The sequence below is a fragment of the Sprattus sprattus genome, assembly GCF_963457725.1.
Source record: "Sprattus sprattus genome assembly, chromosome: 4".
Classification (NCBI taxonomy): domain Eukaryota; kingdom Metazoa; phylum Chordata; class Actinopteri; order Clupeiformes; family Clupeidae; genus Sprattus; species Sprattus sprattus.
The window spans coordinates 41,732,768-41,802,842 of NC_137923.1; the positions used below are offsets into that span (position 1 = coordinate 41,732,768).

At 41.8% G+C, this 70,075-nt stretch overlaps 6 protein-coding genes across 11 annotated transcripts; 3 read left to right on the top strand and 3 right to left on the bottom strand.

Annotated features, from left to right (window-relative positions):
• Window positions 1-16,924: 16,924 nt before the first annotated feature.
• tspan13b (tetraspanin 13b) lies at window positions 16,925-20,857 on the top strand (the record flags this gene model as incomplete). The annotated part of the gene is made up of 6 exons (XM_080837166.1): window positions 16,925-17,052; window positions 17,896-18,063; window positions 19,080-19,160; window positions 19,575-19,688; window positions 20,093-20,206; window positions 20,783-20,857. Exons 1-6 carry the CDS (start codon window positions 16,990-16,992, stop codon window positions 20,855-20,857), a joined length of 615 nt encoding a protein of 204 aa, XP_080693292.1. The 5' UTR covers window positions 16,925-16,989.
• Window positions 20,858-23,375: 2,518 nt separating this feature from the next.
• On the bottom strand, window positions 23,376-25,060 carry agr2 (anterior gradient 2; the record flags this gene model as incomplete). Its single annotated transcript, XM_080836737.1, has 7 exons — window positions 23,376-23,425; window positions 23,563-23,646; window positions 23,800-23,863; window positions 24,015-24,091; window positions 24,431-24,483; window positions 24,678-24,741; window positions 24,943-25,060. The coding sequence occupies 7 exons, from the start codon at window positions 25,058-25,060 to the stop codon at window positions 23,376-23,378; spliced, it is 510 nt and encodes a 169-aa protein (XP_080692863.1).
• A 3,687-nt stretch (window positions 25,061-28,747) lies between these two features.
• On the bottom strand, window positions 28,748-40,535 carry ppp1r10 (protein phosphatase 1, regulatory subunit 10). 5 transcript variants are annotated; one of them, XM_080837010.1, is made up of 19 exons: window positions 40,474-40,535; window positions 40,183-40,280; window positions 35,674-35,788; window positions 35,312-35,398; window positions 35,051-35,186; window positions 34,884-34,935; window positions 34,654-34,743; window positions 34,336-34,470; window positions 34,106-34,211; window positions 33,817-33,962; window positions 33,581-33,690; window positions 33,272-33,431; window positions 33,016-33,159; window positions 32,646-32,913; window positions 32,458-32,533; window positions 31,950-32,285; window positions 31,548-31,695; window positions 30,993-31,361; window positions 28,748-30,797 (listed from the first exon to the last, which is right to left on the bottom strand). In XM_080837010.1, the coding sequence occupies exons 3-19, from the start codon at window positions 35,778-35,780 to the stop codon at window positions 30,679-30,681; spliced, it is 2,589 nt and encodes an 862-aa protein (XP_080693136.1). In that variant the 5' UTR covers window positions 35,781-35,788; window positions 40,183-40,280; window positions 40,474-40,535; the 3' UTR covers window positions 28,748-30,678. The 5 variants fall into 5 exon arrangements, with proteins under 5 accessions (XP_080693136.1, XP_080693139.1, XP_080693138.1 ...); XM_080837013.1 differs by having other exon boundaries at window positions 32,646-32,892; window positions 33,817-33,917; window positions 39,970-40,280; XM_080837012.1 differs by having other exon boundaries at window positions 33,817-33,917; window positions 39,970-40,280.
• Window positions 40,536-40,625: 90 nt separating this feature from the next.
• Window positions 40,626-43,088, top strand: mrps18b (mitochondrial ribosomal protein S18B). 2 transcript variants are annotated; one of them, XM_080837015.1, is made up of 8 exons: window positions 40,626-40,759; window positions 41,096-41,182; window positions 41,463-41,631; window positions 41,714-41,811; window positions 41,915-41,983; window positions 42,084-42,150; window positions 42,257-42,316; window positions 42,464-43,088. In XM_080837015.1, the coding sequence occupies exons 2-8, from the start codon at window positions 41,105-41,107 to the stop codon at window positions 42,661-42,663; spliced, it is 741 nt and encodes a 246-aa protein (XP_080693141.1). In that variant the 5' UTR covers window positions 40,626-40,759; window positions 41,096-41,104; the 3' UTR covers window positions 42,664-43,088. The 2 variants fall into 2 exon arrangements, with proteins under 2 accessions (XP_080693141.1, XP_080693142.1); XM_080837016.1 differs by having other exon boundaries at window positions 41,096-41,176.
• An 11-nt stretch (window positions 43,089-43,099) lies between these two features.
• abcf1 (ATP-binding cassette, sub-family F (GCN20), member 1) lies at window positions 43,100-54,080 on the bottom strand. Its single transcript, XM_080837017.1, has 28 exons — window positions 53,876-54,080; window positions 53,223-53,269; window positions 53,045-53,119; window positions 52,832-52,955; window positions 52,711-52,745; window positions 52,520-52,627; window positions 51,634-51,684; window positions 51,231-51,329; window positions 50,475-50,531; window positions 50,187-50,255; window positions 50,002-50,085; window positions 48,549-48,647; window positions 48,310-48,432; window positions 48,052-48,152; window positions 47,794-47,879; window positions 47,483-47,622; window positions 47,129-47,277; window positions 46,634-46,717; window positions 46,205-46,329; window positions 45,978-46,090; window positions 45,378-45,549; window positions 45,212-45,286; window positions 45,030-45,100; window positions 44,906-44,938; window positions 44,391-44,559; window positions 44,183-44,247; window positions 44,004-44,076; window positions 43,100-43,823 (listed from the first exon to the last, which is right to left on the bottom strand). Exons 1-28 carry the CDS (start codon window positions 53,940-53,942, stop codon window positions 43,654-43,656), a joined length of 2,664 nt encoding a protein of 887 aa, XP_080693143.1. The 5' UTR covers window positions 53,943-54,080; the 3' UTR covers window positions 43,100-43,653.
• A 339-nt stretch (window positions 54,081-54,419) lies between these two features.
• Window positions 54,420-59,314, top strand: cUnh6orf136 (chromosome Un C6orf136 homolog). The gene is made up of 7 exons (XM_080836513.1): window positions 54,420-54,584; window positions 55,685-55,844; window positions 55,991-56,686; window positions 56,806-56,894; window positions 57,004-57,204; window positions 57,423-57,492; window positions 57,604-59,314. The coding sequence occupies exons 2-7, from the start codon at window positions 55,746-55,748 to the stop codon at window positions 57,745-57,747; spliced, it is 1,299 nt and encodes a 432-aa protein (XP_080692639.1). The 5' UTR covers window positions 54,420-54,584; window positions 55,685-55,745; the 3' UTR covers window positions 57,748-59,314.
• Window positions 59,315-70,075: the final 10,761 nt, after the last annotated feature.

Consider the following 70,075-nt stretch of genomic DNA (forward strand, 5'->3'; position numbering starts at 1 on the left):
TACTGTGAAGGAGTGCCTTTACGGATCCCAGATACAGCATAAGACGCATGTTGCGGCTGTCACCAGTTGTCACCAGTTGTGTATCATATCATCACCACATATCTCCTTATCTTTTTATCAAAAGTATGTCTACTAACAACATCTTTCTCACTCTTATAGCATGATCTAAATGCTGATGGATGTGGAAACATTACTCCTCATCACCATTGCTCCTCATGTAAGCATATTGACAGCCGAACGCTATCCACTCACTCTGTCTCTTTCTTCCTCTCCCAGCCTAGACTATCTTCACTGTGGGACGCTGCTGTAGTTTTCCACCTGATTTATTTGTAGAAACCCTTGACCCACATGCAACCATCACCACCGTACTGCCGTACACTTATTCTACCCCATACTCTATGCTAGCATTTAAATGCAATATATATAACTGCCACCATCAACATGTTTTTCTGTTGCTACTTTACTTACCCTTGTAACAGTAACCCTATGAGCACACTGTATACTGTATGTGCTTGTTTTGGTCTGTGTTTTGTGTTTCAGATGCCCAGCAGGTGTGGTTGCCTCGTTAGTAATTGAGAACACACTCTGTGTGACTTTCCATTATTTGCCATGGTCTGTGAGCCAGACATGACACATGTATGCACCATATGATGTTTGTGTATAACACCACCGTACTGCCAAACACTTATTCTGAGTGAACCAGTTGTGTCCAGACCCTTTGAATGATCAACAAATTCATAAACACGCACAAACATGAGCAAAATCAGACTTTTAGAAGCATCTGCATTTTTCACACTTTAAGTGCACTTTAAGTCAGAAGGTTTGAAGCGGCCAGGTGAAAAAGTGTGAATTTCTTATGTATGCGCTTTCCGGAACCTGCCCCTGGATCTTTTGATGCCATAAATGAAAGAGGCAGCAGAGAAATACTGCCAAGAAGGAAACGCCAACAGACATTGAAAATAAGGGACCAGATTCTGGAAGGGGTGTATGAAAGAGGGCTGTGTGGTCAGGCATGTTAGCTTTCAGGAAATGAAACAAAGACCCAGCCTTCCAGTCTTCTTGCTCCACTGACCGGGTGGACATTCATACAAATAGGAAAGGCATGACTCAAAAACTGAACAAGGCCTTGTTAGGAGGACCCAGCATGATTTGATGTAAAGCAAACCTAAAACAGTAAAAAATAAATAAATAAAAGATGACTGGTTGCTCTGTATAAACAGAAAAAAAAATGAATCATGACATGAGAATGTATAATGTGTACATAGTACAAACATCACAAATGTACATGGAAATTTAAACAGGAAAAAATATTCCCGGAAAAACATGTGAGGTCTACATCCTCGTAAATAGCAGGATACTTTAAAGCATTCAGTCTATGGACACAAAATTATTCCCTTTGCTTCAGCTTCTGTATTCTGTCACCACTCCTGACCAAGGGTTTAATATGTTCACTGTCCTCTATGTGGATAACCCTCCAGGTTGTCCCAGGCAATGGCACTCTTACAGAACCGGCATCCAAATACATTGATGTCTTTATTAAACCTTTGGTAAAGAAACCTCCATCCTTTATGGAGAACACCACTGTGTTGAATAGATTTGCCACTTTGACTGATATCCGATTAAATGCCAGAAGGCACTACCTTACAGACAGAGGAAACTCTACACCCCCTGTTATTTCAATTGAAATTGATAGACTGGGTAATTCACAATGGATTAAGGATTATGGATTAAGCATACATACAAAAGATTTTTGTTTCTGTAGCAGGGGTGAATGTGTTTCCCTTTTCGAGTTTGTGCAATTTCTGTACATTTACTTTCCGATGGTTCTGATGACCTGGGTGGGGCTATTACCGAGACCACTGTTGCGAAGTGATTTTGGTGAACTACCCCGTTAAAGAGTTATGTTTTTGTATTCTTTTTTTTTTTGGTGTAGGTAGGCGGTCCCATGACTCGCTTTGCAATGTGGTTCGAATCTTCTCAACTGTACCGTAGTATGTTCCATCAACACATTTCTTCGCTTTTAATCGCGTTCTATTTGTACCTTTGGAATGGAGGTAAGCGTTTTTATGAACCTGGTTATTTTCTTTCGGATTAGAGTGGGCTACATCAAGTTTGTTGTTAGTTACTGCGACATCATACCATCTCCAGACGTTATGTCTCATCTGAATTTCGGACTGCGTAGAATTCTCAGGTTGCATGTGTCGGAAATAACTTTTGGATTTACAGGTTTATTCTTGGTCAAATAGTTTCTCTCACTTAATATTAGTACATAGTAAATAGCCCTAGCCCCGTTTTTTTTTCAGAAGGAAAGCGCTCAACCAAGGAAACTATCGCGTAGGCAATCTATCAAATCATGTTGATGCCCAAACAACTTACTATTCTTTTCAAACATTACGGTAAACTGACTGACAAGCAAGTGCACTACGTTCTTTTGTGAATTCGATCTTAAAAAATCAATAGTGTAGCCTACTCTTCAATTCATTAGCCTACCATTAATTTAACCTATTAGGCTATTTATTTATGAAGCTATAAAACATTTGTATTAGATCGAACTTGATTCTTGGTGACTGACAACACCAGGTACACTTAAAGTGGTGACAAAGTACATGCTAAAAAGTACATGCTCTGAGTAAACTTAAAAATTATCAGAACTCTTTTATTAATAGCATAAACAGCATTGTTCTTTTACTTTCAATACTCAAGTACATTTAAAATCAGAAAATAACTTTTCATACTCAAGTACAGCAAATATCAGGTACTTCAAGACTTTTACTCAAATAATATTCTAAAAGGTGACTTCTGGTAAATTGCTTTTACTCAAGTGCAGCTTTCAGATACTTAATCTGATGGTTATACTACATGACATAGGTAGTACACAATGTATCCAATTATGTTGATGCCAACACAACTTTTTTTACTATTGTATTGTAGACAGGCGTGAATAAAATAGATGTATACATCCTTTCCTTTGATGTGCTGGCTTGCCTCAACGTCGCCTGTGTCTGGGCCAAAAAGTGTACACGTTTTGGGCTTGTGTTAGAGGAAGTAACTCATTAAACTCCTTATAACCATTTTCACATTAGTCTGGGGTTGTCAGCCCTTGGTGTTTTGGTTGTGGAAGATGAAAGGAAGAGGTGGAGGGGAAAAATAAGGAAAAACCTCTCCAAATGGGGGAAATCATGGATACAACAGCGTTTGAAAATCGACACCATTGTAGGACGTCGACCGTTGGAACTGACAAATGCCTTACAGGTCCAAAAACTCGATTTACGGGAACTCTCTGAGGGAATCGGTATAGGCTATTTGTAGAAAATCTTAGAGCGTGTGTACCTTTATACAACCCATAAGAGACGTAAGAAAGAGACGTAATTGTGTAGAATAAGTGGTTTCATTTCAATATATGTCTTATCATGTAAGCTTAACAGGTTAATTAAGAGCATATCTATTTGAGGGCATTTATGTACCGGCAAGGAGCATTGTTCACTATTCTATTTATATAATGATATAGGTAATCATCACAAACAGACAGACACATGAAGTTAGATTTATGTTACCTCTCATAGCCTATACTTTATCACCCTCACATGTTTAATTATCTTATGTATAATTATGACACTGTGTAGTGCATAGTGTTTTTCAGATTTGTGTTGGGTTTTCCCCCCCAATATTTGGTTGACGATATCATATACTTAGAATTCACTGATCCACATGAAACTTGCAATGATTACAGCCTCAGGTGGCTGCTACGGAATACAAAGTTTGTGGTAGGTGGGTGTGTCTTGCTAGCGCCCCCTGAAGTGGGGTAGGCTAAAAGCACATTTTGGTCAATAGATGTTTATAACAAGTTGGCCTCTAGGACCCTAGCAAACTTGACTTTAAATGTGTGTTTTATACCATATGTGAGGTCCTTTATGTCATTGAAGGTCTAGTGTGTGTGTGTGTCAGTGAGCACTGACAGAGTTTCAGGGACGTGCAGTCATAGGAGGCAGGGGAGGCAGAGCCTCACCTGTCATTTTGAAAAGTAAAAAACTAAAATATAAAAAAAATATATAAAAAAAAAATTATAATAATAATATATATTTATGTATTATAAAATAAATATTCATATTTCTCTAGTTATCTGTGTTACGAGTGTCATTTCTGCATGATTCCGATCATTTCGAGCATTTTTATTATCAAAATCGATGATTTTGCGCATTTCCGGTTCCCAGTTACTGTGATCAGCCAATAAACATGGACTTGCCGTCAAGGGAGGCAGATGCATTGGTGTCTATGGGCAGCTGAGCCAGTGCCTCCCCTAGGATTGCGCAATCACTCCAAACTGGGTTTAACGCATGCGTGCGCAAGCGTAGAACCTTTGAGTTGAACTCAAAACGCATTGAAAAATATTGTTAGTGAGGCAGGCAGTACCACTGCCTCAAGAAGGGAGGCGAGCGAGAGCGCAATTGTCGAGTATACTTTGGTTCTAAAAGTAGGTCTTCTTCTACACTTCTGCTTGACGGCGAAAATGGTGTTGTATTGCTAAGGTTGTATTGCTAAGCTGAAGCAGTTCTCAAAACTGGACTTGCAGTCCAAACGTGAAATGATTAATAATGGGAGACCAATGGCGGAGCTAAAAAAAAAGGATTGTTTAAAACTAATAGTATTAGACAATAAAACATAACGTTTTTCCAGTTCTGGTGAGATGACAATTTTAAAACCATAAGCATATATACATGTATGATGTATACATTTCTATTTTTTTTAAACAACTAGCAATCGGAATGACGTAATCACTTCCGGTTTCTGTGCCGCACCAGCTGCGAACCTCACGGCACGTCACTGCAGAGTTTTCAGTTAGCCCCCCACCCTCCTCATGAGATTTTCAGATTCATATTATAAGGGTGAGAGCTGTGTGGCAGTCATATAATGCACCACTATGGGGTTCGTCTAGCTATAACTGTTGCTGTTCCACGAGGAGAACATGTAGTGTTTGCTTTTTGTCATGAAGTTTTGTGTCCCTTTATGGGCAACGCCTGAAGTGGGGCTAGCTCAAAGCCATTTTGGGCAATAACTCAACAACCGTCACGTCAAATTCCTTGAATGCATGCCAAATTTGGTTACTTTTTGTCCCTACGGGCTGCTTTAACTCTATTTCAGGAACCTCTATATTTCAGGAACCTCTTAAGCTAAACTTTTGAAATTTGGTATACTTGGCTAAATTTGCTCACATCCCCTAAAGTTCCATTTGGCTTCCTGAACCAACTGGTTACCAAGTGACCAATCAAAGTTCAGTAGCTAAAACATACTTGTGCGAATGGCCAATCTTAATGGAATTTTGTAGACTCATTAATAATCGGCATTTGCACTATCTTTTTGTGTTGTGTTTTTTTTTTTTTTTTTTGCATGAAATAAAAAATTAAAAAAAATACAAAAAAGAACAAATCCACATAAAATATTCCAAAATAATTTAAATGCAATGAACAATATTGGTTTTTGTTTCTCAAATAAAAACAATTTTGAAAAATAAATTGCCAAACAGGCCTGGGCCCTGTGATGTACCTGCATTTATATTTCATTTCTACTTCTTTGTTTATGTATTTTCACACGACTGTATATGATATTTGGTCATGTCATCAATGAGGGGATTATTTAGAACACTGGATAAAAAATAAACGTGTAGTGTTCGTTAAGAGGTCAACCGGGGAACTCGGGAGGAGGATAAAGTTCCCGGAAGTGTGGTGACCGGGAGAGGGAGACGAATGGCGTTGGAGAGAGAAACGAGAGAGTGTTACGGGAGAGTTGCAGCGTTTTGGGCCACAGGCTATTGACAGAAAAGGGAGCCGTTGGCGTCCCTTTCGAAAAAGGTTTTCTTTTCCCCGACAGTAGGACCGTCGGAGCACATAGGCCGGGAGATTCGGTTTTCTCCACCAGCACAACTACGGATTTAAACCTGTTCCATACGGATTACTCTGACTTTCTTATTTGGGATATTTCTTCTTTGGATGGACATACAAGCACTGTGGACAATGGACAAGGCGCATGTGGCGGTCGGTATTTGTTTGATGCGTGACAATTTGTCACCGCAATCTTTGTTTGTCCTTTTGGTTTGAAAGAATACAGAAACGTTTGAGACACTTATGAGCGTGAGATTTTGTTTATTAGGGAATACAAACTGATTATATAACAGCCCTGTTCGGCGTACAACTGAAGCTAAGATAATTTATTTAGCTCGTGACATGAGATAATATAGCTCGCTAAATGAGAACAGGCCAAGCCGGTCTGGCGACGTGCGCTAAGATAAAAAATCGTGAAGTTAAGTTGTCCAAGGCTAAACTCTTCAGCTAAATTGCAATATCTCCGTAAGGGAGATGGGTTACTGTCAATATAACACTGTCATATAATTATGAGTGCTTTGTTCTCCGCATCGCCGACATTACAAAAACAAAAAAGGGAAAATGGATCTTGGCGGATCGCAAAGAACTCTCTCCCTACGCTAATCAAACTATCTAATATGACTCCTTTTAGTCCTTGGTCAATGGGATCCCTCCTTTTGCCAGGGGTGTGGCAAGTTTGGCCAGCTCAACTTAGTATAGCCTGCCCTAGAGCAGGTTAGTGCTAAGTGATATGTTACTATGGTAATTTATCAGAAGTTGCTTCGCTGAACCCGATAAAGGGGCGTTCTCTTTTTTTAGCCTGGAATCTAGCTCGCTAAACCGCCTAGCGAGTGTCGCCGAACAGTAACCTGATGTATCAAATATGAAACAAACAATTTAGATTTTTTTTGTTTTGTATTTTGCCAGAAGGTTCAACAAAAATGCTTAGGCTAACATAGGATGTGTCAGTCTTTTCAGGGTTAAATTACAAATTTATATAAATATTGTGTCACACGTTTAGCTTGCGCTAGACAGGACTGTCAACAAAGGATACCTACATGTTCCAAGTTTTTCTTTCGCTTAGGGAATGGGGCAAACACATATTTCTTCATATTAAGGGGCAGCCGTGGCCTACTGGTTAGGGTTTCAGGCCGGAAACTGTAGGGTGACCGGTTCAATCCCCGACCAGTAGGAAAAATGTGGGCGGGGGAAGTGGTAGACCACTGCTATCCCATGCCCACATCCACGGCTGAAGTACCCTTGAGCAAGCCTAACCCCGATCACTGCTCCCCGGTCGCCGCCAAAGGCCGCTCACTGCGGGTTAGTGTGTAACCTCACTCCACTGTGTGTGTGTGTTTCACTTCCCTGGATGGGTTAAATGCAGAGGTTGATTTCAGAGTGTGTGTGTCTACACCACCTCTGCCATAGAGAGGACTTTCTCTTTCACTTCTTTACAGAATATTTCTCTACATGCCTGTTCAAAGACTTAAACCAAAACTTGGCTCCACCAGCAGTAAGCTATTAAGAAATGCCTTCAGGTCCTTACGAGAAGGTAACGGGATTCCTCCTGCATCCAGCTTCCTGCTATTGGGAGTACTCATTATCAAACTTGGATTCCTGGACTCTTGTTTCCTTTTGAGGCCAGATACTCCCTGCCAGGGGAAGAGCACTGTGAAACTGTTTATCTGATGTGTGCTTCAGAGTCAAATGTTCCACAGTACAGGTGTAAATTCCAGAGTCATTTCGGCAAATAAAGCCGTGAATATTTAAAGGAATGATATGTCAGATTAGGTTTAATTACAACTATATATTTTGAAAATAAAGACATCTTCTATCAGATTATGGTCCAAGTTTAGAGGTCATCATTACAACACTAGTGAAATAACTGTCTTTTAGGTTTATTTTTCTGTCCAAAAGCTATTCATTTCTCTGTCCTTGTGTACTATTCAAGACACCCACAAGACTACCGGTGTTTCACACAATCCACAGGGCACATCAGTAGTAGGGAGTTGCCCCAGACCTAGGCTTCTTGGCTCAGTGGGAGGATTACATCAGACGGAAATTTGTTGTGGTGCAAATTTACTGGAAGGTAATGCTGTGCTGTGCCCTCCCTTTGTGACGGTTGTGTGCACTGTGGACAAGCATGGTGTGGGGTTGCAGGTGTGGTTTTTGAAACATGCTGGTGGGTGTTGTTTTGTGAATAAAACGTGCAGGTATTCACACTCAGTTGAGAAACATGGGTGAGCCCAGGGAGGGGCTGTTTGTGCAATGGTGCAAATCAGTGCAATGGTGCAAGTCAGTGCATATTATTCACCATGACTAGGAAGAACTGGGAACCTGGGCGGAAACGGCATTACAATACCATTCTCAAGAATCTGTGTCAATACTCACCCACACAATACTCACGCAAGGTTATTTGGGTGCACCAGCACTCATATGTTTGGATACAAGATGCAGTAGGCTAAATGCTTTTGTTGTGGAACAGTACAAAGTGCATCTAAAGGGCACTGCAATGTTTGCAATGGTGAAAAATGTAACTGTAAACAGCGTCCTGGTGGGAAAAGAGGCATACAATGAGTGCGGATGTACTTTACCAACCTCACTCAGACTATCCTCACCATTTGTGTACTCTGTTTCTCAAACATTTGAATTGGTAGTATACATTACTTGGCAACACCAAACACTGCGCTGGTGCTTTCTCAGGGCAGAGCATAGATAAACAAAAAGAATAGGGTGTCCTCAAACTAAAGTAGTTGCTAGTAGAACTATTGTGTGAAAGCATATGTGGCCTCATGTAGCCAAATCACAACCATGGAGATACTCTTTACAAACCACACTCTCACTTGTTGCTTACACTTTATTTATTATGAGTTTATTGTTTATTGGCAGTTATCAGTTTATTTTTAAATAGTTTATGAGTTGTGAGTTGAGAAGCCTTTCGAAAGCATTTAATTTAAAAAAGAAGGTTTTTCTCGTCTGCCTCATCGGATGGCCTGTTTCCTTGACTTTTTGTCCACTGATCCTATCTAACTTATTCCACTCTAAACTCTGCTCCTTGTCCCTTTCCTCTCTCCTTCAGCTGCCTTTGAAGTGAAAGTCCCTGAGAAACAGGTGGTGGCAGTCCATGGGTCTCCAGCCATTCTGGGGTGCACCTTTACCCCCCCTCCCAGCCTGCGAGACACGGTCGTGACCTGGCAGACAGTGGCTGACCAAAGGGTCCTTCACAGTTTCTATTACGGAACTGACCAGCTTGGTCGGCAAAGCCCGGAGTACACAAACAGAACGAGCTTGTTCCACAAACAGCTTCTGAGCGGGAATGCTTCTTTAAGACTGGAAGGGGCAGGTCCTCGAGATACAGGAAGGTACCTGTGTAGTGTCAGCACCTCACAGGGAACCGACAAGGCTGAGCTTCAGCTGAGTTATGCAGGTGAGGATGTGTTCATTAGGGGGTTTTCTTTTAAAGGTACAGCCCAACATTATGGTGTAAGGTTGTTGACATTTAAGCTAAATGGCCAATCAAATGACACCCCTCCCTTCTGTGCTCCTGAAGCAATGGGTTGATTGGCTGGAATAGTGTAAGGCTAGGTCCCACACATTTAGAGGGCCAGAACTGTGTACAAACATCACACACACTGAATGGACAGCTACATTGCTAAGGGCAATTTGCATAATTTGACAAAAAGTGTATTTACCTGCATCTACCTGTTCTTTTTGTAACTGTCCTACAATATCCTTGGCAGTTATTTTGTAAAACAGATTGCACTACAGGGCTGTGTTTAGTTTGTTTCTTTCACAAAAAAGCTGTTGTTTTGGAAATATCCTCCAATCCAGAGGGGCACTAAAACTAAAATGTTAATTAATATCTACCTAGAACTTAAAGTAGCAAGACACCTGAATAACACTGGATGCTTGGTTAGAAAGGGGATTTTGTATATTTTACACTGAAGACAGGCCTATTTTGGAAATGTATGAACAGACCAAACATGGTTTACCATTTTTTTAATCTTTACTAAAGCTATGAAAGGAAAGAAACACTGTCAGACTGACCCATTTCAATGCCCCCCAGCTGAAACAACACCTTTGTAGACATTTGATTCCAAATTCTCTTTGACTATTTGTGTCCAGCTGGTATAGTGAGGGAGTAGTCTCCTATTAAGGCTGTTTATATATAGTGTGTGTGTGTGTGTGTGTATCTGCATTTGTAAAGGAATTAATGGAAAACCCAGCAAGAAAGAAAAAGTTTACTTTGTGGTACAGTGGTTAGCGGCAACGCCCTCTATGTGACCTGGCGTTTGTTTCTGTCACAGAACAGAACGTGGACCACGGAGGTTTTGGGAAACAGAGTTTATTTGCAGACGGATTGACAGCACAGCAAACACAGGATGCAGAAAGCATAGCAGGGAACGTTCATCCCGGGTGGACTGTTCAGCCCAAGAGGGGCGCAGGCTCAAGGCACTGCCTTAACTAAAGCACAAGTTCACAAGAACACCTAAAACAAAACTAAGAGGCAACCTCTGAATGAAAAGAAAACAATAAACTATAAACACCGTAAGGCAAACAAAACGCGAGTCAAACTCAGAGGGAAACTAAACCAAGACTGAGCAAAACTGAAACAAAGCTGATAAGCAAAACGAGACTGATACAAGCGAAGATGAGGTTTCTTACAAGACTTCGGCGAACAAGAACTGAGACGTATGATCCCCGTGGAAGTGCGATACCAGGCACCGTGTGAAGGAACGTGAGGTATATGAAGGGACTGTGACAGGTGTGGGTGATTAGTCCTTAGGTGATCGTAAATGTGGTGCAGTTGAGTGAGAGTGCAAGTGTGAGTGATCAGTTCACCAGTGAGTGTGAGCGAGGGAGAACTGAGGTGGGCGTGGCTGGTGCAGGTCCGGGCTCTGACGTGACAGTTTCCTGGCCATTGATATCTATGTATGTGGCTTTGGATGAAAGCATCTGCCAAATAGTGGGCCTTTTTACACTCACTCACTCCCTATGCACTAGACTATACATTCTGAGTTGCTATGTGTTAGATGTATGTGCCTGTTTTCGCAGTTGTGGTCAATATTTCTTTTGAAACATTTAACAGGGTCTTGTTTTGTTTACTGCTTTAACACTAGATACAAATGAAACATTGGTTTGTTGTTCTGGGAATGGAGGTAATCTCAAGAGACCAAACTTGATGCTTAAAAGAGTTGGATTTTAATCAGGAATCATGTGGGAGGGAAGAAAGCAATTGCAAAGAGATAGGCATCACTGTGTGCCAATAATCTTGTGTGGAATCACTTGAAGAGTGGGCTTAGACTGCTGGAGGTTAGCAAGAAATGCTAAAGCAGCTTGCAGCATTCAGAATCCTCCTGTTCCCCAACTCTGGCTGACCCATTTTCTCCTCAGCTTTCTTCACAGAACCACAGCTCTCTATACTGGCCCAGGACTCCACTTACACTCTCCAGTATGAGAGTGAAGGCTATCCAGAACCAGAGGTCCGATGGACGGATGCGTTGGGCAAGAACCTCACCCACAGCACCCAGGTGCTCCAGTCAGATGAGAACCCAAACCTGCTTAAGCTTCTCACCCATGTGGTAGCAGATACAGTCAAGAATTTGAGCTGGACTCTCATCGTGGTAAATCATCCCCTGGGACAGGTCATTAAAAGACCTGTGAGGCTCTTCTATGGTAACCTTGACTCCTCTTTGTGGAAGATTTTATTGGATGATTTATTGTTTAATTGATAGATATTACCAGATTTGAAAGACAATAATAGCATTAGGCACTGCCCCCTCTAGGAAAGATCAGAGAGAAACTTCCCATTTAACTTGCCCTCTAGTGGCCATCAATAGAAATACAAACATTATCCCGTTAGTATGTAGCCTACTTTGTTTTTTGTTAGGCTGCCCCCTCATGGGCGTATAGCCTTCTCACAAGACAGTGTGGATAATGGGAGATAAGGTAAGCCTTCTGAGCAAAATGCCATTCGGTTGTAAATAGACAATAAAGAAACTAGTGTGCTACTTAAAATTGATAACCCTAAACATATCAGACTAAACACTAAAATGAATTTTTAAGGTCTCTTTCTGTATCCCTCTCTCTTTCTCTCTCTGTGAGTTTTCAGTCAGTTTGAACCTTACATGTTTGCAACTTGTGTTATTTTTCAGATGACCAGAGAGACCATGTGGATTGCAGCAGAGAGAGACTTGCACTGTTATGTCCAGTTGCATTTTGTGTAATTGGCCTAATTATACTATTTTGGGGACGGACAAAGTGTTAAATGTCATTTAGATCAAAATATGTCCACAAGGATTTCCAAGTTGAGAATGTTTTTTCTCTTCTTTTACTTTTGCACTATCACTGGATTGTTTGAAGGTATCGTAAGACATTTCAGCAGCCACTGTGACCACCAACAATATGGTCAGCATAATCTCCCAAACGGTACTCTTATCATGGTAACAAAGAGAAGGTTCACACCCTGGTACTGCTCAGTCTCCAGTCACAGTCCTTGTGGTTTTTAGTAAGTTTTTTGTGAAATTCCTAGCCTCTTGTTTTGTTAAAGTAACACTATGCAACAATTTGACACATTTTTAGGTATGGTTTTATAGGCAACTAGTTTTGGTACCATCCTCAAATTCATTTTGATAGCATTATGGCCATGTGAGGGACATGGGGGTAGACAACTGAGAACCATCCGACAAAGAGTGTTTTTTAAATTAATTACACACATTTAATTACTATGAGAAAGGTCACCAAACCTTGTTGCATTACAAGCCTAGTTAGTTAACATTAAAAGCCTAGGCGGTAACTTTAGATGTATAGATTCCTTGGAGAGGCTTGTGGATTAGACCTCCACTGCTGAAAATGAAGTATTTTCCATGTGCTGCACTTAACTGGAATAAAGATTGACTGATCAACCACAAGAGAACCATCCTTTTTTCATTACAGTGTTTAACTAAAATATGTATTGATGTACTGTAAAAGCTGCCTTTTTCACACACAGTTCCTTGTAAACTACTGGGATAACCTTTCAGGCACGTTAGAGAATTTCCACTATTCATACATGCAGCTACATTAAGGAACATTTCCCTCTGGCACCTGGTCACACATGCCATGGCAATGCTGGAATAGACAGAGTAAGGGACAGTCCAGCAGATGGCGGCAGATAGATTAAGTGCTTGTCCCTGCTTACTTTCTCATCACAGCTATACAGGCACTTTTCCTGAAATGTTACTTGGCCTTTAGGTGGGAAATTGGGGCCACTGATTTTCCTGAATATCGATCCCAGCCTCCCATGTCTGAGGTTGTGAGTTTGTGTCTAGTGCGGGACAGCCTATACAGCATAGGTTACACATTCATATGTGCCATCAAAACCATCAGTCTTAACCATCAAACCTTATGCAATCCAGACATGTAGATTCAAAGAATAATTACATTTCAGATACCTCTACACATTCACGACATCCACAATTTCATTGTATGATCATTTTCTAGAATTGAACCTGTACTTATCATTTAAAGTTGACAGTTAATGTAAAGTTACTGCATTTAAATGTGAGAAATAATGGTAATAAAATGGAAATGACTAGACTTACAACAACATTGGAGTTTTAAAGGTATGAATACTTGAGAGGTTTCCCAATATTTATGTTCATTATATTTACCTCTCTTTAGGTTTGTTTCAGATTATGGTTCTCAAGCAGTGTTACAATATACTTTTATTTTCATTTACACTGCACCTTCTAAAAATCCTCCAAAGTGTGCAGATCCTCCTATCTAGCTGTGGAACAGGTATCCACCTCGTTAACGCTGCCCGGAACTGAAGAGCTACGACCACCAGGGTTGGTCAGCCACAAATCTCTGCATCGCCACTGTCACTGAAGAGAAGGTCCAGATGAAGGGGTAGAGGCCGCTGAAGGTGACTGTTGCGAGAAAGGCAGTCCATCATCTGTCCTGGCTGCTCAGCATCCAAGATCTGTGGATTGGTTCTGCTGGGCAGGTGGTGGGCTACGGTGGATGTGTCCAGAGCACAGCTTAGACAACCCATCGACCAGGGGGGCCACCATACCCACGTCAACCGCCCAGAGAGCCACATCACAGTCTGCCAGAGGGGAAGAAGAGTCTTGCTCTTCACCAAAGCCATTGTTAGAAGCATCGGAAGCAGAGAAGAGTTACCACTGTGCCACCAGTAGCCCAGGGTCCTGCCACGCCACAACTGCCGAGCCTAGAGATCGCTGCCTCGACACCAGCCTCGCCGGAGAAGCCAGCACGCCATTGAAGCAAGCCAAAGGAATGCAGCTGGAAGTAAGCCGAGTCCAGTCATGGCCTGGAGGTGTAAGGGGCTGGAGGCAAACCAGCGACGCCAGCTGCGAGAGCCTTTGGAACAGTTCACTGATGGCACGAAATTGACACAGGAGAAGCACGCCCTATCCGCCCTCTCCCTCTCCCAAACAGGCAGCAGCTGCTGACCGGAAGATTCAGGAGATGGCCGAAGAAGGCGTCAACGAGTCCAGCAGTAGTCTTTGGGCCACTCTCACTGTCCTGGTTAAGAAGAAAGATGGCTCCTGGTTTTTCTTTGTCAACTTCCACCGCCTCAATGACGACTGATGGAGATAATTTCCAAACACTGTTAATGACTTAAGAATATAATAATCAAGTGCCTTGTATTATTAATTACCTTATATGAATAATGTACTTATGTAAGCATTAACATGGCTTTTTTGTGTTTCTGCTTGTGTGTAAATTAGAATATTAGGTGCCACTTAGTCTGCATTTGTATAAGGGCATGATTAGACCAAAGGTGATAAGCTTCTTCCGACCTTGTGCAAAGCTGCCCTCCTTGCAATATAGGGAGCCTCAGACGTCAGAGTTCCACCACGTGGTTATCCCTGCTGAAAACTAAACTTCTGTCTATATAAACCTTGTGCCATGTGTTTATCAGGGCTTCACTTTCAGCCTTGTGCTGTGAGTGAGCCCAATTGCAATAAATAATAAATAAACTTACAAGCAACTACGGAGTCCTGAGGTAACTAGGGTGAATTTTCACCCAACAACGTCACCCGCAAAGACTCCTACCCGCTGCCAAACGTCGATGATGACCTAGACAACATTGCATTTTCTCCGCTCCCTCGACCTCCGCAGCAGCTACTGGCAGGTGGAACTGATGCCAGAAGCCTGCCCAAAGACCACCTTCTCCCTTGGTCAGGGGCTCTGGCAGCTCAAAGTGCCCCCATTCAGGCTCTAAAAAAGGCCCAGCCACCTTCCAGCACCTGATGGAAAGAGTGGAGGTCCCTGGAGCCACTGGGTGGTCTACCTAGATGGCCTCCTCGTGCACGCTGCATACTTCAAAAGCGTGTTTCAGTGCAGGCCTTTCCAGGGCCATGAGGAAGGCTTTCCTGGGCCCTGTGGGCTGCCACTTCAGGTGACAACGACAGCAGCGTCCAGTCAGCGAGCAGCAGTGAGTGGCAGCCTTCAGGCGGCAGTGAGCATCGACCCCCAGACCTCAACAAACAGCCGACCGGCTCCGGTATCAGTGCTGGTCAGTGCAACATCCTGCAGCTTTTACTGGCTATTGCCTGCACCTGAAGCTTTTCATCCACCACTGTGATTTCTGCACGGCCAAGAAGGGGCCGACCTGCTGCTACCACGCCCCACTGCAGCAGTTCTAGGTGGGGGCACCTATGGGGCGTGTGGCTGTGGATGTACTGGACGTATGCGGTCCCAGATCAAAGTGCTGCCACCACTGCTGAGCACCTGGTCAGCAAGATGTTCTGCCTTTTCAGTGTGCCCAAGGAGCTGCACAGCGACCTGGAGTAGAACTTCGAGGCTGGCGCGATTAGAGTGGTCTACTACTACTCTGTTGCACTCCCAGAGTGATGGACTTGGGGAATGGTTTAACTTCACTCTGACAATCGGCTTGCCTTCTGAAGACGTTGTATTAGGTGTAAATTATGTAATTGCCCTGTATCGTGTCCTTGTGTTTAAGTGTCTCTGTCACCATTACCCACTGTGTCCACGTGTAAGGCCCTCTGCCTTTTCTGCCTTCTGTCTGACTGATTATTCTCTGTGTGTTGAATAAACGGCAAAGACACCAGAGAGAAGCTATGAAGTTGCTATGTTGGTGCAATATGGATATTTCATTTTTAACTGGAATAACTTCATTCCACAAGATCAGAGGTCAGAAGTTCAGAAGATCAGAAGATTGAAGGTTATCATGTGTGCGTGGTGTGTCAGTATGTAGTGCTCAAATGAATACCTTGGATTTTTCCAGTTTCTTCACGTTTACTCCAAATAACCTGTACAGCAAGCATGGACATGGCCATGTCATCTACCAGTTAGTTAGTATATAATGTGTAGATTCTGCTGTTGAAAAATACAATAATGTTTTGCCTTACAGTGTTGGTGTAATTCGTGAGAAGAGTAAAAATTATTCTCACAATGCTCCTGGGATTCCCATGTCTTGATTTGTTTCTGTTGTTTTTATGCAGTTGTTTACATTTTGTCATGGCAGGTGAAATGTAAACAACTGTGATAAAAGACATGAGATGGAGTTACAATGTCTATAGGACGCAAAATATTAGGCTACTGTGGAATATGGTGAGCCTAGTTTGGTTACTTCATAATCATCATAATTGTAAGTGAAGAGACAAAAATGCCATATTACCGCATATTTAGAAGCGCTTCAAGAAACAGGACATTGGACGAATACTTACAAACTTGTTTTAAGCCTATAAGCCTTAACGAATGAGGTCATTGACAAGGCTGACAGAACGCCTTTTCTAACTCTCCTACGTTAACCGCACCATCCAATGAATTGAATGTATGACTCGATCTTACTGCTGCACACGCAACTTCGGGATGATGCTGCGGTTGGCCAGCGGTCCAAAGCTCTCGCCGCATCTCTGCAATCATTTGCATATGAATCCGAGATACTGCCTACCAACCAACCAGAGCACAAAGCATTCTGGAGTCCCTCCCTTGAAAGTCATATGCTCTCCCCGTCTAGCTTTCCGAAGGCACAAGGTGTGTTTATTGTACGCGAGAAATACTGGAACCGTTCATTGGAAAATCCTATTTGCAGTATTTCTTTAAGAAATCGCAAGCGAGGAGTCTGAAGTAAAGTGCGAACTGAAAAAAAAACGTCACCATGGGCTGCGCCGGATTCACCTGCTCTAAGAATTCCCTCTGTGCTGTCAACATCCTCTATGTTGTAAGTAGCCAATGCCATATCAGAAAATTCCATATGGTGCGATTTGAAGGCAATTTGACAACCTTGTAAGAACGCCGTTGGTGAAATAACAATGTTTACCGTAGGAAACAAGATGCAAATTGTTGTAAACAATATACTGGTCCTCAGAGTTAGAACCGCTGTATCAATTATTCAAAAAGATTCATTGTCAGGAATTAGATCGACGGTCGAAGGCCAACAACAACGTTTTGGGTTTCATCCGGGATCGTGCAAATGTTTGAATTATACAAAATAAGAGGAGAACCCAGCTGTCGCTCCCGTTTCCTCTCACGTCTCACGCACACGCACGTCCTGTCTTTGTTCGGGGCTCAGGCTGGGCCTAATTGTATCGTGTTTTATCTAACTTAAACTATCACAACGGTTACCATAGCGATTTGCTGTTTTTCAGCGGCCTCTTCCCCTTCATCTGCTACATGTCACACTCAACCACGTGGCCTGTTATGCTCTAAAAATCCATGTCAGATAAATTTTGATCCTGTGCAGTGTCAGAAGACTGTTAATATTGTGAGATTCTCCTTCCTTTTTTGACCTAATTTCAGACTGCTTTGTAAGACAGTGCTATAGGACAAGCCACGGTTTAGTCAATAACATGTCCAAAATATATCTTTATAATTACTGTAAGGCCCTTATACTGAAATGTATTTCTATCGAAAAGAAAAACTTTGCTCTCTTAGACAAGGATACACACTGCCATCAGAGCATTATACGGTCTACATAATGGTAGTGTGATGTCTTCTTGACCCACATTCCTAACTTTTCATATCTCACTTAAGATTTTTGTGCTCACTTTCTTCTTCCTTGTAGATGGTGAGCTTGCTGATGATTGGAATCGCTGCCTGGGGGAAATGGTTTGGCCTGGTCTCAAGCTTTCAGGTAGTGGGGGGCGTCATCGGAGTGGGGGTCTTCTTGTTCATTGTCGCCCTGGTCGGTCTCGTTGGAGCCATGAAACATCATCAAGTCCTTCTATTCTTTGTATCCTTTGCCCCCCTGAATGTCTGGTTGTTACGTTTTGTAGGTCAGATAATGTTCAGGGCAGTCTCTCGGCTGACGGAGAACACAGTAACATCAAACTTTATTTTTATGTAAACAGTATCAATTAGGGGTGGGAAATGGCACAGATGCAACTTCCTATCCCATTTTTGCTATGACGCAAGAGAAGAATGGGGTCTTTTGCCATCTTGTGGACTTTAAAAGCAATGCTATCAGAGTAGATGTATTTATCAAAATAAAATGTAAATCATAATATCGCAATAATATTGTGCCGAAAAATGTTGTGATACTGGCGAATGGATAGTGGTTTTAGACACGACTGTCACATTGACACTTTGTTTGTGAAAAGTGCACTAACAGAGGAGACCAACAAATACATTATCTGAGGAATGTAAGTGTACAATAAAACTTCACTATAAAAATAGAGGAACTGCATCACCTGCACTTGTTCAGAGTTCTGCCCTGCCAAGTCTGCTGTCAGATAAAGGAGTATGTGATTGTGACTAGTAATAATAATAATAATGAACTCACAAATAAACAGTGCCTACTGTTTAGTCATATTTCTGGCTTTGCTTTGCTGACCTTATTTGGAAGTTTTCATGTGCAGTTTCCACTGATGCATGTGTATGTAACTAGACCTGTGTGGTTCAGATCCGATTTCACACTGTTCCAAACACTAGGTCTGTGTGGATGGATGCTGCAGACTTGTGGTAATCTGTTGGCAATCCACTCAACATTATCGGCTCAGGAAGCTCCTTGAATCATAATTCTCATACTACATACTGGAATGTTATAAAGTACTTATATCTGAAGGCTCATGTATTTATATAAAAGAGATTAGTATGAGATCATCTCACTGAGCCATCGCATCATACACATGTCTGATCTCTGTGTGTGAAATTGGTATTGTGCTGTTTTCTACTGGTATGTACTGTGTGAATTCAGTTGTGCTCTTTTTAGGATTTGATGAAGTTGTACCTTAACAGCTGAAACACTAGTACATGATTATCCTGTTTATGGTGTTCGTGGTGCAGTTTTCAGTGTCCAGCGCTTGTCTGGCCATCAACAAAGACCAGCAGGTACGTGTGGACGGTTAGGATAAGACTCTGCATAGAGACAAACACAAGCCCTCTCTCTGCAAAGCACATAACTAAATAGACTTTAAGCCTTTAAGCCAACACAGGACCATTTATTTGGAATGTGGTAAGGGAATGAGAATGGGTAGATGCTATGCTTTTCCTTGGATACTCTTTATGACATTCATCCATCTTTTTCACCTGTTCCACAATGCTCTTGGGTCTCTCTTTGACAATGATTAAATAACTGATGAAAACATAGTGACAGTCACTTGTAAGGAGTGAAGAGGCACTTAGATTAGTGTAGAGTATGAGGAGTGCTTGAGAGGTTTGTACGTATGTGTGTGAGTGTGTTTTTTGAGTGTGAGGAAGTGTGTGTACTAACGTGTCACCTGTGTGTACTATGCACACTTCAAGGAGCAACTACTCGAGGTGGGCTGGAACAACTCTCAGAACACTCAGATTGATGTGGAGAAGACCCTGAACTGCTGCGGCTTTAATAACCCCGTCATCAATGGAACTTGTCCCGCTGTAAGATACTGGCAGCATACACACCCATGCAACTTGGATATATGTATTCCACAACCCAAGCAGAATTGGTCATTTCGATATGATGTTGATAGTTTTTTTTATTTTGTATTATTTGTTTTCAACATTCATCTTAAAAAAAGGAGAAAATGGTGTACTGTACTTCTGCTGTAACACAACTATGTGGTTGTACATTTGCTGTAGCTAACCAAACAGTTTAAATGCAACCACTGTAAACATTCTACGAGAATATCAAGCAGAGCACATTGTGTATCAACACTTTCCTGTAAACTGCTTTCCGTGATCACGTTCTGAAAAAAGTGTTTGTCGGGACATTTATCATCTGACTAAATGGGGAGATGCCACAATGACTCCAGTGTTGATTCTAAGCCCCCTTTCCTCCACAGGCTTGTTTCCATACTTCCAACATTTGCCCCACATGCGCTGATAAAATCCAAGAGCATGCAGATGAGGTGCTGCGTTTCGTAGGAGGAATTGGCCTTTTCTTCAGCTTCACTGAGGTGAGCCCCCATCTCTCCTTTCTTTTTTTCTCTTTCTCTCTTTCTTTCTTCTTTTCTTTCTTTCCCAGTCACTCTCTCTCCCTCTCTCTCTCTTTTTCTCTCACCTCTTCTCTAATAAAGTCATAGGCAGGCCATTAGCCCAACAAATGCATTCTTAAGGAAGTGGAGGACAGTCTTTCTAAAGAATGTGGCCGGTTATTGTTATCTGTTTATGTCAAGCAGTCTAACCAGTTTTTGTTTCCTGTAGTGAACACTGTAGTTCATTTAATTTATGTTGTGTTCACACTAGGATGATACATGTGGACTTCATGTGCCACAAATGTCTTGATTTCATCACATACTAAATTTTATTTATGTGCTGCCATCCTCTCAAAGGAGATTTGGCTTCTGTGTCCACCATCTGCTATGAAGAATCCCACTTTAAAATCTCACAACTCCATCCAAAGTTGGCACAGTCAGGGTTGTGCAGGAGTGGGTGCCATCTGTGGTTGCCCAAGTGTTCTCTGTGATTCGTTGTTGCCTGCCAAAGAAGGTACAGAAGTATGACCCCCGACCTGTTATTCTTTTTGTTTCCAGATCCTGGGCGTATGGCTCACGTACAGATACAGGAACCAGAAGGACCCGAGGGCCAATCCCAGCGCCTTCCTGTAGCTCCCATTATGGTCTGTGGTTGTCATGGTGACCCTCCGTTGCAATCTCCTGCACTTGTCTGAACCCCTGAACTTTTGAAGCTTTGTTTGGATGTATGTATAAAAGTGTGTGGGTGTGTGCGTGTGTGGTTGGTATTGAGTGGAAACGTGTTTTTCTAACTGCCCTATGTGCTGGATTGCGAGAGTGTAGTTTGTTTGAGTCAAATGATTATGTACATTATACTTGTGTTGGTCCAGAAATAGGAAGTTCTTCTTTGAAAACTTGGGAAGTCTGGCATGAGTAACCAACTCCTAAGTGCCCTCTGATGACCTTGATCGTCGAGGAATAATGTGGTTGAAGTATGACGGTTCACTGATAATGAGAGCTTTAATGGTTTGGGGATGAAAACTGCTGCTGTACCACTGAAAACAACTGCTGTAATGAAGATCTTAGTATCACTCGTGCATGTGGGACTAAATGGAAATGACTACTATATTTATATGACATATTTGATTTGTATACCTCCCGGAGGGAGAACTATCATTTTGTTTTATAGCTGCCTTCACATCTCTCACAAACTCTGTCAAAGGACTGTAAAACTATATATCAGTCAAGATTTTGGTCTACACCCAAATGCTTTTCTTTTGTAGGAACTGGATGTGTTTTACCTTCCTACCTTTACCTCTGTAAAAAGTAACGGCAATAAAATCCTCATCAGCCTCGTCTGATGCTGTATATCATTTCTCCGGAAAATGAAGCATGATGTTTATCAGGGTCTAGTAATGGAAATAACAGTACTGAAATAAAGGGAGAAGAGAAACTGAGCAGAGGGTTAAAGATTCCTCCCTGGATTTAAATCAGATGACTGGGTCTTACTTGAGAGTGCGTCTTTAGGGCAGGTACTAATCTCATTGTGAGGCCGGATGTCCAGGTGAGTTGCACCAAATTGAATTCTCAAGCATGTCTGGTTTTAACCTTAACTTGACACCTGTACTGTCACAACATGCAACATAGTCACTTAAGAGTTATCTTGCCACTATATCAGAATATCTCTACCTGGCAGATGTTGTGGTTTGGCTTGTATAGTTTTGTCCTTTCTCTTTGTTTTCTTTCTTTCGGTGTATTAATGAGAGGAATGATGGTTATATAACTACCGTCCTCTGATTGTGTGTGTGTGTGTGTGGATTTGGCTTCTTGCATGAACTTGGTTTGAATTATGTGTATGAAGGTTCTGTGAACTACTCAAGTGTTGGGAAACGATACAAAATTAAACCTGAAATAATACAACCCTCCTCTCTGTGATCACTTTGTCACGAATATTACAAATACGCTTTTTGTGTGGTTTAAACAAAGGCCTTGTTACGCTGCCACCATTTAAACCAATCAGAGAATGACACACTTTCCCTGTTCAATAGTCCCAGAAACTCATTAAGCAACAATGGCTCGGCTCGGTAACTAGGCAACAGGGTGACTCAGGACAAAGTATGCCAACTCCTGGACCTTCCCCTTCAGGATGTAGGATGGAGCCCTACGCTCCCCAGATTTCACCCAGCCTACCTGCCCTGTTCCTTAAGTCTCTTGGCAAACAGCAGTGGCACACCGCGTCCTGACCAGGACACCCAAAGACATTCTTCTAACATTGGTTTTACTGATAGAATCAGATCTAGGAAAGTAAATATTTACTTACTAGTACACTACCATTCTCTTACCTAACAGGATCCATGGAGGAACATGTATTTGCCAAAGCTGAATGGTGTTTACATTTAAATAGATCAGAAGGAATGAGAGTTTATAAAAAATGAATACACACCTGAAAATAATTATATATATTAAGAATTATACGGTATAAGGTGAAAGAATGAACTTTGTATTATTTGAAATACTTCCTCCATGATGCTTTTATATACTCCCATTCATGCAGGTAGATACACATACTACTTGCCCTGAACAGGATGCATAGAGGAACTTGTATTTGCTGACTTTTTAATATTATTGATATGGATACGATGAAATCCTGTCCCAAAGAAAAAGTGCGAAATGTATTTGCTTACCTACACTTCTTGCAACACTTAAAGCTTCTCTTGAAACCTTTCATTGACCATAAGAATGCTTTGTATCTCAGGACTTAATCTAACTCAAATAGCTGTAGTGGTAAAGGTAAAGGTAGCCCATATTTAGCCCTTCATCAAAGGGTTCCTTCCCATCGAAGCGTTTAACACATTTTTTTTTTTTTAAAGAATAATTCTAAAGTAACTGGTAGATTGCATTCATGGGATATGCACAATGTATTACAATAATGGTAGGATTTCAATAGAATAGATCAAAAAACGTATTGAGAACATCTGCATTTATTTAAAAAGAAATCTCATACATTACATCAAACAGGAAATTGACGGTAACTGAAACTAAAAAACGAAGTTTAAAAAGTTCAGCAGTGCTTAGCTTTACATCGGTAAACCGTGACAAAGAATGTGGCATGAGCACTCCAGTTCATAGCCTTCAAATCAGAAGTGAAGGGTGGTAGGGACGTCCTTCGGGCTTACAACTCCGTCTTCAGGAGTTTCTTAGCCTTCTGCATGTTGCTCAACACTTGTGAAAGGGGAGGAAGACCAGGGTCAACTCAATTATGAAATCACATGCAATCTCACTAAAATGAGCCTATTCTGCTGTTAAAAATGTAATCAAACTCAGCAAAGAAACATAATAGTCTTTGAAGAACCACTTACAGAGTTTAGCGTCAGTTGGCTCATAGGCATACATGCGGTTAGCGTAGCGACCTGTGATGTCAGCACGCACAGTCATGGAGGGGTCTGGAGAGAGGAGGAGAGGCATTATTTAATAAGCAACATTTAAAAGGACTTCCAGTAATAGAGAATAACTGTAGCTGGTGCATGCTGCACTTCGGAGCAATATTTTCATTTTATTCTGAAGATATGTGGCATGAACCAGTTGGAATCACTTACCAACAAAAATGATCCTAGGCACATACTGACCATCAGGTGAGAGATGCTTATCAGTGGTCTCATACTGTATGTGGTGAGGGAAAACAAATCATACATTACCAGACAGAAATCATCAATAACTGTAACTCTCTAAGGTCTGTTGGGGCACAGATATGCCAAATGTGCACCAAAATGTACGTGTTCTAAGATAAAAACAGACAGTGGACATAACTCACCATAAGATTGAGGACAATCATATCTTCATCAGCTACCCTCTGGATCTCCTTATCCTCTGCAAAGACCTTCTTCATAGCTGTGAAGACATGAATGCAGAGAAGGGTTTAGATTTGATCCGGGAGCTGTTTGTGTTTGTGCTGTGCTGTGCTGTGCTGTGAGGGCATTAAGCTTTAATTGGTCTCCACAGTCCATGCTACAGACTGGATGCCAAATAACTCGACAAACAGGATCGTCAATCATTCAAACAGTACGTTTAGAGGGAGAGTCTGGAGCCTGAAAAGGCGTGTCCAGATACCCAGGCTGAACTTCTGGACGAGCTCCACATTACTTGCAACTTGTTTACACAGAACAGGAAGCAAATATATCGTGAGTTTGGGATTGGCGTGGTATTTGATCAGAGGGGCATGGGCCTTACACTGGCTATGTGGGCAGTCCTCCAGGTGAAAGATGACCATGAGGGGCTTGTTCCTATGGAAACAAAAGTTTTGTAAAGATCCCACTTGAATGAAAGACACCTGCTTCAGGGTTCATGCAAATAGAAATGATACTTGGACTGTGTTATTTAAAAAAGGTGATTATTTACTTTCTAAATAAACTGTTCAGTTACAAACACATCAGTCATGTATATCAGTACGCATTAAAGCCACCCCATAAAGACCTACCCTTTTCTGGCCCAGAATAAGGCCTCTTCGTAAGTCTGGGCCCAGATCAACTGATCACCCCATCCTGAAAAGAGATCAATGTTATTTATAGGTTTCCCACTCACCACAGTCATAAAACCCTACCAAATTATGTGTCATGCTAATAATTCACAAAACTAAGCCCCACCAAGGCTGCCATTAAATACTGAAACAGACAAAACAGTGTGATTTAAGTAGGGAGACTTGAAAAAAGTAGGGAGTAGGTAGGGAGTCTAAGGGCTCTTACCTCTGGAAAGAGTTTGAGGAATCCTCTTCTCTTTCTTCACTGTGTTCTTCTCTGGTTTCCCCAGGGAAGAGGACACAGCCACCAGGACCAAGAAGACTGACAACAGTACCTTAGCCATTTCTCACAACCTAACTGGACAGAGCAAACATGGCGCGTTAGCCTCAGAGTTCTCGCATGGCAACACAACAGACAACACTTCCAGAACTCAATGGCTCTTTCTTTCTATTTGCATAGCACACAGGCTGTATAATGCACACACTGCGCTAAGACACAGATCCCCCTACAGAGAGCTACTGATACTCGGCACCAAAGACAGGCTGTTAGATCTAAGATAACATTAAGTGTGAATGTGTGTGTGTGTGTGTGTGTGTGTGTGTGTGTGTGTGTGTGTGTGTGTGTGTGTGTGTGTGTGTGTGTGTGTGTGTGTGTGTGTGTGTGTGTGTGTGTGTGTGTGTGTGAGTGAGTGTGAGTGTGTGTGTGTGTGTGTGTGTGTGCAGGCAGTGGATGACAGCAGAGGAGAGGAGCTGAAAGAAAAAATGAAAGAAGGTCCCTTTGTGGATCTCTTACCTGCTAAAAAGTGCCCCTTTGTGAAAGCTCTGACCGCTTGGTGGCAAATGTAGCGGTCCGTGTACACCTGGCCAGCCTTTATACACCTGTGCACCTGTTAGGACCGCCTCCTCCCCATCCCTTTTTCCTTTCCTCTAGCATGGAGCAATGTGTGGAGCATGATTCTATAGAGCCCGAATACCTTGACTTGCTGAATACTTTTTTAAAATTCCCTTTAACCTTAACATTCTTCACAGCGTGTCAAATGTAAGTGGAGGTGCAAAGGCTTTGAAATTCTACTGCTCAGGGATCAGAGATGAGAAGCTTAACAGTACTGAGAGAGGGGACATGATAAGATTTGGGCTCTGGTCCAAGAACGGATCAGCAAAAATCAGTGGGTTGATTTGGAGTTGGGATGATTTGTCCCATCACGATTGGCTCAGATCGTATCCTTGTCATAAAACTACATTATCAAGGATAGGCTCAGAGTCACTGCATAGTTTGACACACTTCTCCCTACAGGTATTTTGTGATCAGATATGTTTTTGTCATTATATTAGCATGTTACAGTTATAGGTCCTATACAGTACCTTTAACAGAGCTACAAAATCCAAATTCTTGCACAACTGTGATTCAACTCATTTCAATTTGACACAGAAGTGTGATATATGGCACCTTGAGAAGACATGTTAGCTTACAGAGTATTGTGTTACACCATGTAAGATATGTTAGTATGTATGTATGTATTGATGTATAACATAACACATTTTCTGAAAAAGAAAACATATTGTACCATGGTCTGAGTGGCTGTGTTTCCACTAAAACTTGAATCTGTTGGCTTATAAGCAAGGGTTTGTTTGTGTTTCAAAATGTTATCTCCATAGTGATGGAGTGGAGTTCTCTGGGTCACAGACCAGTTAACTAAAGGTGAGCTGGTTCAATATTAATCTCAAACTCTCTTTCTCTCTCTCTCCCTCCCTCTCTATCCAGCAATGTTTGTGTACATAACTAGATGAGGTTCTCCTGCATACTCTACAGCAAAGAACAAATCATTCTGGGAAAAGGAAAAACCCAACCTCTGTGATCAATCACGTGAGGCGGAGAACAGGAAGAGGGAAAGTAAAAAGGCAAGATCAAGGCTAAGATCTGACGTGTCCTAAGAACTCCATTAATTGTCTACCTACTTAGTTACCTTCCAGAACACATCTTTAAACACATTCAAGGGCCATATTAACATGTTTTTATGTTTTGGCCATGCACAGTGGTGCTCTTTTCATAAACCTTTTATCAATATATATGAATGAACAAAGATCAGAAGAAAATAACTTACAAAAGACATTGATGGGATACATCTATAAATGTCTCTTAAAAATATGGGCACATCCAATAAATTCAAAAGCAATATCCAGCACATAATTTAATATTATTATAATCTTTTCAAATATGTTTTGCAAGTTGTCTTGAACCGAAACATCTTCTAAATACCATAACCAAAATGTCTAGATAGTCTAGATAAGTACAGATGGTTTATTGCTATCCTGAAGTGATCCATTCCTATGCTTCACACAGTTCAGCTGCTTCTGAGAAAATTGCTGGGTGCATAGGAGACTAAGTCCTTCCCCTGTCCCTGGTCCTCTGGCTGGAGGATAATATGACATGCAGTGAATCAATGGCCTCTTTGTTCAGCATTCAATCAAGACAGGGCCTTCAAGACAGCCAGTGTGCATCTGACTGCATGAATCAGCTCCTTTGACATGGCGGTTTCCCCCTGTCGCTTTCAAGAACAAATGCGGCAGTTCATTTATGTCCCACCATTTTGAGTCTGACTTCTCAGGTAGGGATGGAGGATATATCTGGAGGTCTATTAGCATGATTTGACCATTGAGTCAAAGTTGTAGAAGTATGCAGTCAAACACCACTGCCATTAGTATCAAATCATCAAGAACAAGAAATTAAGTCTTTCTCATAGGAAGTGGTTCTTGGCACACTTAATCTACACATATAATCATACACTTACACAAATAATCTACATAGGAATTTGGAATGCAAAGGTTGTGGGAAGTTACCTGTCCACATTAGCCATGAAACAGTGATATTAATTTGCACTTTAACACACAAGGATAAAGAAAACCAGACAATTCAGTAATAGTAATATTTTCGTATTTCATAGTTAGGACAAAAAGTTCAGATACATCAATTTGTATATTCCTAGGTTGTATTATATATTTCAGTACAGTCTGTCTATAGATTTGCTTTTGGTTTCAAATGACTGGACAATCATTCAATGGCCTATTAAAAGGACATCCGGATGACTTGCCCTGTTACTGGTTTATTACGTCACTCACTCTGATGAGACCCATGCGGCATATGTAGACCATGAAGGAGTATGAGCGGAGTGCTGAGGTGTCCTTAACCCCGGGAGTGTAGACACACACACACACCAATGCAAGCTGACGAGGTACTAAGCCCGGGTCAATATTTACCCTGGAGGGTGGGCCCCCCGAAGGCACTCCTGTTCGCACCTCACATATGCCACCTGTGCCCGGCCCCGCCCTTAGAACACGGATCTTCCTGGCGGTTGACCACACTCCCTCTGGTTGGCTCAGGCCGTTCTCGCGTACTGCTGATTGGTTGAGAACAAACAGCCCGCAGGCACTGGAATTTAACAGCCCCAGTGGTTTAAACAATGGTCACAACCCAAAAGCAAACAATTAATAAGGGAGAGGTAAGATTGCGTAAATTGGCGTTGAACTATGACGATATTAAGAGTGCTCAGGGATATAGCATTCGTGCTTTCAGCCAGCTTTCGGAAATAAACTTCACACAGCCATACCAAAGATAATCGTTTTCAACATTTATTAATGCATGTACAAAATACCTATGACAATGTGTGAATAATATGTAATATACATCTGCGTGTGTCTTCGACTCAAGACAGATACACACACCTCTATACACAAACAAAAAAAACCTTCTCAGCTCAGAGGTTAAAAAGAGGCCATTTTATTATGAATGTATCAAAATAAAAACAAACTCATAAGCAAAACATAACCAAACCAAAGAGAGGGGGGGGGGGGGGGTAAACTAAATTACAGTCCCACAAGAGACATGAAGGCCACTGTTTTCACAGAAAACACTTTGAATAGGCCTGGCCCAGAGTGGTTCATGACCCCGTTTAGGTTCTGTCATTCACAACTTGCGAACAGAAATGTACACACACACAAACCCCCCCCCCCCCCCTCTTCCCCCATTGAATACATGAGCTCAAAAGTGGCACGGTCACACACACACACACACACACACACACACACACACACACACACAGTGAAGGAAATGATCAATTGAGCTCATCTTGCACCATTAACATTCATAGACATGTGCGCTGTACCACCTCATGATTGTCCCATTAAACATTTACATAAGGTACAGCACATATCCATTTGAGTCACGTTCACACCTCTTACTTTTGACTTAATTTCCTCAAATGAACAGTCCTCGACAGACACAAAAAAAAGCAGGGAAAAAAAATAAACAACCTGCAAAAGGTACAATTTTTGAAAGCCAGTGGCAAACATCCAAATACAGTAATTAGAGTTTGTGGACAAAGGCAAAAAAGAAAACAAAAAACAATGAATGCTTGTGCCCACAGACAAAAAAAAAAAAGGGGAAAAAGGGAACCATAAACCAGAATCCAATCAGTGGTCATCATCTTTCACATCAGTGCATAAGCCCCTTTTGTAATACTGCATCCTCCGTTCTTTGGGGTAAAGGAATATAAGGCGTTATATATAGTCACCTCGATCACACTTACAGGTCCATCTCTCTCAACATTGTGCACAGTCAATAACCCAGGGAGCAGCAGCAGAGCTGCGGGGGAGGGGGCAGCCAACACAAGGCCTTTGGAGGCGTCTTGATCAGATATGAGATGCTTACATGGGAAATTCACAAGAATACAAACAAGAACCCCATAACAGAATGAACCGTGTGGCCAGATGTGTGCTAATTTGATGGCTGAGAGCGAGACCCGAGAGATTTGGGAATGAAACAGTGATCACGATGGACCTCTCTCTGGCCTGCTGAAACACAGACGTGGTCAAGGGTAGTTGTCGACGCTCGAAGACAATCCCCAAACAGCATCGTTCCTTGGTAGGACTTTCTTTTTGTGTGTCTTAAACTGTTTTTTTTTTTCTTCATACATCATCAGACTGATAAACAAAAAAAGGCCAAAACACTGTACTCTCAATGAGATGAAATGCTGATTTGTTTTGTAGCTTAAAAGACTGAATATCCACAGTTTGTCTTAGGTCCTCTTTGAGCAAGAAGATTCGGAGGGGAGAAAAAAAAGGAGGGGGGGGGGGGTGTCATTAGGCTCACAAAGGGGGGTCAGTGAAGGGTTAATACTTCAATCTGTCAATGTTAAATAGTAAAAAATAGAACTCTGTAAAATCTATATATGTTCTCCTCTCATTTGGACTGGAAAAGTGCAACAGGGCATATGGAACCAGGCGGGAGCAGGCCTGGGGGAAAGAGATGGAATGAGAGTGGGACAGACACTGGACAGAGACCAGGATGTCCAGGATAACCAGCACTGCCTGCGTTCACTTTAGTGGTCATAGGGGCAGGAGGGACACAATCTCCACTGACTAGGGTGGGGGTGGGGGGGAAACCAAAGAAAGGTGTAAAAGCATTTCCTCACACTGACGACCAGCTCACTGTCTCTCTGTCTGTCTGTCTGTAACACCATGACAGTCTTTGTGTGTCACGCAAACATGTTCACAGAAGCCTCGTTAACCAAGCGTGGAAGGAGAAAGTAGTGTTCATTAGTCAAGGCCGCTGGAGCAGGTAGCGTGGTAGCTAGCAAAGGTACTGGCCATTTTCTGGGATGTGGGAGTCTCTTTCTCTCTCTTTGTGTGTGTGTGTGTGTGGGTGTGTTTGTGGGTGTGTTTGTGGGTGTGTTTGTGTGTATCGTCATCCCAGCTCGGCTTCAGCTAGAGCTCACACAGGAGCAGCCATTGTTTCTCACTGCAGTGGCTCTGACTGGAGTCCAACTGCCCCCTAGTGATCAATGAGGGACTGTCAGAATGGCCACAGGGTGTGTGTGTGTGTGTGTGTGTGTCCGAGGACATACAGTGCTCACAGGTGTGGAGAGGGTGGGGAAGGGGAGCAGGGTGGGTGTTATGTGTTAGACTGTCAGTGCTGGGGGGGCAGTGGTGGCCCGTTAACCCCAGGGTGATAGAAGGCGCAGTTGTTTTCGTATCGGCAGTTGCCCTTCATCATGAAGTGTCGACACACGGGCCTCTTGGACATGTCTGTGAAGAGAGGTGAGAGGAAATCAGCATGGGTCTGCGACTTCAATAGCTCAAAATGACAATGCAATTTTTTATATTCGACAGAACTTCTACACAAATTTGCTCTCCCAGTGTAAAAATAGTTCTAGCACTTGCCTGGGTAGACTAAAGTATAGCACAGTACAAGTGAAAGAAGCCCATGGATGGCTGACTTACCGTTCATGTTGTTGTGCCCTCCTCTGGGCCCTCCGCGGCCTCTCCCTCTGAAGCCCTGGTCGCCTCCTCGCCCTCGGCCACGGTGGAAGTGGCCTCCGCGGTGCGGACCTCCCCTCATGGAGTCGTCGCCCCAGTAGTTGCCGTTGTCTCCGCCACGACCTCCAGGTCCTGGAGGGGGGCCCATCATGCGTGGGCCTGGTCCTGGGCCCCCGGCGTTGAAGGGGGGCCCGTGGCCGTGCGGGGGAGGGGGGTGGTTGTAGTGAGGGCCTCCGGGGGGTGGCTTGTTGGGCGGGTAGCCTCCGTTCATGGGCATGTTCATGGGCATGTTCATGTTCATGCCGGGGCCGTGGCCAAGAAGACCCGTGGGAACTGTAGAAACACATACACACGTTAGAATGATGAACACTCCCCAAAACAGCACTACTGACCACGATCATGATGCACACCATAAAATACTGCAACCCATGCGTGATTCAATGCCTATTTGAGTAAATGTTCACTTTAAATAGGGGCCCGGGAGGAGCTATGGAGGGAACTCTGGTGTTGTGGGCTTACCTGGCGGCATGTTGTTGGGCATGTTCTGGTTGGGCATGTTCTGGTTCTGGTTCTGAGTCTGCTGCAGAGAGCCCAACAGCTGCTTGATCTTGTCGGAAAAGTCGGGCTGCTTGATCAGGTCCTCTGCTGACTGGTTTCCTTGGGCACCCTGAACAGAGAGTGACAGAAAAAGAACGAGTTAAACACCAATAACCTAAAATCCCTCAGCAGGAAACTAACTTTAAAATGACCTTCTAGCTCAGATGTATTCGTCATATGGCAAATCTATGCATCTTAAATACGATGTTTAGTGAAATGAGTACATATCTATTACCCTACATAAATGTGAAAAACGCTGTATGGTAGCCTTATCCTTAGTACTGTATCTGGCATCATTTTGTTTCCACCAGCCTAAGCCCGTACCATAATGGATGTCAGCAGCTCCTGCACGTTGACGTTGAGGGCTGGGTTGCTGGTGGGTGGTGCAGGGGCACCCTGCATCTGGGGGCTGTGACCGCTTGGGCCAAGGTTGCCCAGGTTACCAAGGTTGCCCAGGTTGCCCAGGTTACCCAGGTTGCCCAGGTTGCCAAGGTTACCCAGGTTGCCCAGGTTGCCAATGCCTCCCAGGTTGCCCATGCTGCCCATGAGGTTGGCCAGGACGGGGGGCAGTTTGGAGCTGTCGGGGCCAACTGGGGGAGGGCCGGAGGGTGCAGCGTTTTCTGTCTGGTCCACATAGGGCTCCTCCATCATGGTGCTGTCCTGCAGGAGTGGTGGGGAGAGAAACATGACCTCAGTGAGTGTGTCTACATGAGAAGAATGTTAACATAGGTGAGTGTTTGTAAGTGTAATGAGAACGTATGAGTGTGTGTATGTATGTGACTGTGTATGTGACTGTGTATGTGTGTGCATGTGTGTGTGTGTGTGTCCTTACCTCGTCCAGAGGGATGAGGCGTGGGGGCATTGGCTCATAGGGCTCAGGATCAGGCTCATGGGGGCTGTCTGGGACACTAAGGAGCAGAGAGAGAAGACAATTCATTAGACTACATATCACTCACCTCACAGCCAACTCATCCTTCTCCTCTACATCTCTTGAACAGAGACGCGTCTCTGGCTCCGTACCTCTCTTTGCTGAGGAAGATCTCCTGCAGGATGCCCATCTCGCGGTCTCTCTGGGTTTGCCTTTCGGTGCTGTTGGCGCCTGGGATCACCAGGTTGCCGATGAGGTTTAGGGGGCGCGGGGGCGTAAAGGGCACGCGCTCCTCCATGGTGTCGTGAGACAGCCGCCGTGCCATCTCAAACGTATGTCTGTCCATCATCAGCTCGCGCTTGGCTGCCTCGCCAAAGTCCTTGACCTTGTTCACATTTACTAGAGAAGAAACGGACAAAGCTACTTAAATTATTTCTCATTGTATTTGCATCTCGTTGCTTGAATCTGTTTGAATGTTCTGGAAGTTAATGGGAATACCAACGGAGAGTAAAGATGACCCACCTCTCTCAGTCTCGTCCAGGTCAAAGTAGAAGTACTCTTTGAGCTGCTCCTCCTCTGCCCAGGACACGTTCTTCTTCTTCTTCCCTTTCTTTGTCAGGATCTCTTCATCACCACGGGGCTCTGCCAGAGCATTGGGCTTGTCAGCTTCAAGAGAAAGAGGAAAAAAAAACAATGGAATAAAATTGTCAACACATGCTCTAATTCAAACTGTACTTGTATGGAAACCCGTGCTGCTGTGGCTAAAGGTGAGACTTACTGGAGGTGTCCATGGCCTCTGGGTCCTCGGTTGGCACAGGCGTCCCAGGCTGCTCCAGCTCCTGGGGCTCATCGGTAGGGGTGTGAGACGCAGCGGCCTCGGGGGACGACGGCTTGGCCTGCGTGTTGGGGTAGGGGGTCTTAGAATCGAACGGAGACGGCTGAGAAAGAGTGAGAGAGAGAGAGAGAGAGAGAGAGAGAGAAAGGGTGAATTTGTTTACCTCACAAGACAGGGTATGAACTCTGTCGTGCCATCCTGAGGGCAGTCTGTGTGCAGTGTATACAGACAGAGCAGGGGAGGCGTGCTTACCTTGTTAGAGGTGGGGGACACGGCCTTGCCCTTGGACGACTTCTTCTTGATCTTGATGCCAGGAATCGGGGCCGAGTTTAGAGCATCCAAAAAGCCTGTGCACTCCATAGCTGAAGAGGAAGAGGAAGAAGATGAGCACGGAGAGAAACAGTGAGGGAGGGGGGGGAACGGATCATGTGACTCAAACGTCAAATGAGAAAAACCAAGACTGCTGCTGTAAGGGTAAGAGGACTTACGCTGGGCAGGAATGAGTTTGACCCGGGACTCCTTGGTTGTTGAGTTGGTGTTGAGGGGCTTGTACTTCTTCTCCACAGGTGGAGCGTCTGGCGGGGAGCCACTGAGATTGAGGAAAGGAGATGAGTTGAGTCTTAATGTGGGTGGGCTAAACAAAAAAAACATGTTCAGATAAAATTACTTGAAAACAATATGATCCAGCATGACTCCACCAAGAAGCATTACTTGGTATAGTCTCACTGTGGCAAGATCTAGACCTGGTGTTATAAGTGACAGAGTGACGGTAGTTACCTGGGCCTCTTGAGTACTGCTGGTTTGATGTTGTATTTGTCCCCAAGCACAAGTGCAGGCGCGACTTTCTTGGGTGGCACTGGAGCGAGGGTGTCCATCTCCAAACCTGTGGGAGGTCGTTGGATATGATGTAAATGCAGGCATAACTACAGTCTTTGAAAGGCAGTCTGAATAAGCTGGACATTCCAAACGACAAAAATCTTTGATCAAGGTTGTCTGAGCAAACTCACCTATGGAACGAATCTTGGCGTGACTGGGAGCGTGAGCCTTGGGCTTGTCTTTCTTCTTCTCCTCTTCTGCAGCTTTGGCTTCGGCAGCCTTCACTTCAGGTCGAACTTTGCCCTCTTCTTTCTTTTTCTTCTTATCTGAGAATACCCAACCAGAATATTAGGTTAAGATCACGCAAATAAATATAAAATTATAAACGTTTTTTTTATAAAACTATATTTTCACTGAACACAGAAGGCAGGCACGCAAGACATGGACACACAAGGAAACAAGCCGTTCAGAAACAGAGGGGAAAATCACCAGGAAGTGGAGGCTCTTACCTGCAGGGGAAGCCCCGCTGGCCGCCACACTTTGGGAACGGATGATGTTCATCCAGCCCTCCACCAGCACTGAGGACAGCTTCCTCACCTCTGGGGAACACAAGTGCATGCGGTCACAAACACAGTCGTACAAGCGCAATGATGTACAGTTCATGACACATGACCTAGAACCGCATATATATGAAATCTAACTGGTTAGGCAGCTGATATCTGGAACGGATAAAACTTACCTTCAGTCTCAGCGCTCTTGCTCAAATGCTTCACCAGCTTGGCTGTGTTGTTCTAGAAGGAGGAAATAAATGGCGTGAGTTACATTCCTACATGCTAATTACCTTCACAAAGGGATGTATTCTAGCATGTCAAATCCTTCAGCAATGCAGGATATGAGACACCTTACCTGCTTGAGATGGTCCACGGTTAGAGGCAGCTTCTGCAGGGTCAGGAGGATAAGCTGGAGCAGTGGTGTGTTGGTGGTGGTCTTTGAGTAGGTGAGCCATGAGTTCATCAGCTTGTAGCCTCCCACCCGAATAAATCTGAAATAGACAGCAATGACAGGTCAATGAGTGAGAAATACTAAAATGTAGTTTCTAGTTGTTGCTATTTCATTCTGAGTTTAGGTTTAAATACCCACATTTCACAATTCAGAAACGCTTCATACCTGTTTAGAATGTCATGGGACTTGGTCTGCAGCAGGATGTTCAGGTACATGCATCTGCTGACCATCTTATGAGAAGCCTTCATGAGACTGTTGGGCAAAGGGAGATGGGAAAGAGACTTTAAATAAGTGATCTCACTAAAATACAACAGGTGGTTTAGCACACTTTCAGTCAGGAATGCGACATCAACTTTTTACATAATTTGTCTTATTTGTATCACAGCAGGCCACTGCAAATTCCGTAAATAACGCTTATCGGTGCAAACTTATTGTGGGGTAAAATGTTATTGTGCTTTGACACGTGGACTTCAGTGGGGACGGGATATGAGAGAAATAATAGTGTGTGTTTGTGCACACATGTTCACCTGAAGACTTTGGCAACTCCCTCAAGGCTGCGCAGCTCCCCATCCTTCCCCAGGAGCACCTCCACACCTTTCAGCACCTCCCTCGGGTCAACTGGCCCCACTGCCATTGGTGCGTCTGAGAGAAAGACAGTAACAGAGAAAAGTGTTATACACATATTTATGAAACACCGTTGTGTGTTGGGTCATCGAGTCAAATCATATGACTGACATAGCCCTATAAGGAACTCTTTTGGCACAGAGCAGTAAAAAGCTTCTGGTCGCTAGTATTGTATATCTCTTTTGAAGGGAGGCCATTGGAACCAAGCGTGCTTAGAGGTCATTCAGGGCAGAACCCATTCCACAGACAAGTTGGACATTCTGAACCATGGTGCCAAAGTGAGGGTGTAAAAGGAAACCTTGCGCAGGCAGCTCTCAAGAGATCCAGTGGAACATTACTTTACACATGTCCACAACACAACCCCAGTCCGAAGATTATAGACACGAGAAAGGAAAACAATCAGGTAGTTTGACAGATCTTAAATGCTGTGATAAGTCAAAAAATATGACAAACAAATATAAAAAGACTCAAAATCTTTCCTAAAAAACATAAACCTCTGTGGGAACACAACTATTAAAATCTAACAAGTGGAGCTTTGGGCCTTGAAAGACCAGTCATTATGTCTCTACACAACAACAAATCTAGTGTTATTCTGCATGCCAATCTATTTAGAATGATCAGTGATTTCTGACATTATTTCAATGGAATTTCAAAATATGTTTAAAGGAATTTAAAGTGTGGCCCTAACACAATGCAATATTCAACTATACTAATGATCTCATAGCAGATTACATTACAAATAAGGAACAGAGATGTGCAAGTTAACTACAGGGAGAAGTTAACATTAGACACATCTTCCTCAAACTAGGCCTGGAAGCTCAAACCCACTTAATGATCATGAATGACAAGGCATTTTGGGTACTGGACTGTTGAGGGCTTCTTACTATCAACAAAGTGAACACCACTAACAAGGAAAGACAAGTAGGGGATATTTATCGTTTGATGGATGCCAATTAATTAGATTCACTCCAAACCCCTATTTCAGTAACTCTTTAGTTTTCATTCAAGCTTTTTTTCACATGTGACAAAGAAACAGGAATGTGTACTAGTTACTCATCTCATTGTTTCATATAGGACTCACCTGCACCACAGATTAGGTCCTACCAATAAGTGTATAAAGGATAAGTTGTGATTGTAAGCCTGATGAAAATACACTTAAACTTCAAGGGGTGTCAGACCATAGCTAGGACTACACAAAAAGGGAGGGGATTTTGTAACAGGAGTGCAAAATGTAATGTTTTGACCAAAAAAAAACATCTTTTTCTGCTCTTTCCTTATTAGTCTTTAACTAGGATGTTTGTATGTATACCTTCTTTCTTTACATCATTTAGGTGACTGTTGATGTTGTGTTACATACAATATAATAGTGAGGATGTTACTTTTATTATTACTTTTCATTTCTCAGTATATATGACTCAATTTCAGACAGGAAGAGACCAGCATAGTACATGCAACATCATAATGATGGATGAGGTAATAGGACTATATCTTGACAGCACCCTCTACTTCAGAAAACTCATAAAACACACAATGTCACACAGTCCCAAACACACAAATATACTTACAAATTCTCCCCCCACACTCTCGCTCTCTCTCTCACACACCCACACAAAAAACATATTCCTGTAGGACAACTAAGTTGGACTGTGTTAGAAATGTTGTCCGAGCCATGAATGAGGTTGTTCTCTAGAAGGGTGCCATTAACAAAAAAAAAAAAAACCTCAGAAGACAAAAAAAAAAAAAAAAAAACTGTCTTGAAAAGTTTGGGGGTAATTAACCTACTCAGTGTCAAAGCAAAAAGTAAAGTGAAATGTATGCTCATTCTACTTTATATTAGTCTAAAGACAGTAAGATGCTTAAAATGTTGTAGAACATGAGGTACTCACTTCTTAGTAACAAACTAAATCAATCAGAACTAAGAAATAAAGAGCACATCTTATTTCATGGGATTTACCAACTGACGCGACACTGCTGCCATCTAGTGGTACTGTGTGGTAGTGGCTAAGGATGAAAGGAAGTTAATCTCTGACAAAACAAGAACGGCTATGACATGAACAGCCAAGAAATAACAAAACCCCTAGAGTGCATCACCTGACCGCAAATTGTCACACACAACTGACAATGCAACCCGGTTTTAGTTCCCCAAAAAATAGTGCAGTCGAGGGGGGCGTTCCTTGTTATGGAGAAATGTCTAGCGACGTCATTTCGCCCTGCCTCTGCAGTGGCAACTATTTATACCATATCTCAGTCTCCTTAGAAGCCGGGCAAGCACTAGTGAGTGTCATTTGTCAACAGACTAGTGCACGGTAACGTTTGCAACCTGTATCCTATTGCTGTATAAACTAAATTTGGTCGGCTGTGTATGTGAAATAATTTAAACCGCCGGGTCACTGAATAGGCTACATCATGCATTTTACTGTAAAGTATTATTTAAGTGGTACAAACTGTCAATTTGAGTCAGTACAAACTCAGCGCCATTATTTGTAATCAGGGCGAGTATTGTTAATAGCTATGATCTGTCAAATGTCATGTGAGAAATCAGGTTTGGTCTTACCCGTTTAACTGTGGTTGTAGACGTTTTTATACTCTCACAATTCAGAATCGAACTCCAAAACACGGGACATACAACACAATTCCTGAAAACGTCACAACTGTTACACATGTACACACAGTTAACGACACTAACAAAGCATTGTAATGTATGGCTTTAAAAACCATCTTCTTTACTTTCAAGAAATGTCCCAACATCAATGAATACTCATGATAAAGCAATCTACTCGTCTATGATGCAACTAAGGGAAACAAAACTTGGGTCAAAATAGCAGAGTTGGCCAATTTGTAGGCCAATTATTCATCTACACTCGTCGCCTTATAGACACGTTGAACTGATGCACTGCATTATAAAAAGCAAGTACAAGAAAGTATAAAAAGAGCAGGACAATTGCATTGCCTTAACTAACAAATACGGATTGTACGCAATTCATGCGCCATCTACAGGCTTTGTTTTATCATAAAACCAAGCTGCAATAGGGGTCTGATGTATTAAGCCATCTGTCACACATCCTGGCTTTCATAAGCCAGGTCGACACAAACTGCCCAGGGAGGGGCCCTCTGACGCAGTGATTCGTTGAAACACTATCTATGGCCAGCCCTCTCTGTTAACCTCTTCATGGCGGGCGTCGTGTAAAACAACCAGAGAGCGCTGGATGATGAAGCCACGAGCGCCATTTTGAAGAATGAAAAACACGTCACATCAACTGCTTTTACATCGAGCAGTTGTCTACCTCTATAACTCCAAAACACAACTAATGGTCGTAAAGTCCATCAGAAAATCCAGTAAACGAATTCGGTCCGAGAGGAGCTATCAGGGAGATGGCTCCGACTCATGTAATCCCAGAAGTCAGACAACACGAGCCTCCATTGCCTCGAGTGTTCTCAACAAAGGACAACCTGTCCGCCATTTTAGAGCTATATTACAACCGCAAAGCAAAGACTTCTCAACCTAAATTCCCTTGACTGTTCACCTACGTTCTCACTGACTGCAATCTTTATATTGAGATTGCAACGTTTAAATTAGACATACGGTTAAGGATAGCCTTAACTAGATTAAATAAACCAACAAAAACGGAATCTGCGCGAAAATACAAACTAGCCAGCATGACAAAAACTAACATTAAAACATTGTGAAGTCACAGAAAAAAAACAAAAATAAACATTTCACAGCGTTCCACTTTCGGATTGCAAGTCCATAATCGTCAGGTATTGCAATCTTTATGTGTAGATTGCGTTGTTTGGTTCCAATGAGCTCTCCCTTCAAAAAGATTTTTAGCGACATCAAAATAAAATCACTTCCTGCCTGTCTAACTCTTGGCAATCTTTATGTACAGATTGCTTATGAACAGCGATCTTGGATTTATACTATATTCATTATGATTAAATAATTGAATTGACAAACCAGTCTCACACACAAAGAAACACAGGGCACTTAGCCTCTGTAGACTTTGCTGTGCGAGCTCATATGCTAAGACTAGCTGATTATGACCAAATGCTTAAAATAGCTCAATCCAGCTATCCTAGCAAGATAACTCGCTACATTCGGTTATTTCTAGCTAACTGAAATATATATTTATGGCAAGACATTATATAAAGCTATAATTCTTCAAATTTAGGTTCAAATCGGTTTGAAAGGCAACACTTACTATTTATACCTCTCCTCTGCGTCTCGGGTAGCTAAATTATATTGTGCTTTAGCTACAGCAACAAATCTTTCAGTTATAACAGTTTAAGAACGTAAACTGTCATGACTTTATATCATGGTTGAAAAATTGCTTAATGGGCGGGATTGTGATAAGCTCTAGGTTTTCCTTCTGGAACAGTCTGGAGGCAAAAAGTAGTAATCAAATGTCCATTACTTGAGTAGGAAAAAATAATGAGAATTTTTGGTTTTGGTCTTCAAACACTGTTGAAAATCCTCGACGCCAGATCTTCACTGAGATAACGTTAGCCAGACCTGAAACAAAGAACAAAAGCAATCGACACGTTAGGAAAACGCCAACGGACATGGAACGTTGTCTTCTCAAAGCAACATTCAGCTCTTCTGGTGGTTTAAAAGTGGAATGTGAACGAAAAACGACAAAAATAGGGAAAATGTATTATTGGTCAAAAAATGCGTACCGACCACAAATCCTAACACGTTTACTCACCTCAGACAAATCCAGGGAATGATCTAGAAAGGGTGGGACTCAGTATATATACCCTGTGACGATTTTGACGTCATGTGTGCTATCGGAATAGCGTGTACGTGAATTTTCACGAAAACAAAATGGAGTTCTACTTCGACCCCTCTCAAAAAAACGACCTCTTCGTTTTGTCAAGGACAGACCTATCCCCCACTTGCGCAGATACATTAATTTGGTCTTTAAACAAACCATATAACGTTACTTTGAAAGCTCGTCACATCAACTTTTAAAATAGAAAACAAAAATAAATGTGAGTCATAACGTAAGATTTCTGAAACATGTTACCGCTCGCCTTAAACCCAAGGCCATTTGAAAAGCTAATCGTAAATTAGCACAGTTGGCTAGCTAGTTTACTGCAGCTGTCTAGTTCAATGACATGGCATTGCTAACGAACTTAGCAATTTGATTGCAAACTAGTTAAAACATCATTCGGGTAATGCGAGTTTTTTTTAACAGAGTAACCCAAAAGTGAACAAATAGCGTACAGTAAAATAACAGTAAAGTAACTGTAAAATAAAATTACTTAAAATTAAATAAACCCAATACACTTCCGTTGCCATCAACTTTGACCTTTTCTACCACTTAGACAAACAAAATGGCGACCCCCATGAGAAGCTTTGGAAGACTACTTTGTCGGACTAACATTTTGCGACAAGGTTTCCAAGAGGTTCGGGTATGTTTCCCCCCAAATGTTGCGTTAGTAAACTCCACAGCTTTGTAGTGCTATGGTTGTAGAGTCGAATGAGACTCAGTTAAACATAAGTAACAGACGTAGCCAGAGTAGGTGAGCTGGCTAACTTACCTAGCTAGAAAGCTTAAGCAACGGGCTGACTTAAAATAACCAAAACTCAGTCTTAGTTTGGGTTTGTGTGTATAACATGGACTCTGTAAATGCATAGTCGTATTTGGCTCAAGGCAATAACATGCTGTGATGTTTTCTCATCTTGTTAAAGGGAGGAAATGCCACGTTACCTGTAATAAGGTGCCACCAGGTTGGAATACCCTTTGTGCAGGTCAACCGTTTATTTTGCACCCCGGCCTCAATTGAGAAAGACGTTGCAGACACCCTTGATGCTTTGTCCCGGTACAAAGATAGACCCTGGGATTATTTGGAGAGCGAAGGTAAACGTATTTCCGATTAATTTCCGACAACTCCTTGTTCGCCGGATGTTGGTAAAGACACACTGTTCTTATTTCACCGCAGAGTATATTGATCGCTATGGATCGAAACCAGTGTGGTTTGACTACAGGAGGAACCATAAGGGGGCGATTCCGAGGCAGAAAACACGTAAAACCTGTATTGTGCGTGAAACTGATAAATCATCAAAGTGTTGATAAGCTTAATGTGTGGGCCGGTCACAATGGCTTTACATCTACTGACTCGAGCTCTCTGCCTGTTTTGTAGAGAGGAAATAAAACTTGTGGCAATCCCTGCCCCATTTGCAGAGATCCAAATGTCCTCATTCACTACCAGGTTTATTAACAATTTTCTTGATGATTTACATTCCTGAAAGATCTGATCTCTAGAAATATGACTGCAGTCATTCATTGCCTTGTGTTTTTTGTATCTACAGAATGTGAAGTTGTTGCAGCAGTTTGTTAGTCCTTACACAGGTTTGGTCTTGGATCCTACACGAACAGGTTATGACCCATTTTAAGTTGCTTGAATGGCATGATAGTGACACATTAACGTTAATACTGGTGTGTATTTAGAGAAAATGTATCACTTTTTTTTATCCCCCTCCAGGTGTGTGCATGAAACAACAGAAACGTCTTAACCAGGCGCTAGAGACCGCTAAGGACCATGGTAATTTTACATTGTAATCACTTTATTTTCCTCCTACAAGTGACATCTGTTTAATGAATATAATGCTTACAAGTGGCTGCCTTGATAGAGAAAGGTATGTTTTCAAACTTGATTTTAGAGATTATGTACCTGTTTTTCCTCCTACAGGTTTGATTTCTGTGCATGCACCACATGTGGACTTCTCAGGAGAAGACTACTCCAATTCCCATTCTGCAGTGGGAAGCACACCTCCTACCCCTGTGGTCAAGGCTGGTGAATCGTGGTACTACTGGTATGGCAACATGGATCCAGATGAACGGGAATTAGCACGAGTGAAGAAGATATACAAAGCCTACCTGAAAAAATAGTCGCCTGTACTTGTGGGAAGAAGGCATAATGTGTGGCATCTATTGCTTATGTCTTGTCTAAGGCCTGTATTTATGGTTTAATCATAAAGAACAAGTATATTGCATGTCAATTGTTGTCTAACCTTCATAAAAAAGAAATATCCAGATCCTGCTCTACCGGAATCATTGAAGAGTAATTGTAAGAAGTATTCCAAGTACGTTGTTTGGTGACAAACCTGGATAAGTTAAATCTATCAGGTTTATCACTTACTCAGAGTTAACTTAACCAGGTTCGTCACCAAACCACGTACTTGGAATATCCCCCAGTTGCCTATGGTTTTTAAAATCATGGCATCTCCCCCTGAAACCTCTTTGCTCTCCCTGTGCAGAAGGTCATGCCAATTGTGATTTATACAAAACTCAATAAAACACGTGTGGATAATGTTGTGATGTAAAATCCATTTTATTTGCTTTGACAACATTGAGTGTTCTGCAATGCACCCCACATAACATAATGTGGTTGATGTTTATTAGAGCTATGCGTTAATGTCCATATACAAGGTATATGCACTGTTTGTGAATGTAAATACTTGTGATCCATCTTTTTAAAGATGGATTTTAAATACCCACACATGATGTGGCCAATATCTTTAGCATAACACCCCATTCAATCTCAGTTTCTCCACTGAACACTGATGAATTCAGACACCTCCTCACGGAGATCTACTAGGAGTGTGCTATGGTTTATTACACACTCCTCTCCCTTAATAGCGTGATTAATTTAACTAGATCTTCAGTTACAAAAGTATCTGTTCTGCCCTTTTTTGGTTAAGTGGCACTTTTTTTCTGGCCTTTTTGGTTCCCTCAAGATGAAATCTGATCACTCAACTCCCACTGTGACTTATGTCATCTTTAGAGCAGAATACACTTCAAGAGAACCTCAGGCATTTCAATCGCAAAGCAGCCTAACGCAGTACACCAGCACGGAGTCAGTTTTTGAATGGCCAGAGTTTATGGGTTTAAGTCTTTGTGTACTAGTGTCTCCCCAAGAGACTCCAGCACCTCACGTTTGTATTCGTCGAAGTCACCATCGATCTGATTGACTGACCGGTCCTCCACCACCCACAGTGTGCACTGGGTCTCCGTGATCAGACGGGCGTCGTGGCTCACGATGATCACAGCTAGGAAAGAGGAGGCGTTTGCCATTAGTTAGGAAGAGTTTAGTAGTAACTATGCTCTGAGTTCACTGGAAACAAGGTTTACATTTTGAGAGCAACACCATTACTGCATAATTACAATGCCGGTAAATGTCTAACTGATGGGACTGAACATCAACTGCAAAACATTTCAAGATGACATACCTCCTTTGTATTCATTGATGGCATCAGATAAGGCATCAATTGATTCAATATCCAAGTTATTTGTGGGCTCATCCTATCAAACAGGAGAGAGACATCAGATTCAGTGGTAAATAATCAACAGCCAAGTCAGTTCTACATCAAATAAGATGAGCTGGGACAACAATTGAGGAAGATCTCACCAGAATCAGGACATCAGGTTGTCTGCATGCCAGCTCTGCAAACACCACTCTTGCTTTTTGACCTCCTAAAGAATCAGAATCAAAACAGTCGGATTCAACCAATTACTAGCAATAGTCAAACTTTACATGAGAAAGTATGCTCATCATGTTACTTCAGAGCAGTGTTATCTTATGAGTGATGCTAAGCTAGGGAAGTTGCTATAGTTACCAGACAGTTTGGAGATCTGGATGGTGTGAGCATGGCTCTCCAGACCAAAGCGACCCAGACATTTCCTACTGTCCTGGTAAGGCAAATTGAAGTTCCTCTGGAGGTACTCATGGGCTGCCTCTTCCATGTTCAGCTGATCAGCATACTGCTGGTTAAAGAAGCCCACTTTCTGTAAAGACACAAAAGAATAATGACAGGATTAGAATAAATAGTTGTAAGTATTACAATCATTTCCATTTCAAGTGACTGGGTATGAATACCGGTATCTACAATGTTAATGGAGGTAGCAAGTGTGTACCGTAATTAAGATGTATAAAGAATTTGTATGGTCCTAGCAAAACATTTGTATGGTCCTAATTTTGTTGATGTGTCAGAAAAAGAAACTATGAAGCCCTAGTTCCACACTTAGCTTGATGGTTGCAGTTCAGAACATGATGGTTCTAAACCCAACCCTGGTGTAGCACACCCAGTATGGGAACTTGTGGTACAGAACACACCCACATTTCTTTACTTACCAACCGGTGGTTCCTTCTCATCTCTCCTTTTGTCTATAACGATTGGAGAAAAGCACAGTCAGTGTCATACAGACCATCTTCTGAGACAGAACGTTTATGGAAAGAAAAGGAAACGTGTACTTACTGGATTCAATTTTCCAGTCAAGAGAAGGAGCAATGTACTCTTTCCAACTCCATTGGGTCCAACTATGCAAACTGGAGTGAAAGTTTTTGTTAGCCTGACCATCACCAAAAGACATATCAATTTATGACAACCTTCCTTGTGAATTTGACTTAGAGTATCTTTAAGTAACTAATTTAACTTACTCCTGGACTCCATATCGATACCAAATTCCACATTCTTAAACAGAGGCTTGTGGCTCTCATAGGTGAAGTCGACACCTGCAAGAAATCATTTGCAGAAGAGGATTTCCATTAAACTTCAGAATACTATGACACTTTTTGTGTACAGCAGCGAAGGTCAAGGACTCACCGTGCAGCCCAAGGATGGGTGGCGATAGAGGTGGCGGGTTGGGGAAGGTGAACTTGACCGTGTACTCCTTGGGTCTCCTCAGCAGATCCTGGGCCTCATGGCTCTCCTCCTCGATGCCCTTCTTCTTCCCCTTCTGCTGCTTCCGTGTCAGGGCCTCTTTAGTCTGCTTCTCCTGGACAAGGTGGAATGGGCACACAGAAAGTGAGTGCTTCACTATGTTGAAAAATATATATAAAAAAATCCTGATTTGATGCCAGCAATTTATCAGTTTTGGTTGCCACTCAAGGTACTTTTGGTGGCAACATCTATCCCCCTTTTCTGCTCTGTAAACCTTTAAGATTGATGTATGTTTCTTTAAAGTATGCACCTATACAGCCACAGGCTAAACGATCATTATTAATAAAACACTAAATCATTACAACCTGCAGACATGTGTAAATGGGCAAATGAGCTTGGCTAGAAACACCTTCTAAAGACATCTTTCTGGCTTTATCGCCCTCCTGTGGGTCGTTTTGACAGAGGCAACCAAAGATGTTTTGCTTGCCTACATACAGTATAAGTATAGAGAAACCAGGAAGGGAAAGGTTAGAGGTTACTTACAGCCTGTTTAGTGGACTTCCCTCCAGCTTTTAGGTCTTTGAGTTTCTTCTCCTGTTTCTCGTACTGTTTCAGGAGCTCCTTCTGCTTCTGGACGTACATCTTCTTGAAGGTCACTAAGACACAAATAAAACAAAGAACCAATCAATTATGATGTTTTCACAGTATCCAAGGTACATTACAATAGTCAAGGTAAAACGTGATACATGTGTTAACTTATGTATACTTACAGTAGTTTCCTCTGTAGTAATAGAGCTTCTGGTTGTCTAAGTGAACGATATCCGTACAGACTTCATCCAGGAAACTTTGGTCGTGGGAAACAATAAGAAGAGTCTTCTTCCAGCCTTGGAGATAACTTGAGAGAGGGGGGAGACAAAAAAAATAGAGAAAATAACAAATATAAAGAGGATTAATGAATAAATAAATTAGGTTAAATTAGTATAAAAGTGAGCCCAGTTAAAGAAAGGATGGGCTTAACTTCTGCTATAGCTTGAGTATAACACATGCAAGACAGTGAGACACCTGCATGTGTGATGCTCTAACTGATCTTTCCTTTCCTTTTTCCTTTTCCTTTTGTCAGTATGTCCCAATAGAAGCATTTTTGTATACAGGCAGAGGCCATAAAGGCCATACAATCAATTAAAGCATTTGTTCAGTACTTATTAAGCCAGATGACAGCATTCAGATCCAGGTGGTTGGTCGGCTCGTCCAGCATCAGCAGCGTCGGCTCCATGAAGAGAGCCCTAGGGGACACAGGGGACAGACACAGCTTTATTTATCTTTGGCCGGGAGGCTAGGAGCACTGAGAGTTTATGACAGTTTAACTTTTACTGGGATTACAGTTGAGACACTTTCAATTCAAGAGCTCAGTCTATGGGCTTTCTAGGTGACCAATTAGTAAGCTTTGCTAAGTGACTCATCCAATCCCTTCCATGAATGTTAAAAGACAATGTGTGATACGGTAATGCTATGTGTGAATACAAATGTGTGTTGTCCCTAATCAAAATAAAGGCCTAAGGAGGGTGTGCAGATCACAATGTACCAGACTTGCAGAGACAAAGCCTACATTTCAGTATGTCACTGCAAGCCCACCCCAGAAAGGTTTATTTGAGCCCTGTCCACCTTTCAAGCATCAGCAGAATGTGTTCACCGACCTGGCCAGGGACACTCTCATCCTCCAGCCTCCAGAAAACTTCTTAGTGGCTCGGTTCTGCATCTCGGCGGTGAAGCCCAGACCAGCCAAGATCCTGCGAGCTTTGGCCTCCGCTGCGGCAGCTCCGATTGCTCTCAGCTCATCATAAACCTGCGGGCACAAGCACACATAGATGTTACACAGAGTTGGATGATCAGTGGCGGTACTTAAGAGATGTGCATAAGAGGTACGCCATATTGTTCTTAATCGTCCTCTGCTAGTCTTTTTGGGAATGCAATCCTCTCCTTCTTATCCACTCACAGGTTTGAATCACCGACTTCCTTAACATGTCCTAGTGGCACCCTCTTGTCCTCACCTTATCCAGTCTGTCGGCGACACTGTCATCTCCTTTCTCCAACAGAACCTGTAGCTGTCTCTCCTCCTCCATAAGCTTGAGTCGCTTTGTGTCTGCCTTCAGCACCGCCTGGACAGCTGGAGTGTCATCAGCATGCACCTCTGCGAACAGGCACGCACACAAACGAGATAGTGAAGTGTTTGTGTGATGATTGATGAAGCCGTTAGTTATGTTTTGGGGATGAAATGAAAGACTTGTGCACAAAATTCAATATCATCAGACTCTAACACTAGGAAACGTAGCTCTGGTTGGTCGTGAGGACCAGACAATACCTTGTTCACAAAGGAGTACATCAATATTAGGGGGGATGCTGAGGGCTCGATTGGCAATGTGCTTCAGAAGTGTGGTCTTTCCTTTTCTGAAATCAGCAACAAAATATTTTGTTCATAATTTTGATCCTATAAGAAGTCAAACCAATTTTTCCCACATTCTATTTATAGGTGATAACTTTACTTCAAGTTATTACGGAAGGATAATAAAAAAATATATATATATATATAAAAACACATAATAATACTAGCCCAACTCACCCATTTGGTCCAACTAAACCATATCGCCTCCCAGCAACGACCAGAAGGTCAGCGTTAACAAAGAGCTCCTTTCCATGAGCTGATATGCTGAACCTCTCCAGCTGATGGGAGAGACCGAGAGCATATTAAGGAAGGTCAAACTAGGAGCTTTTAATCAGCTCCTTCAAACTGATGTTTAAGTGATTTGGGGGAGAAGTTTGAGCGTATAGAAACAGACAAATGTTAAGCAGATAAAAAAGAACACAAAAGCAAAATTACCTTAATGTCAGAGGCATTCTCTAGCATGGCTTGCCTGGAGGATAGCTCTGCCACAGAGACTGAGAAGTCTCCCTCAGTAGCGTTCTGAGCGCGCACACTGGCCACCTGCCTCTCATACTCCATCTGTCAAGACATTTCCAAGACATTCTTTCAAAGCTTTGATAAATGTCCAATTGGAACCAAAAAGTGGCTTTAAAAAATAATTCTTAATCCAGGGTCAGTTCCCAAACACCACTTGCCATTTTCTTTTTCTTCTTCTTCTCCTTTTTGCTCAGGTTAGCATAGGGGTCTTCGCCCTTTTCTTTATCCAGTTGTTCTTTCAGGGCATCTTCTGCACACTGTTAAGACAGAGAAGAGGAACAAACAAATGTCTTCAGTAAGGACAGAGCAGGGCTTGACACAGAAAAATTGGGAGCACCATGCTTAGGCCTACATTGATAGGTGGAAAAGAATTGCATGGTATTTTAGGTGATTAAGATGGTAGGGGAAGCAGGGCAAATCACATTATGTGTTATAACCAAATTCTTTTATATTAAGAAAAAACAACGTTAAGTCAGTTCTTTAGACAGAAAAGAGATGCTGAACTCCGGTCTCCTGGCTCTACGGCCAGCTCTGAACCACTTCCTTACAAATGAGGGGGGCGTGTGAGAGCATATCAGCAGTGTTGTGCACGTTCACACCTCTCATGAACTAGTTTAAAGTTTAGTTCATACAAGTAAATATTAATCGTTCATGTTCATAGTTCATCATTTAAATTCTGAACTCGTTCAGCATCTCTTCTTTGTCTAATTAACTAACTGAACGTTGCCGTTTTGCCCTGCTTCCCCTACCAACTAAATCACCTAAAATAGCATGTGTTTGCTATAGTTTATTGTGCTCATAATTGTTACGAGCACTGTCACTTAATCAGTTCATTTTTTAAAAATAATTGCTAATTTTCCAGGAGGACAGTTTGCACAGAAAGGTAAGATTTTTACTGTCTGAAACTTTATCAGATACACAGCCCTGTTGTACCATTTAAATAATTAATTATACAGGGAACGAACGGTAAGAATGCAAACCTCTTAAGCAAGAGCAAAGGTAACCCCTGTAACACTCGTATTTGTACAGTAGCAGTTTATGCTAAGCGAGTTCACGAACAGTAGCCTACCGTCATGCTAGATTAATTAAGTGACAGTGCTCGTAACAATTATGAGCAAGCTAAACTATAACAAACACATAATGACAAGGTATGCTACAAAGTCAAACTTACGTATAGGCTACATGGACGCACACAACTTCAACAAAGTGCAACGTTCAATTATGTTAAAATATTCCCCAAGTTAACTGCCACTCAATCTAAATAAGCTGTGAAGAGAAATCAAAACACTATCACATGACCCACGCAATTACCAAATATGGTCATTTACCTAAACATGCTCTGTCTTGGCAACTTAACAAATAATTACTATGGCCTTTTTAACAGATACTGAGCAAACGATTTAGACAGCGTCTTTCCTCAGTAGTAGGAAAACATTCCTGCTTATTTCTATAGGCGCATGCGTGCGACCATGATTTCAAATCAAGTCGCACGGCCAAAATTCCAGTCGCATGTGCGATCAGATCAGTCGCACTGTCAATCCCTGACAGAGAGGTAAGGATCTTTAGCGAAACCTCGCTCAATTTAAGGGGGAAACAAAGGTGAGGCTGCACCATCATCGTGTCATCCCCATCACTATTGTCTTCATCCTGATCCTCCTCTTCCTCATCCCGGGGCGGAGTTGGTGGCTTACTTTTCTAAAATGGAGGTAAATTCATATTCAAATTCATTTTTATAATCAGGGATTCATTTGCACTCTCAAAAATCCACTTTGTTCAACGAGGCACTACCCACTCACCTTGGGCTGCTCTTTCCTGCCTTTCTTTCGAGACTGTTCTTCTTCGACCACCTCGTCAGCCTCTGGAGACTACAGGGACAGACAGATAGCACTCAGCCTTTACTCTATATACAATGTCTATGGTGTCTTCTTAGAGCTCAGTTAGTTGAGCAGGCAAAAAAAAAAAACATACCATGAAGGAGTGCAAGCTTTCTACATTTTGCAAACTACAATCCAAAAGTAACCACCTTCAGCCTTAAAGTGGCACTCGCAAAATCCACTTTGTTCAACAAGGCACTACCCACTCACCTTGGGCTGCTCTTTCTTGCCTTTCTTTTGAGACTGTTCCTCTTCAACCTCTGGAGACTACAGGGACAGAAAGAGAGCACTCAGCCTTTATTCTATACCAGTGAGCTCCCGCTTCTCTACACAGGGCATCAGCGAATGGAATTCTGACGAGGGAGCTAACCGTTGTGCCGATGTTTCGACTAACCTACCTGTGGCTATTTTTGGCAGTCTAATTATTTAGCTGAAAACTACAATGTATACTTGAGTGTATTTTTGGCTTTGCGACAGGGCTATTCTGACTATTTAAGATGTCATGTCTATTTATAGGTCAGTTTGAAAATGTAATGGGCTGCACATCAAATTTTTTCGCCCGCATACCCCCTACATCCCTTTGCGTACCCCTGGGGGTATGTGAACCCCAGTTTGGGAAACACTGCTCTATACAATGTCTATGGTGTCTTCTTCAAGCTCAGTAAGTTGAGCAGGCAAAAACAAAGACTCCAGTGAAATATCACCACCATGAAGGAGTGCAAGCTTTCTACATTCTGCAAACTACATTGCAAAAATAACCACCTTCATCTTTGAAGTGGTCCTGAATCCATGAAAGATGAAGGGCTATTAAGAAAATATTTTCAAACTGATAATGGTAGAGTGATTCTCTCATGCATGGATGAGGCCTTACTAACCTGCATGTGCAAAAAAATCAAAAAGGTACCATTTCTTCACCCTAACAAGTTAGAGTTGACAGACTAAGCAGAGGATATCCTGATGTCTAACCTTAGATGGATTGGCTGGTGCCTTCTTGTTCTTTTTCATGCCCTTCTTCTCCTCATCTTTCTTCTCACTTTCCGCATCCTGTTCATCCTCTGACACATCCTTATATTGGGCAAAAAAATTGGTTAATTCACTCACCAAGGCATTATGCTGGCATTGCCAGTTTAAAGAAAGTAAGCGCTAGAGTTGAGAAAGAAAATAAAAGATAAACATGATCAAGAGACATGTCTTCAGCATCCTCTTCCAGTAAAGAGAGAAGGGAAGAAAAAAGGAGACATGAATAAGGGGGGGGGGGGAGACGGGGATTGGATAGGGGGTGGTGGTGATGAGTGTGATATGAATATGTACCAGAAACCTGACTATGTCAGTCAGCATTGTGTGTTTGGTTTGTTTGGTTCTTACCCACCTTGGTTTTCTTGGGCTTAGGCTTATCTTTTTTCTTGCCCTTTGGCACTTCCTGTGTTACGGACATACAGGTACAGACACATGAACAGAGAATTTTAGATTTCTTCAATTAAATACAACACCATGTTCCGTGTGAGAAATGCAATGCACAGCATTGATGGTTTTCCAATTGTCTGATCATAACCAAGGCCACACATACAAAACAGTAAACAAAGCACATATAAACCTTTCATTAAGTGAGAAGCCATAAAGTCAAGGATGTTAAACATATGATGATGTGTGAGTGATACAAGGAAGGTTATTAGTTTCAAGCAAGGGTGTGTTCACACCAGCTGTAGCGATGTAGTGAACGTAGGTTATAAATATCAGATGGAGACAGAGCGTGGAGATGAATAGGAATAAGAAGCTGGGTAGAAAGAGAATGGATAACAAAGACACAGGGATAAACAAGACAAGGGGAGCTACTACAAAAGGTTAGTATGATGAATCTGTGTCAAATGCATGCTTGCGGCCACACGTTTCATGTACACAGACTTTTACTACATGATACTGTGTATACATCTTTTCTTATGACACTTATGAAACTTATGAGTTTGAGTATGGAATACATAATAATAGTAAATATATATATATATATACATAAACACACACACACACACACACACACACACACACACACACACACAAATGAATATTCAACATGCAATTCAAATAAAGGACAGTCCTTAAAATAGCCACCATGCAAATATTCTGCATTCCAACATCATCAATCACTTTGCCATCGGAATTGATAATTTAGCTACGCAACAAATTCAGATTGATCAAAAGCCAGACAATGTGACAAAGATAGGTCAGACATATAAAACAGACATGTAATCACCACCCACCACAGATGCTTTAGATGGTTTTTCATCTTCTTCTTCATCATCATCATCATCTGCATCATCTTCATCATCACTCTGCCCTTGACTAAGAGCAGCAAAAATATTGCCCCCCTGGAAAATCGAGAGAGGGGACATAAGTGGCTCACTATGGCAAGAAAAGATATGAAACATTATGCTTCCCAGAGAGGACTTACCTTATTTTTCTTTCCACCTTTGCTGGGAACAACAACTGAGGAGAAAACAAATTTATGTTACCAAAAAATCTAATCTAAAGTGTATTAAGACAAGGAGCCAGAGAGTATTTGTTGTCAGTACCTTCCTCTTCTTCATCATCACTGGCTTGAACTGACAGCTTCTTCAGCTTCTCCATAACATCTTCATCAGACTCATCTCCATCTCCGCCTTTACCTTTTCGTCTGTCCTTCTTTTTCTTCTGAGGCTGTGGAAAACCCCAGAGGGTGTAAACCTTAGGATTGCCAATTCACTGAGGGACTTGAGGGAAATTGTAGAGAATAACTTTAGACTTACTTGTTTCGTGTGAGTTGCTTTGACAGGTTCCTCCTCTTTCTCAGGTTTAGCATCTGATGCCAGCTCCTCAAAAAACTGTGGGAACAGACATGAGGATGTGATACAGGTACATTTCCACACAACACAAATACAAACAAATCTAGACACAGAAAAATGGACAGCCTTCTGGGTCACTTACGCTCTTCTTGCCTTTCTTGTCCTTCTTTCCTTTCTTGACTGGTTTCTCTGGACAAAGATATTTTAAGTTAGGTTAGTATATGCTTTGTAATTTTCATGAACGGGAGCGCAGACTCTAAAGGCTACGACCACAGCCTTCACTGGCTCAGGCTGATACTAGCGCAAATATTCCAGCTTTGTTTCTGACAGCACCCCAGTTTTGCTAGAATTGTCCATTTGTATAAGCTGGGAAAGTTGACCAGCAACACCGCTTCACGCAATGACGCATTGTTGCATAAGCTTTCAGCAGACACATCGACATCAGTTACTAACTATTTAGCAAACTAGCTAGCAAACTGTTAACAAACAGTTGGGTCCTCCTCCATGTTCGGTCTGACAGGTGATCTTTCACTGCAGTTCAAAGCCAAGCCATGAAAACCAAAGACCAACAACCATCACTACAATTACCTTTCACGAACTCAACTCTCTGTAACTATATTAATAGCTGTAACTTACAACTGAGTAGCCGCCACCAACATGTTAAACTTGTATCTGATGGTTGACTTGCTACGCGGCTATTGATGCATTTCCGTTGAAATAACGTTAGCTACGAAGCCCAGCTGGCTAAATGGATTTTTCGTTTTTGAGCAGGCTCACTCCATAACGTTAACTTACCTGTCGCTGTCGTTGCAGCAGCTTCATCTCCTTCCCACTGTTCCACTTCCTTGGATTTTTTGGGCATTTTCAGTCCTTAAAAATGTAATGGATTTGGATGAATTGTTAGTGTATTTTAATATATTTCTGGGACCACTGTGAGACCACCAGCCAGTCGTACTCCAACTGCGCAAGGATGCTAGCTTCAGCGATTCACATGCGGTGGCCTATGCCTGTTTTCCTTTTTTCTACCACAGAGTTCTGAAGAGCCGGTTCATTGAAATTGCCATAGCGCCAGTAACGCATGGTGGTCAATACCAGTACTGCAGTTCTTTGCTTAGGAAACCAATGGAATTTAGATGTTGTACGCTTATAAATACCTTTGCATTTCTTTACACATTGTGGCATTACAATGTTTATTCTAATTGTGTTTTAATAGATGAACTTGACCTCTCTTGGTACCAAGTTCAACAGTGCTTTGCCAGCCAATCAGTGGGACGCCGGTGCTTGAGGTAGATGGGCGGACTACTGTTCTAGAAGCGGTTAGTGTGTGCTGGGCTGAAGACTGGCAAGGACATTTGGAGATGAAATGACATTTGTGTAACGCTTGGAAAGGCTTAGAAGTTGGTTGAGAAATATCAATCTTTGTTAAATTAGCGGAGTGATATCAATTGCACAATTCGTCAAAAAAAAAAAACGTCTGCAGTACTGTCCTAGTTAAGTAATAAAGGTAAGCTGAAAAGGATTGGCAACATAGCTGTCTAGCTAGCGTTTCTGCTAGCTTATTAGCATATATTTGGACCAGTTAAGCAATGTGATCTTATAAAGAGAGTGCGGAAAGGTTTTTTTATGCGATATAACATCACTTGCTGTTTACTTAGCATGCAGATTATAATGGCTAACGTTAGCTTGCAGGCAACAGTGGTCACTAAGGCATCAGCCCACAACCAAATTTGGATTCAAATAACCTTAGCTCACTGCCTAGCTAACAATTGGCGAGCTAGCTACATAGCTTTGGCTTGCATGTTAACGTTACTTAAGAAGTGTATGCTGGACTGCTTTGTTGTGTTTGCGTAATTGTGCTAGTGGGTTGGGTTAGGTTGACGTTAGATTCTTCGTGCTGTGGTTTGTTATCTCAACGTTGGCCACATACATATGCTAACGTTAGACATTGCAGTGGTGAGTGAACGTCAGCTGTTAACTTTCGCTCACTCTTACAGTAACTTAGTCAACACCTGTCATCGGTTGAAGATATGTTTATTTGCCATATGTGAAGAAGCCTGTGCAGTGAAATCATGGGTACCTTGTAGGTACTGCAGCCGAACAGCCGCTACCTAGCTCGCTACAGAAGTTGCAGCGAACGTTAATCGAATGATTTCCGAACTTGCTGCTGCCACTCACGTTCAGTGTGTCATGTGCTACTCTGGCTTGGCTTGTTTTGTGAGCCTCAAGAGCACGAGAGGTCAAAGTCTCAGCATACACCTCGACTAACGTTGTCGTTATCGGTATATGGTGGACCACTTTTGCGTCCCACAATGGCAGAGATTGGTGGCAGTTCTATTTTGATTAAGTAATAGCACATTGTTTGAATAAACGAAAACTCTAGCAATCATTTTGCAGTACCGAATCTGGTGCTTTGAATGCTTCAGTGGAATTTGAGGGTGATTTTGGCAGTTTACCATAAGTTTCCTATTTTTTAGCAGGTCAAGCAATGAGCATGAGCTAGCCCTGTTCAAATGAATTGTTTTGTTCAGTTTTGAATGCAGAAACAAAAACAAACGAACAAGCCATTACTGGCCTATGTTATCTATGGTTTGTCTTCCCTTTCAGTTTGTTTGATGGTGACTGTTCACTAAATCTGTCATTGGGGTCATCCCTGCCCCTGAGGTGAATGGCTGCGTGTAGAGGGGGTGCCGCTTTCTGGGTAGGGTGCCTCTGGAGCCAAGGCAGCAATCAACTTAGGAGGCAACCATGTTGGGCTGTATATCAGGTATGTTTAAACAAAATAAAAAAGTTCCTGAATTGAATTGTAATTGAATCATAATTTGATTGATTTAAAAAAAATGTTTCATGTTATTTAAATAAGTCATATTCAGTTGGTTAGAAGAGTCTATTCAATTGAAATGTCATTGGCAGATGCTTGAACAGCCCTTGAATGGCTCCTCAAGGACACTGTGCAGTGCGTCGTGGGCATTGGCGCCTCCAAACAGCCTCCGCTATCAGAACCTAAAACCTCCGTCCCTGTCGCACCCCTTCCACCATGAGAGTCAGCCCCAGTCAGCACCTGTCCTGGACGAGGACTGGGAGGAGACAGTCAGCTTGTGCGTGTTGCTGCGACCCAAGGTATCTGAGGAGCAGCACACCCTTGTGGAGGTGTCACACTTGGGGCAGGCTAAACTAAGCGAGCTCCTGGCTTTGGGACCCAACAGGCCCTTTGAGCTCCTTCTTCCTTTAACGACTGTTGACGGGAGAAGGGAGGATGACATTAGCATTACAGCGAACGACAGGAAGGAGGAACATGTGGAGGGTGTGGCTCCCGGGAAGGAAACGGCCTCTTTCAGGAGTCTTTTCGAGACGGAGGGCTGTCCGGCTCCGTTTGTGTTGGGCTCTTGCTTCTACTGTTTTCACTGCCCGGGAATGGAGCCCTTGGCCATCAGTGGTGGCAGACTTAATATGAGGCTCGGACTAGAGGGACAGATCTCAGGCCTTCCTCCCTTCCCCTCAGTTTTCCTCTTTCAGGACGAGCCTAACCAGGTGGAGAGGAAAAGGACTGACAGTGAGAAGGAGAACGAGGAGAAGCTGGCCGTTATGTATGAGAGGCTAAGGGTGGAGGTAGGTGTGTGTGAAGGCAAACAGGTTAACCATGACGTTCTTCTTGTTTTTGGTTTTCATGAGTGCTTTGGCTGTTATGACTCCCCGGCTCACCAGGTGGTTTTGGTCTGTTTTTGCAGCTTCCACAATTTTTCTCTAAGAGTCACGACTACGGCCTGTACTCCAATGACATTGAATTCATCAATGGACTTATAAACACCAAGACCAAGTAAAGAACCATTCCAGTTACACACACTCGTTGTATTTTTTTGGACACACATTGTTTTTTAATCTGGTGTCTAGGCTTAAAGTAATCTGTGTGTGTGTGTGTCTTCCAGGGGCCGGTTGATGTACCAGCTGACTCTGTCTCTGTGGCGGCTTACGTGCCTGTGCTACTACGCAGATGCGCGGCTGGAGGTGCTGAAGCTGACCAAGCACCCTGAGGATGGCACGGTGCGAGCACGCTGGAGACTCCGGGGCCTGCCTTTACAAACACTGCTGCTGCGCTTCTACAAGAAGGACAAGAGCCAGCTCTATAGGTGAGCGCACGAGTAGGCAAGTAAAGCACAGTTATAACGGCAATCAAGATATTTCTGTTAAATTAAGATCCTTTGGGCTTTTTTGCAGTCCTGATGCATAGGGAGTTTTGTTTCTAATGCGGATATGTTGATGCAGAATGCTCACCCTGGAGTCAAATCAGCATAGGGGGTATTTGTTAATCGGATCACAAGTCTGACTTCTCTCCACTTCCTCTTAGGAGTCACGATGCATTCTCTACGTTCTACCTGGGCTCAGATGGTCTCATACACTGTCATAGAGTGGAAAAGGTGAGTCTTATAAAGCATGAAAAAAACAATCATAAAAATGAAGTTGATGGGAAGGTGCATGCAAGAATGTGTTGATGGGTTTTCCATAATTTCCTCTACTCCTGACTCTAGGTGATGCAGGCCCAGCCGCCCGTGTTGCCCGGGGTGGCCTCGCTGCTGGCCGGGGCCCTGGTGGCTCTGGGCATTGAGGAGCACCGGCCAGCTCTCAACCTGCTGCCCTCCCTGTTGTCCTCCCTCAGGCAGGGCAGAGACTGAGTCTGAATCAGAGTATGGAGAGGAGAGCGTTTGTGAGCCAGAATGGGGAGAGATAGAGACATGGACTTAAAGCACTTCAGGATGGCAGAAAGAGTTTTGAGAGTGGGAGTAAGAGTGGAGGGAAAAACCTGTCTTAAGAGGTAAGGGTTGTGTTTGGAGATGGGTGTAGAAAGAGAGCGGTTGATGTTCTAAATAGGAAGCACGAATCGTTCTAAAACCAGTAATATCACACTTGAAAATGACAATCCATGTGTTTTGGTTTTATTTTATTTTCAAGCTTTTTTCCCCTGCTTCAACTGTACAGGCAAACTTAAAACCTCAGTAGGTATTCCTCTTTCACATGCAGCCAAGAGAAATGTATGTAGTATTTGTGAATAGTTGGTTAAAACGCGACCTGAACTGTTATGCAATGCCCTCCAATGTGTCCCCTTTTCTGAAGTGGATCACTGAAAAGGAGCTTCTAAATAGCTTCTACCTTGCGCACAATCCGTGCATGCACCTTAGAAAAGCTGCAGTGGCTTTAAGATATCACACACACACACACACACACACACACACACACACACACACAAGCACAGACTAAACTCTTACACCCTGCCCTGTGGACACTTTGTCATTATTGTACAGTTTGAAGAACCTCTTGACTGAAACTGGCCAAAGGACAGGCTTTTCTCTGAGATGCATTACCATTATGGATACAGTCTGGCAAACTTTCATGGGAAGCATTAATACTGTACAAGTACCATACTGTACCTCCAAGAACAGCTTGTACTGTAAGTCATTTCAGGGGAAATAAGAAGTGAAAAATGTAATGGCAATGGCAGGTGTTGGCTGGTTAATGGCAATCCCTTTCCCTAACCTCATTGTTGGAAATGGATTTATGAAATGGTCCTTTTTCATCCTCCAAAGTTCTCACTGTGCATGTTCTGCTAGTTGGTTACAGAGGAGAGAAAATATTATAGCGATTATATTTCAACCAGTGCATTGAAAATCATATCTCGTATATATGAGAAAGGAAATCATGACAATGTGATCAAATTGGTGTAAAGTTATAGCCAGGTTTTCTCTGAAATTCATAATGAAAACTAAAAGGAAGTATTGTTCCAAGTTGTCCAAATGTGTAGTCTGTTCATCCAGCTTTCAATAACGTGCGTTTGAAATTTGTCATAAGAGTCAGCATACCAACTAACAGTAAAAAAAGGTCCTCAAATCGTAGTACAAAATGACCGTTTATTTCATTGCTCTCTGTGATTCATCTGTTCTGACAACGCTACTCAGCCGCTAGTAATGCTCATGCTTTATTAAATCTAGAGTAAAAAAGCATGACTTGATGTCATTCTGCAGTTAAATCATTCAGATAGTCAAATACAGTTAAGTAAACATGACTAAAATCCTCATGATGGTACTGTGGTGGTAATTATGACTCTTTGTTTCTGTAATAATTCAACTTTGCTGTGGAATAAAACAAAATATGTGTGAATAATAAACAGTATAGAGTGTGATGACTTGCATGACAGATAAATGTAGTTTTCCCCCTCCTTTACACACAATACTAGGCATCTTTTGACCACTACTATAAATATAATAGCTAAGTTAAGTAATCTTCAAATGTACAGAAGCTTTCATGTAGCCATGAATACATTCTCTGTCATAACAACCAAAGCTAACACATTTTACTTGGCCCTAACTTAAGTTTTGATTGCTCTTGGTAGTCAACACTGGCGGATCCTTGAGAATCCAGATGCCAGAATAGTTGAGCTACAACCAGCCACCTGATTTAACTCACCGTGATTTCCATTGAACCCATTTGCCTTCACAGGAAGTGAGATAATCAGTTAATTGAACGAAGGCTGCCCAACACATGCAACCACTGCAACCTATTTGTGAAAGCATAGACATGCAAAATCCTGTAAGCGCTGTAGGGAAGCTGAATTTGTTACAGAAGATTGAAAAAAATAAAACTCGTGTGAACCAACTGACTTACATATCTGGAATTTTTTTTTAAATCATTAGTATAATAGAAATAGTTGGGAGATAGTAGAATAGTTGCATAGTAGTAATAGCAGATATAATAAACTTGGGACATTTTTACTTTTATTTCATTTTAATATAATTTCCTGTGTTTAAAATGAACAAACCTTAAATATATTTTATTATTTGTAATATTACAGTGCTTTTGGATATGATGGAATCAGCATTTTCTCTGTGGAGGTATTTCAAAATGGACTCAATATGATTTAATGGTCAAATTTGCAATAGTGTTTTGGATAAAGACACTTACAGACATGGGTAACCATTATGATAATGTCCCCAACACCTATGTGAAAACTAGCAACTTTAATGGCTAGTGTAGAACTTACCAAGCATTATACTAGTAATGCTAGGGAAATTAAATGTTTTAGCTGACGGGACTGCATTACATAGCTGTACTATTGCAGAGCTTTGCCAGTAACCTATTCCAATCTAAAAACCTGAAAAACACCTGTCCTCACACTCATGCCTGCAAATGCAACACCCAGCACTTTTGATGAAGTGTTGTAGCTGAATGTACTTTCTACGTTGGGCTTACCAAACAAGCATTGTTGAATTAATATCACATCAATTAATGTGAATGTGTGTGAGTAGTAGAGGATTGTGTAACTACAAGTTTGTGGACCATCTTTCAGGTGTTTGCCTTGGCAATTCAGTTAGAGATCTGAACTGTACCTCGGCAAGATAGTAGCCTTTTGGGCATTCATGTAGACAGATTTGAGGCCAATTGAACAAACCTTTGATAAGTAGATAAAAATGCAGTGTACCTTTTTAAGTGTTGCTATAAGGATTTTTCATGAAGGCCAATCAGGTGTGATCAGGGGTAGCTATTGATTAACTTGATAACGTTTGAAGCCCATCGTCCAAAGCAGCACAGAGTTATTCCAACTTCTGTCGCAATTGATCATCACATGTCCGATGGGAATCTGATGAACTCTGTAGTTGGAGTTCAAAAGAGTTTGTAAAAGGTCTGGGAAAAATGCAAAATGGCCAGCTTCCTGTTTGGCTTGAGTAAGTACAAATCATTATGGAGCCATTGAGGCACACCTATGCTTAATTGCAATATCAAATTAAAAGTTGTCCTTAGACAAATGCATGTGTGAAGTTTCATTTGTTTTCAGCCATCATGTGGAAATTTGAAAGGCACAAATTCCATCCAACATGGCTGACTTCCAGAGTCACATTCAACCAAGTGAACTTACCATACTGAATCTTGTGCACGTCTGAGCAACTGCATCCTGACCATTACCTGCGTTGGGGCCGTTATGGAACTCCTCAACCACGTCGAAGCCCACGCAGTACGTGGCTATGATTTTACGCATGTGCCAAATTTCAAGCAAGTAAAGTTTTCAAGCATAACGAATACCTCCAAAACATGTGAATGTGTTGAGAAAAACATTCCAAAAGCAATGTGTCTTTTGGGCGCTAATAAGAAACTGCCATTTCCCTCTTTGGAATAAGAAAGGTTCACTTGCAAAAATGTAGTGGGGAAAGAGGGGGATGAGCCCAATTCATGATGTTCATTGCCTCTTTTGTCCTCTAGAGTGCAGTGCTGTGCCATTGTCCACACTGTTAGTCCACCTAGTGCTGCTGGCATCATGAAATTATAGATTGTACGGTAGATCAGCTGCACTCTGATAAGTGGAAAGGGAATTGGGGACATTATGAAGATTTATAATGCTGTAAAAGACATTTTACTGAACTTAGCTTGATAGAGAAAGAAACTTTCATGCGAATATCAAGACTGAAGATAGACAACACTTTGTGCATCATGTCTAAGTCATTTTAGTAATTGTAAATTGATTTGGGTGTGCAATGAGCTACTTGGAAAGTTAAGTGCTTGGCTGCTCTTGTGATGAACCACTAGGTCTTTTCCAGAATATGTCTATGCTTTTTTCAAGGTGAGGTCTGCCTCGCTTTGTCTTGCTAATTTACAAAATCACACTTCTTCAAAATTGTATTATCAGTTAAACATCAGCATTGTTTTTATCTAGACTAAACTAATCATCATTCAACACAGTAGTTGTTGAATTTTGTCATAATTTGACAGTGAAAACAAGTGCTGTTTGTTTCTAGCAAAGTCACCTGTAATTTACGGCTCCAATAATTGGTGCAAATTGCTGTAGCAGCAGTCGTTCCACTATTCAATAAATGCCATGCTCTGTCCTGTTGTGTAAGCACAATTCTAATTTGCAAGAAACTAAATCTGAGTTACCAAAAACTATCATTGCATTACCCTCAATGGATAGTGCCTTTATTTAAGTCACTGTAACTGGGACATGCTAGAGGCATGTTTTCTACGTGGATGGTAGATTTACTTTGCCCATTTGATAATAGTCAATAGGCCACAGTTTTCAGCATGAATCACCAATCTCACTAACTCTGTTCAGATACAGATGTCTCTCTTCAGCCCTCAACACATACAGAGACTCATAATAATAGAAAGGGACTATCGGAAATGCATACATAACATTCTGTGGTCTGTCATGTTGCTCGGCAACAGCTCTCTCAGCCATGTGAGCCAAATGGAATTCACAATGATTTTGATATGGAGGCATGGACCACCAGTTTGCCAGCATTCACCATCATGCCAATATGTGTATCCCTTTTGTCACTAGTAACATAATCATTCTTTCATTTCTTCTTTTATGTTCAGACATATGTTGCACCATCCTTTAATTACATCTGTTTGACACTGCTTGCAAAACGTTTGCAAAAGCATTTTATAAGCTGTAAATAACTCATAGTAAAAGCTGTGATATTAGACACACATATTTCAGAGTCAGTTTTACCGGTAATTCAACTTTCCAAACAACACATTTGTACATTAAAAACAGACAGATTAACATATGCTGTGAAATGAAGAAGATAGAGTCCCTTGTGTGATCATTTTTGATACATTTAAACTAAGGAAACAATCTTTTTTTTTTCATTTTAAATATAACATCACCACAATTTATCTTGACTTTCATAGAGATTTATTACAGTAGCAAGCTGCCGCCAAGACTCCCTCAATCAGTCAAAAAAAGGCTTTCATCCCTGAAATCCACTTATCCAGTGATACGTCATACCAAAATGCATCAAGATCAGTATATATAAAATCAGTCTTTGATTACCACAGACCTATTGGAAAAAGACTCTTGTGTCATGAAGCGCCAGACCAATGTCAAATGCGCACAATCTGTAGATTTCTCCCGGGGAAGCTACCTGCATTATTTAAGAGGAAACTACATCACGTCCATAGATTTCAGTTTCTTCTATGTTAAGAATTTCCGATAATATCATCTGTCTTCCAGCTCTGTGAAACAGAATCGGTCTATCAAAATACAGAAGCCATGTTATTCAGGGCACGTAAAGCACAGTAATTTAGTTGGCTGCACCCTCTCTGTCCCGTGTCCCAAATACTAAAGTACAACTTTTATCTTAATATAGCCCTATAACTGAGCAGGATTCAGTTCATCAGGGCTGACATTTTTGTAATGTTTTTAAAAAGTTTTTAAATTTATGCTCAAGTTTGTGGAATGAGCCATATCAGATTCTGCTCACATTGTAATTACAGGGTTTATACTGTATATTTATGCAACTGCACCATAATTTTATTCGTCATGGAAAGATTGTAACGACGTAATATGCCCCCACAGGACATTTTTTTATGTCTTTCTGTGCCCTCTTTTCATTTTTGTCTGCCTTCTCTTTGTTTTAATGCGCATAACTTACAAGGGTATTTGAAAACTGCCTTTTATAATAACACTTCTAGAAACACAATAATTGTAGGTATACAAACATTGTTATCTTCAACAATTGCTACATGCCAGACAATTTCTCTTAAGTGGCCTGTCATACACATCGTATGAATCACAATTACAGCCTCTTCACTTATATTGCATTCGCTATGGTTACCTTCGGTTTTGTGTATAATCCACCTTTGAAATTACAGCAAACATTTGATTCCAGTGTTGCCATTAGAATTCAGGTCAGAGCTTTATGATTAATACAAGCGTAATTCAAAGGGGATCAGACTTAAAGTTTTTAATTCAATGCAGTTTATTTATTTTCCCCTTGAAGTAATGAGTTGATTGGCAATAAGGTTATGTTACATTTACGATCTCCAGTTTCTACATTAATGAATTAGAAGGCCTTTTTTGGAGTTCTAACTTTTGATACTCTGTGTTCCAACCCACTAATGAACATGAAGAATGGCATCTGATGAAACCGCAATTAAATAGTTGGCTGCAAACAGTTCATTCAGAACAACCCTTTAAAGTCACATCCCAGTGTCAATGGCTATGATAAAAAAGAAAGTTTTCTTTGTCACATTTGATAGCTTTAAAGTTTTTTGTTCATAACATTTTAAAATCTGCCTCACTGAAATACATACCAAAGTAAGAAAGACCTCCAAACACCTTGAAACAAGAGTTATGGTTAGGGAAACGGCGAACCTCTGCCAAAGACATCTCCACTTCAGTGAGAAGACACCTAGGCTTCTGTAGTAATCGAGTGGCACACAAATTGAGATATAGGATATTATTTTGAAGGAAAAGCCCCTGAATAATTCCCCAATTTCCCTGAAGAAAATAGCTTTTCATAAAAACATGCAACATGTGGGGAAGGGTTTGACACAGCTTGCAGGGTACGGTTGAGTAATCCAAAATATTTTTGTCATCTTGATGGACGGTCATCCTGCTGTGACAGTATGATTGGTCACAGAAAAAGGCAAATGAAAAATGAAAGAACAAAATGAAAAAAAATATATGGCTGTCCCATGTTTGGATATTGAATGTCCTTGTTGCAAGACCGCCTTTTTCAGCTATTTCTGCCACCCTCATACATAAATGTCCTGAGTGAAGCAATTTATATTCCAACACATCCTACATTCAGCCTTTAAGAGAAAAGAAAAAAAAATGAGAAAGAAAATTATTTGGAGCAAGATCAATTTGAAAAGTAATGGAATGAAACCTTAAAATTGATTTTATTGCCATTTCTCAGCATGTGTGTGGTCAGTAATTGCCTGGTGGCCGTCGAGTGGGAGCGATTTTCGGGATGCACTGGGGCGGAACTTTGAGCTTGTGTATAGATCTGTACACGTTGGAGCAGGTGAGAGTGAAGGTCTAAGACGTCAGACAAGCGCCTCTGGTAAACACCTGGTACTGCTCCTGGGCTGTCTCTCCCTGACAAGCTCGGCCTTTTGAGTTTTAGCCAGAGGTACCTGAGCTGATAGACATTTTTTCTCTGAAAGTAATCAGGACGTGTGGGTGTGAGTTGGAATCCCAGAAGTACTGGCTGCTTATCAGGCCTCAGATGGGTTCCCTTTGTCCCAGTGATGGTCCATAGAAATAGAATGTATAAGAGATTATAGAGTATGTTTGGTTTGATAGGCACATAACATTTGATAAGAGAGGAAACAGTCGTAATAATCCTGAGGGGATGTAAACTTCTCGACATCCGAAGTATCAAGATGACATAAATGTGGTATGTTTGCAATATGACAATGTAGATTTATGCCAAAAATCATTCACGAAAATGACATAACAAGTGACAAATGTAGCTGGACTCAATACAATTCTTATAAAAAAAACTAAAAAAAAACATTCCAAAGTGTTTGGACTTGGATATATTGTAGCTAGTACAGCCATTCCAGAATATGCCAAGATCAAATCCGATCCAAAATAACCATTTTCAATGTCAAACGTAACCCCAAAACCATTCAGTCTCTGCTTTCGTCATTCGTGCCGGGAGACACAGGTGGGGGGCCTGCAAGGATTTATGTTTTGTGTTAAGTAAGGCTGAAGCTACTCATGTTATCTCACTCTATCAATAGCAAATACATTAGCAATATCCCGGGCTCTGCAAGCACACTATTAATTTACTTCGGGCCTGTCCAGACAGGGACAAAGGGACTGTTGGAAACGGGCGAGGTGTATCCCCTTTCGCTCCCCCTGGGCCTTGGCGTCTCCTGCGCTGAGGACTGAATCGATGGCCCATCGAACGGCAGTAGGGAGGAGAAAGAGAGAGAAAGAGGTAGGCAGGCAGCCAGGCTGAGGCAGGAAGAACCCCTCCGTTTGGAGTGCAAGGCTCAGGTGTCAGTGTCACCCTGGAGGCCCAAGCAGATCCATTGGAGACGATACGATGGAGCACTGGACCCTGCACTCAGATCAGTAGAGAGAGCCTCCTCTGTGGCTTCAGCAAGCTTCTCCACAATGATGGTTCAGGAAATGTAACCAATGTCAATGAAATGACAGATTCCTATGAGCTTCTTTATACTGCACAGTACAGGTTTATGCATAGGAATGCACTTAATAATCTCTCATAGGAATGCATTTAAGAATTGGGATTGACAGGTAAAGGTTCGAGAGACATTCTGGCAGGAAAATATTCATATACATGTGAACAAGCCCTCTGCCTTTTTCAGGAATGCCGTCTCCAAAGAATATGGGAAAGATAGGAGCTGTACCTGTTTGTGTGTGAGTGGGTGGTGAACTTCTCAGGCACTTAACAGTAGTGTCTTAAGCCCTTGTTTGAGACCTCTATTAGCGGTAACTTTTCAAACTCTAAGACCTTACACATTCTGAGGAGTGCTTTTATTGTCTCTATGGGTCAAACTACTCTTATCTTGACAAGTTAACCTTTAGTGCTGGCTATTCTGCAGCAGAATACAGAAAAACAACTTTGTTGAAGTGTTAAAATTGTAAACAGAGGGAAAAGGTCAGACACTATGTAGAGACCATCAGAGGAATGAATCTGGCATTTACAATTCATATGTTTGAAAAAAAGGTGTCTAGTATTATTGTTAAACTTGTAAAGATGCTTACACTGACTTCAATACGTCTTCATGGGGTAGTATTGTATTGGGGTTATAATATGAGAGCAATACATGAAGAAAGCAGTAGGAAGACATAGCAACCCAAAGAGCAATGTCAATATGATGGTATATACTGTATATCATTGCACTTACTCTGAATGAAAGAATATGCTATTCCTCAAAATATCAGTAAGAATACGGTGCCGTTATCCCAGGGGATGACATTTTCAGAACATTTGAATCCTCAGAGAATCTATCGGATTTTAAGCAACATTTTAAGGAAAGAAAGAATGGATTGATTGCGACAATTTCACATTTATTTATGGCAGAGACAAGTCACCTAGTACAGGATCCACTTCATCAACCTGTGAGCTTAAGGCAGATTGAATATTTCACTGACTGAAAGCCACAATCTGTACGTTTCTTCTCTGCAGTTTGACCCTTCTTGTTTTCACACACATACATCTAGCCTGATGTAAATTAAACAGTCCACAACAACAAGGACGTTACATTTTTACAAATGCCTTTTGTAGTACCTCAACTTCTCAAAAATGTGAACATAAAAACACTTTACAAGCTGTTTTGTTGACAGCTCCATCAGTAGTTATTTTCTTGCTCTTTTTGGTTTGCTTTTGACTAAACGGCCTTTCACTACCTTGCATGTCTCCATAACTTGAGAAAGAGAGACTAAATTCTTATGACTCAACAGAAACACAATCCAGTGAGGAGAGATTATGAACTGGCTCAAATTGTGGTGACACAAAATGTGATACTCACAGCCGCTTAACCATGTGTGCTGATACATTGCAGTCACAATCATTATACTGGAACAACTTTAAAAGCTATATACTGAAAAAGACTGACATTCTGCATAAAATCAAATACTAAAATTAAATGCTGACATTAAGCATAATAGCTGACATATAATTCATATTTGGATGTGCTTATTTGCAAATCAATTTTGTATAAAAAGAAGAAGAAAGAAAGAAAGAAGTTGCTATTTTCTTGCATAGCCACACAAATTATCAGTGCTGTTGCAGCTTACAGTTTTTATAACTGAATTTGCAAAGTGGACAACTCATTTGATTAAACCAAACACTGTGACTCATTAGCCTCACTTATATGCCTGTGCATGCCCAGTGTTTTCCTTACAATGTGCTCAGCCTGCACAAAGGGTAATTTAACTACACAGAACACATTAACTACTCATATATCTCCTTCAAATAGCCAAGGTTTGTCAAGTCGACATTCTTAAATGTCAATACATTTTATGCTGTTATATACCGTGGAATACCTGTCAGTGAACAAAGGGATACATGACTGTACTGATCTGAGGACAGTTTAATAAGATACAGTGGCCGACAATGTCATAAAATGATGGGATACTGAGTCCTGCTTGAGCCTTTTTCACCCCTCAGGGACAGCAGATCATGTTCAGCACTACAAGAGCAGTGCCAGAGTAGCGGATGGAAGCTGATGTCCCCTTTGGCGTCAACAGCAATCAATAACACCTGCCCTTTTAGTTCTAAGAGGCTCTAAGCGCTGATCAGATAGTCTTCATCGGTACACCTCTGCACACAACTATCTCTGCTCTCTCTTTCTCTTGAAGTGAATGTGTTGGTTTTTTTTGTGATTTTTTTTTGTATGTCAGCACGCTGCACTTTGCAAATTGACAGTCAAAGTGATGTTTTCTCCCCCCATAGCGCTGCATCTACAAGCGCGCTAATTTAAGCATTTGATTCCGCCGAGGATAACTTTGACTCATCCCGCTGCCAGAGTTTTCCAGTGTGTCAGCTTTCGAACAAAAGAAGCGCTCCTAGAGTAATATCTTAGCTCAATGACAATGATATCAGATTTTGCAGTCAACAGCCCTGAAGACTTGATGGCATGATGCTGAGGAAATGCTCCAACGAGACAGCTCATATTCTAAAAATCCTTTATCGTTATGTAAATGTACCTAGAAAGTACAATCATGTGCTCTCTGCATTACACCAATGGCATTCAAGAAGTAGCTAAAATTTCAGTTGCTCAATCATAGCCAAAAAAAATTGTATGCAGGTCTTTTGTCATGTTGTGTTCTTTTAACCACTGAAGCATTTCCAACTAGTCCAACTATAACTTCAAAGATTGATTTTAAGATTGATGATTCAATTCGGTATAAAACACTGTAAACAGTACAGCGATGGTTTGTATTAATAGACTCGGACAGAGCCCAGAATAAATAATAAATACGTGCAGTCGGAGTATGCGTAGGATTCGCCACACTTACAGCGCCAAAAGAAAGTAGGAGAAGCTTCCTCCTCACTTGGCCTTGTGCCTTGACTGTGTCTGTTACCATGCTTCAAGAGTTTAATCTCAGTCCTCATTCGCCTCTAATGGCTCACGGATGACATTGACAGGCTCAATATATGGAGGCAAAACAATACTAAGAATTAATGTGCAGTTCACTGGCCACAATTAGTCAGTGGGTTTCTGACTGCCCACAGGAAACTTTATCGCATGGTATTTGAAATCGGTGGTCTGCATGAACAACTATTGATTGAGCTATAGTATTACTGGAACCACACGCTATGTTAATCAAAATATTTTAATTAGGATGATTGCAGATGTAGCATAGCATAACAAATGCATATCATTCCATATCATTTCCTTGACGTTAAAGTACCTGCAGTCCATAAATCACGAGCATGCAAACCCATTATCTGGTGATGTGGCGGAGATGTCTTCTGAAGGGAGTATGATTTCATATATTCATCTAAAGGTATGTTCTATCCATCAATTTGTTTGCGCTGTTGTAGTCAAATATGTGGTTTGTGTAGAATAGATAGCTAATAGGCTTCAAATAAATGTAATCTGAAAGTAGTACCAGTGGATTTTTTAGTTCTTGTGTCTTATCAAATTGTCATGATATATGTAGAGATATCATGCAAACCTAGAGTGATACACAGCGATAGAGACAGAGGATTTAATAATCCCAGTCATCACATATATGAAAACAGTTTAATTCCTTTAATATGAAAGTTACTTTTATTTTAAAGTTCGTCTTTGTGCCCCTGACTGTAAAGCCCTGAAGGCGTAGTTATTTGGCAGGTTATTAGTGTATGTTCGGGGAGACCACACTCATCTGACACAGGAGTGTGTGTTTGTTTTCCGCCTCCATGCATTTCTTTATATAGTACAGCTCTCTCTCTCTCTCTCTCTCTCTCTCTCTCTCTCTCCCTCTCGGCAAGCAGTGTGCTGTATGATTCACAGCTTCTCCACCACCACTTGATATATATTATATATATTTATTTTTTTCCCACGGCCAGGACGGTATAGAGGGGAGTATGGCTCTCATGAATCCTATTTGACATGAAAGTTCTAAAAATAACTATTTTGATCCCGACTAGTCTCTTCACCAATGAAACATTTTGCAGTGGTGCTGCTGTTCAGGAGCTGTTCTGTAGCTCTGCACTTTTTCTTTTAATTCTCAGTTGAATGTCAGTATAGTTTACTATT

Excerpts from the sequence above, each read along its gene's own strand:
- ppp1r10 (XM_080837010.1), bottom strand. The coding sequence starts at position 35,780 with ATGGCAGTGGGGCCAGTTGACCCGAGGGAGGTGCTGAAAGGTGTGGAG. Across the intron at positions 34,936-35,050 it reads CCGTGGACCATCTCAAGCAG|AACAACACAGCCAAGCTGGT; the intron begins GTAAGGTGTCTC and ends TCCTCCTTCTAG. Across the intron at positions 31,362-31,547 it reads GCCCAACAACATGCCGCCAG|TTCCCACGGGTCTTCTTGGC; the intron begins GTAAGCCCACAA and ends GTGTTTCTACAG.
- mrps18b (XM_080837015.1), top strand. The coding sequence starts at position 41,105 with ATGGCGACCCCCATGAGAAGCTTTGGAAGACTACTTTGTCGGACTAAC. Across the intron at positions 41,183-41,462 it reads AAGGTTTCCAAGAGGTTCGG|GGAGGAAATGCCACGTTACC; the intron begins GTATGTTTCCCC and ends ATCTTGTTAAAG. Across the intron at positions 41,632-41,713 it reads GGATTATTTGGAGAGCGAAG|AGTATATTGATCGCTATGGA; the intron begins GTAAACGTATTT and ends ATTTCACCGCAG.
- abcf1 (XM_080837017.1), bottom strand. The coding sequence starts at position 53,942 with ATGCCCAAAAAATCCAAGGAAGTGGAACAGTGGGAAGGAGATGAAGCT. Across the intron at positions 47,278-47,482 it reads TCGCCGACAGACTGGATAAG|GTTTATGATGAGCTGAGAGC; the intron begins GTGAGGACAAGA and ends TTGTGCCCGCAG. Across the intron at positions 46,330-46,633 it reads GCTGTCATCTGGCTTAATAA|TTATCTCCAAGGCTGGAAGA; the intron begins GTACTGAACAAA and ends CCCTCTCTCAAG.
- cUnh6orf136 (XM_080836513.1), top strand. The coding sequence starts at position 55,746 with ATGGCTGCGTGTAGAGGGGGTGCCGCTTTCTGGGTAGGGTGCCTCTGG. Across the intron at positions 56,895-57,003 it reads CTTATAAACACCAAGACCAA|GGGCCGGTTGATGTACCAGC; the intron begins GTAAAGAACCAT and ends TGTGTCTTCCAG. Across the intron at positions 57,205-57,422 it reads GACAAGAGCCAGCTCTATAG|GAGTCACGATGCATTCTCTA; the intron begins GTGAGCGCACGA and ends ACTTCCTCTTAG.